We start from the raw sequence: 72,089 nt of genomic DNA, 5'->3' as shown, positions 1-72,089 counted from the left end.
TCTGTGCCATCAATTGCAGCCACCGTGCCCATCAATTGCAGCCACTGTGCCCATTAAATGTAGCCACTGTGCCATCAAATACAGCTACTGTGCCATCAATTGCCACCACTGTGCCCATCAAATGCAGCCACGGTGCCCATCAATTGCAGCCTCTGTGCCCATCAATTGCAGCCACTGTGCCCATTAAATGCAGCCACTGTGCCCATTAAATGCAGCCACTGTGACTTCAAAAGCATCCACTGTGCCATCAAATGCCGCCACTGTGCCCAGCAAATGCAGCCACTGTGCGCATCAATTGCAGCCACTGTGCCATCAATTGCAGCCACGGTGCCATCAATTGCCACCACTGTGCCGTCGAATGCCCCCACTGTGCCAAATGTCCCCACTGTGCCCATCAAATGCAGCCTCTGTGCCCATCAAATGCTGTCATTGTGCCCATCAAATGCCACCACTGTGCCCATCAAATTCTGCTATTGTGCCCATAAAATGCCACCATTGTGACCCATCAAAATGTAGCCACTGTGACCCCCGCCTGCCCACTGTCTGACCGGCACTTACCCCATCTTGGTGTCAGTGAAGGTAGAGGTGAACGGTGTCCTCTATGTGTCTCTTCTTGTTTCCTGCTAGGCGTCCAATAGCAGTGCCTGTCCTTTCAGCCAATCAGTTGACGGGTATCAGACCCACACTACCTGATTGGCGGAGAGGCGGTTCAGTGTTAGAAAAGCAAATATTCATTCGTAACACATCTGGGTGGACTGCGATGCATTGATCTATCCATTCTACATAGAGGGGGTGGCTGGAGAGAGGGGGGCGGTGCCCATGTGCCCTTAATGGATGGGCCGCCCCGATATATACCATGCAAGATCAGATAAAAATGAGATCACATTATCCTAGACAATTGGCACATCTAAGGAACAGCCAACATAAACATACACAGTATGCTAATTAACAACAAGCTTGATTAGTCAGGGAGGGCCCAGACCATCCAACAACAAGCCCACAACCTTGGATACACAAAGTACTCAATATCCTAGGCATAAACACATAAACATCTCACAATGATTCGATAACAAGGTAAAGTGGTCACAATATTAATTACAACTCCAAGAGATGAGCAGACAGACAGAAACAATAGGCGACTCAATTAACAATGGGAATTCCCACTTAGGAGACACAAATGGGAGCAAAGTGAACAAACAAAAGAAAAATATTCATCAAATGATTACGACTCTTTGAATCACCTTTGCTTTAACAAAAACAGCATTATTTTGAAACGGTGCTCTAATAACACACACAGTCTTTGATTTTAGAAATATGTTTACGATTTGAATTCGAATGGAATTCGATGTAAAATTTGATTCAAATTTCAATTTGAATTTCAGAAATTTGGACTGATTTCTTTTTGTTATTCAGAGCATTTGGTAACCTTTGTTTATCCACTTCAGCCCCGGGAAGAATTTACCCCCTTCCTGACCAGAGCACTTTTTGCGTTTCGGCACTGCGTCGCTTTAACTGACAATTGTGCGGCGTGGCTCCCAAACAAAATTGACATCCTGTTTTTCCCACAAATAGAGCTTTCTTTTGGTGGTATTTGATCTCCTCTGCGGTTTTTATTTTTTGTGCTATAAACAAAAAAAGAGCGACAATTTTGAAAAAACGCATTATTATTTTACATTTTGCTATAATAAATATCCCCCAAAAATATAAAAAAAACGTTTTTGTTTCCTCAGTTTAGGCCGATACGTATTCTTCTACATATTTTTGGAAAAAGAAAAAAAACGCTATATTGATTGTTTTGCACAAAAGTTATAAAGTCTGCAAAATAGGGGATAGTTTTATGGCATTTTTATTCATTTTATGATTTTTTAATTTTTTTCTAGTAATGGTGGTGATCAGCGTTTTTTATCGTGACTGCGACATTATGACGGACACATCGGACATTTTTGACACATTTTTGGGACCATTGTCTTTTATACAGCAATCCGTGCTATACAAATGCACTGATTCCTGTGTAAATGACACTGGCAGTGAAGGGGTTAACCACTCGGTGGCAGTGTAGGGGTTGTGTGTCCTGGGGCGTGTTTCTAACTTTGGGGGGGCGTGGCTACATGTGACACATCACTGATCTCTGCTCCCGATCACAAGGAGCAGAGATCAGTGACACTGTCACTAGGCAGAACGGGGAGATGCTTGTTTACATTAGCATTTCCCCGTTCTTCCTCCCCGTGAGGCGATTGCGGCTAACCCCGCAGACATTGAGTCCACAGGACCCGCGACCCGACTCACGGAGCTTGCCAGCGGCATGTGATTCTGCCTGTACGAGCCTTTTTGCCAACGTATATCGGCGTGAGGCGGTCGGCAAGCAGTTAAACTGTAATTCGGGTATGGGTAGGAATAACGAAAAATTTGTCTGAATATTAATTTGGAACGAAACGAACCGCACATGTCTAGTCTAAAGCAGTCATTGCTGGCTTGGGCACAGAGGACCAAAATATGTATGCAGGTCCTAGGTTCCCAGAGTCTGTGTGTTTTTGGGAGACATGGACCCCGAATCTAAACAAGGGTCCCCCCCAGGAACACACCTCCCAAGAATAGAGCCCCCCTCAAAAGCCAAGGCCCATAGTCAGTAGGCAAAAGGTTACCCTGCAGTCCTCTCCAAAAGCCCCTCTCCTGGTTGGGTCTGTCACAGGGTGAAACGTGCCGCAGACGTGGCCTAAGGTAGGACTGTGTTTGGAAGCCAGCTACACTGATGATATGATTTATACAGAGTGCATCTCTGCCTTTACTTTTTGCAACAAGCCTTTACAGTTACAGTGGTGCCCTCTCTCCACCCACAGTCCGTGATGGGACAGTGGAAGAGCAGCAGCAGACTGATGAGATCACCTCTCTGCTCACTGTCTCCTCCTATCAGCATGTGGCTTGTCAACGCATTTAGAAGCAGCGCACCTGAATGGATCTCAGTCTTTTCCTACCTTTCCCTGTCTACCTTACAGGGACTGCAAGAAGCTGATACCAAGTCATATTCAGGTACAGAGGAACCTTTGATTAGGAGCATAATCCGTTCCAGGAGAATGCTTGTAATCCAAATCACTCACATATCAAAGCGAGTTTCCCCATAGGAGTCAATGGAAATGAAGAAAATTTGTTCCGCTTTGACTTCTAATTGCATGCAATACCGCATGTGGCCAGAGGTGGGGGGGCACCGGGAAGCCTCAGAAACGGAAATACTCTGGGACAGTTTGGCTGAACTCAGAAACCCTCGGAAAGGCACGTAAACACTCAGGAACACAGTATTTTCGAGTGTTACCGAGTATTTTCAAGTGATTCCGAGTATTTTGGAACGGCTCCAAATCATTCTGAGTGTCACCGGCACCCCCCGTGCCTCTGGCCAAATGCAGTACTGCACACCCCATTAGCTTGAACGCTGCTCCTTTTGAGAGACAACACTCGCAAACTGAGTCAGGATTTTTTTTTTTTTAAAGTTGCTTATCTTTCAAAACGCTTGTTAACCGCGTTACTCGTTAACCAAGGTTCCACTGTACTTACACTGCTTACAAAATAATAAAAAATACATTTAACACTTGACTAGGTACATTTCAAGTATATTTATCCCATTTTCATAACTTTCTCTGTTCTGAAAAAGTTGTAAAAGTAATTTTGCCTAGCAACTTTTACTCCCAATTCGTTCCCAGAGCACAAGGCCCATGTACAAGAGTAGTCCACACCAGGCTCTTCCACTTGGGGCTGCATCAGATCCAGACGTGATGCTTCACAGGACCTCCTTCCTGGTGTTTCCAACAAGGGTTCCAAATAAACAGGGGACCTCCTGGGGGCCACATTTGGGGCTCGGATCCACATTGGTGGTAGCTTTATTCAACCTACATTTTCAGGGAGGTAGTGGATCTTTAACTTAATTTCCACACCAGCCTGCATACTGTGCGGAGGGGCACACCAGTCTCCCGGCCGTCAGTCACTAGGGACCTTGTTCTGGGGTCCAGCTGCATCTGATATGTTTATATCTCATTGAGGATTGGCTCCATCATGAGCTGTTATTACACTGTATCTCACCTTACTCTCCACCCCTGATGAAAGTTTTCAAGCAAAACTTGAAACGCGTCGGGTTTTGGGGTGTCCTACCCCCATGAGAGCACAAGTGTTGTTGTAATGTTCTAATTGTATTGTATTGTATATTGCTCAGATGCTAGTTGTCTGTTTTAATATTTTTTTGTATCAATAAACACTATATTTTATAGTTACTTTGCATGTGTTGGTGGTCCGTCAAAGTCCCATCTAGGGGGTTCTTCTTGGTCTTCCACAGCAGAGGGTCATATGATCAACGGAAGAAGGTCATATGTACAAATACGTATGAGTAAGTATGCTGCCTCTGCACTCACAGCCGGCACTTGGATATCCATACGTCTGATCCTTGCACCACAGGCATTCCAGATTAGGATCCTTCTCCAATAGCATTCAGCAACAGGCCTGAAGAAGGGGGGAGTCTCTGTTCCACTGAAATGCGTTGGCCTCATTTTATCTGTTGCTACCCTAAATAAAGCGTCTTTTCAAACTCACATTGACTGGATCCTGGGTGCTCCTTTACATCCACTTTTCTAGATCACATGCGGAATCAGCCATAAGGTAGCAGCCCAAGTCCTCATAGGGTCCACCACCGCCTCCTTTAAAGTTGGGCACAAATCTTTAGAAGATAATCCTTTATACCCACCCACACCTTCACCTACTTACAAACAGTGACTAATCGAGTCAGTCCAGCGAAATCTCCACTCCCCACAAAAAGCAACATATGTACAATAGTCATACACGGTAATGGTGGCTCCACACTTGAACGAGTCGCCTAATTCTTTAATTGTACATCGAGAAAGACAAGCATAAACCTACATCCTAGCAGTGGGGTACTAAATGTCTTGGAAATCCTCCAAAGGAGGAATGTAGATAGCCTCACCTCCCATATCAGGAAAAGTCCTCACACATAGGGCCGAAAACGAAGGGAGGGGGGCATGTGCCCCGGGCGACACATTAAGAGGCACACAGCTGTGCCAGAAGATAGACGATTTGAAACCTCACCTTCGCGGTGGATTAGTAGAATTGCTCCTGGAAAGAAGAAGAGCACACAGATGCTTTCTTTCCTAAAGCATTTGACACAGTTCCCCATAAATGTTTACTGTACAAAATAGGGTCCGTTGGCATGGACCATAGGGTGAGTACATGGACTGAAAACTGGCTACAAGGGCGAGTTCAGAGGGTGGTGATAAATGGGGAGTACTCAGAATGGTCAGGGGTGGGTAGTGGTGTCCCCCAGGGTTCTGTGCTGGGACCAATCCTATTTATTTTGTTCATAAATGACCTGGAGAATGGGGGAAACAGTTCAATCTCTGTATTTGCGGACAATACTAAGCTAAGCAGGGCAATAACTTCTCCTCAGGATGTGGAAACCTTGCAAGAAGATCTGAACAAATTAATGGGGTGTGCAACTACATGGCAAATGAGGTTCAATGTAGAAAAATGTAAAATAATGCATTTGGGTGGCAAAAATATTAATACAATCTATACACTGGAGAGAGAACCTCAGGGGGAATCTAGGATGGAAAAGGACCTGGGGGTCCTAGTAGATGATAGGCTCGGCAAAGGCATGCAATGCCAAGCTGCTGCTAACAAAGCAAACAGAATATTGGCATTAAAAAGGGGATCAACTCCAGATATAAAGCTCTACAAGACTCTGGTCCGGCCGCACCTGGAGTATGCTGTCCAGTATACACCGCTCCTGTACCGCCTCAAAGATGTGGCTTGCAGGACTTTTTTTTCCAGTCCTGCAAGCGCACCGCCCCAGTGTGAAAGCACTCGGGCTTTCACACTGGGGTGGCTTGAGAGGCACTAAAAATAGCACCTGTAAAGCACCTCTCATGCCTCCCCATTGTGAAAGCCAAAGTGCTTTCACACTGGGGCAGTGCGCTTGCGGGATGGGACAAAAAGTCCTGCAAGCCGCATCTTTGGGCAGGTGTAGGAGCGGGGTATACAGCGCTCCTACATGCCCCTGCCCACTGGAATGAATGAGCAGTTCTGCGGAAAATCGCCTGAAAAGCGTTTCAGAGGCGCCACAACACAGGCGCTATTAACCCTTTCTTCTGCCGCTAGCAGGGATTAAAAGCAACCCGCTAGCGGGCAAAAAGCGTCACCACAGCTAGCGGCACTTTACCGTTAATGGGCCCCCACCCCAGCATGAAAGTAGCCTAATAGAAGGTCTTCCTATAGGGGCATGTGTGTACAATCCCAGGGATCAATGGTGAGTGGCGACCTCAGCCTGCACTCTGACCAGGCCACGCCCCAAGGTGTTCGCCCTTTAGAGCTTAATCATCTGGATCATCGGACCTCATTCCCTAAGGAAATTTCCCTTGCAAAGTGCAACTTCCCTTGCAAAGCAATTTATTTGCCTTTAGCAAACTAACGCTTTTTACTCCCCAAGAAATATACATTTTTTGGTGGGCTGACCCTTTAAAATTGTATCCGCGAGCGTTTTTCTTTATTTCTCGGTTCCCTTTGTGGGGGAATATCACCTCTGTCCATATCTCGCTCCCTAAGGTGTCATGCAGAATTTATCATCCTGACACTTGGTAGCGGTGGGGTCAGGTGCGTTGGCAGGAAGCTTGCCAGGCTCTCTGCCTGGGATTTTTTTATTCTGAGTGCCTTCAAATCAGCCAAAACATTATCCATCTCCTCTGCAGAGGAAGAAAAATGAACACACAAGCAAAAACCTTTGTGATTCCATTTTTTTTCCCCCGTACGGTTCGGGGCTCTGCAATGAGGCTTTGTATTAGCTGTGAGTGATAGAACACTCGAGGCGTTTCCAGAAATGATCTAATATAGAATCATAAGAAATGAGGAGCCAAAAAAAGATCCATCTAATGTTTGATGTCTGCATATCAGGGTCACCCTCGGCTTGGATTTGTCATTCTGCGTTGCTGCCTCATTGGTATGTTCGATTAGCGGTGAAATGTTTAAGTGTTTAAATGTGCAAATACGTTTAAAGACACTCTAGTGCTAAAATTAAATGTGTAGCGGATGACATTTGGGATCAAATGTCATACGCATGTAAATTTCGTTTTTTTTTGGCCTCAGAACAATAAAGGTTCTGAGGGTTAATTGTGTAGGTTGGCCTTAACACCAGTCTGGCCAGGCTGTGTTTGGAAGTTCTGCCTGGTCATGTGAACGGTGAGGTGCCCATGACAGGCCAGAACCAGGTCTGGTTGGATGTTTAGGTATCGGCCTTCTCGTAGCCAATCAGTGGGAGTGCCAGGGCCCACTGAGGAGTCTGGGAAGGGGTACTTAAAGGGGTGTGGGTCACGTGTTCAGGGTTCCGGAGTTGTTCGTGAGACCCGTGTGATCTGTTCTGGCTCCAGGACCGGGGTAGCCCCGTGAGGGGTCCCGGTCACGGGGTGTTTTACACCCTGCGACATGTTCCTGTCAGTGGCCCCTGGTAGACCTGTCTGGTCTGGGGTAGGGATCCATCTGTTCCCGAGTCTCGGAACCAGCTGGTCCGAGGCGCAGTAACTGAGGGAGGATTCACAGTGTCTGGGTGTGCTCTCGGCTTGGAGGGACACCGCAGCTCATGGAAGTGACCGGGGGAGGACTCTTCGGAGGAGGGCCGGCAGGAGGTATCCTGAGAAGTGCCTGGTTACTGAGTTGAGAAGGACATTGATGAATTCACACTTTTCCAGTACCATTGAGGAAACGGGAAACGTTCCAGGTATTGAGGAAAAGGTTCCTGTTCACCCTTAGTTGATTGTCCAAGTTTTGAGTCAACGTGCTGACTGCCATGATCTCTGGCTATAGATCTGTTCAGCCTTGAAGTACCCAGTTGCGAGTGGCTACTCTCTGGGTGGAAATAGAGACTTTGCTAGACCTGCAGTTCAAGGTGCCTGAGTTCTTCACCTGTGCCCTCTGTTCCCACGAGAGACTGTGTTATTTGAAAGTTCTTACCGCAAAAGAAAACTTTCAAAAAGGACTTCATCTGTGTCAGTATACAAGTCATTGGGTATCAACCCTGGGAACCCCTAGACGTGGAGGCGCAGGCCAAGAGAAGGTAACTGGTAAGCCCAATAAGTCAAGCCCGCCCTGCAATGGGTTATGGCCGCTACAAATGAAAAGAATTGCCGTCCAAAGCCGAAAAAATCTGGCTTTAGATAAACTTTAAAAATAAACATGCACTTTAATGTTTACCTCTTCTGCCATCCTGGCTGGCGATCTTCACTGTACCGCTACTGGAAGAATTTTTAGAGCCCAACACTTCTTGGGGTGTTGTATGTCCGGTCCCCCTCTGCACCCTCTGGCCTCTACGTCACTATAGGACACAGTGGTGATGTAGGCGCTGGTGAATCAAACCATTGAGTGCAGCAGGGGAACAGGCATCATATACAGTACTTTTAAAAGTATTTGTTTATTCCTGAACTTTCTTCAGGCAGGGGTATCTGCCAGTGGCAACTGGTGCTCAAAAATTTGGGGGGGGGGCCGCAAACAAAATGATATATTCTGAAAAAAAAAACATCAATTGCAGCCTCACTGTACCATCAATCGCAGCCACTGTGCCATCAATCGTAGCCGCTATGCCATCAAATGCAGCCACTGTGCCCATCAATTACCGCCACTGTGCCATCAAATGCAGACACTGTGCCATCAATTGCAGCCACTGTGCCCATCAAACGCAGCCACTGTGCCCATCAAACACAGCCACTGTGCCCATCAATTGCCCCCATTGTGCCAACAAACGCAGCCACTGTGCCATCAATTGCTCCCACTGTGCCCCATCAAATGCAGTCACTGTGCCATACCAAATGCTACCAGTGTGTCCCCCCGTCTGCCCGCCGTCTGCACTTACCCTGTCTCTGTGGGACAGCTCCTCGATGTCTTCTCCCGTCGTCTCCACCCATCCTCTGCTATGATTGAACACCTAGCGTCCAATCACAGCATTTGTCGTTTCAGCCAATCAAGTGACGGGTAACAGATCCGAGCACCTGATTGGCGGAGAGGTGGTTTAGTGTTAGGAAAGCGAATATTCATTCGCTTTTCTAACACAGCGAGTGACCTGCAAGCTCCCAGCATGGCGCTCGCATGTCACCTTTTTGATGCCTCAGGTGCTTCAAAACCACCCCCCGCCACTGTAATTCAGGATCCCTGCACCCGAAAAGGGGCCGGGCGCCTGAATAGGGGGTGGCAGGGGCGGCCATAGATAGATTCATGCATTGCATGAATCTATCTATTGGTGCTAGAGGGGGGTGGCTGGAGAGAGGGGGCAGTGCCCATGCGCCCTTAAATGCATGGGCCACCACTGGTATCTGCCCTTTAAGGTGTTTCAGTCAACAGGAGGCAGAGAAGGATTTGCTGATCATGTGGCTAATGTGATTGCGGTCACATGATCAGGAGCAGGAACGGCCGGTCCATTAGGGGTGCAGGGGCACCGCTCCCCTGCAGGGAGACGGATTCATAAGTTTGAGGGTTTTTTTTTGTAAGCCACATGAATAATAATAAATAATAATAATCATCATCATGATAATAATAATACATTTTATTTATAGTGCGCTTTTCATCAAATGATCTCAGTGCTAATCATTAGAGCTGAAGGCTCTAATTGGCTTGAAAATGGTCGGTCTGAGCTCTGCATCCCAAGCCCACCCACTTGTGACAATAGTGAATTGATATTCGCTATTGTCTTCCGACTTCTCCTCCCGGATTATCAGGACAGGAGGTGGATTGGGTTGACCGGGAGGAGAAGCCGAAGAATCCGTAGAATCTGTGGAGGGGTGAGTGCGAGTGTGGGGGGACAGACCTCCAGTCACTGTCACCGTGGAGGGCTGAGTGTGGACCAGGGGAAGGGTCTGTTTGCCACCCCTGCCAAAAAAGTTTAGCACCAGCCGTTACTGATCAGGAGCCCCTCCCATCAGCATAGACCAGGGGTCTCCAAACTTTCTAAACAAAGAGTCAGTTAACTGTCCTTGAGGCTTTAGGAGGAGGCTGGACTGTGGCCAGTGGGAACAGAAAACACCCTGGTGTCAGTGGGAGTAAAAGATGCCTTCTCATTGGCATTGGTGGGAGGAATAGTGTCTCATTGGTATCAGTGGGAGGGATGGTGCTCCATTGCTGGTATCAGTGGGAGGGATGGTGCTCCATTGCTGGTATCAGTGGGAGGAATGGTGCTCCATTGCTGGTATCAGTGGGAGGAATGGTGCTCCATTGCTGTTATCAGTGGGAGGCATGGTGCTCCATTGCTGGTATCAGTGGGAAGGATGGTGCTCCCTTGCTGGTATCAGTGGGAGGAATGGTGCTCCATTGCTGGTATCAGTGGGAGGAATGGTACTCCATTGCTGGTATCAGTGGGAGGGATGGTGCTCCATTGCTGGTATCAGTGGGAGGGATGGTGCTCCATTTCTGGTATCAGTGGGAGGGATGGTGCTCCATTGCTGGTATCAGTGGGAGGGGTGGGGCTCCATTGCTGGTATCAGTGGGAGGGGTGGTGCTCCATTGCTGGTATCATTGGGAGGGTGGTGCTCCATTGCTGGTATCAGTGGGAGGGATGGTGCTCCATTGCTGGTATCAGTGGGAGGGATGGTGCTCCATTGCTGGTATCAGTGGGAGGGATGGTGCTCCATTGCTGGTATCAGTGGAAGGGATGGTGCTCCATTGCTGGTATCAGTGGGAGGAATGGTGCTCCATTGCTGGTATCAGTGGGAGGGATGGTGCTCCATTGCTGGTATCAGTGGAAGGAATGGTGCTCCACTGCTGGTATCAGTGGGAGGGATGGTGCTCCTTTGTTGTTATTATTAGGAGGGATGGTGCTCCATTGTTGGTATCAGTGGGAGGGATGGTCCTCCTTTGTTGTTATTATTAGGAGGGATGGTGCTCCATTGTTGGTATCAGTGGGAGGGATGGTGCTCCATTGCTGGTATTAGTGGGAGGAATGGTACTCCATTGCTGGTATCAGTAGGAGGGATGGTGCTCCGTTGCTGGTATCAGTGGGAGGGATGGTGCTATGTTGCTGGTATCAGTGGGAGGAATGGTGCTCAATTGCTGGTATCAGTGGGAGGGATGGTCCTCCATTACTGGTATCAGTGGGAGGGATGATGCTCCATTGCCGGTGTCAGTGGGAGGGATGATGTTCCATTGCTGGTATCAGTGGGAGGGATTGTGCTTCTTTGTTGGTATCAGTAGGAGGGATGATGCTCCATTGCTGGTATCAGTGGGAGGGATGGTGCTCCATTGCTGGTATCAGTGGGAGGGATGGTGCTCCATTGCTGGTATCAGTGGGAGGGATGGTGCTCCATTGCTGGTATCAGTGGGAGGAATGGTGCTCCATTGCTGGTATCAGTGGGAGGGATGGTGCTCCATTGCTGGTATCAGTGGAAGGAATGGTGCTCCACTGCTGGTATCAGTGGGAGGGATGGTGCTCCTTTGTTGTTATTATTAGGAGGGATGGTTCTCCATTGTTGGTATCAGTGGGAGGGATGGTGCTCCATTGCTGGTATCAGTGGGAGGGATGGTGCTCCATTGCTGGTATCAGTGGGAGGGATGGTGCTCCATTGCTGGTATCAGTGGGAGGGATGGTGCTCCATTGCTGGTATCAGTGGGAGGGATGGTGCTCCATTGCTGGTATCAGTGGAAGGGATGGTGCTCCATTGCTGGTATCAGTGGGAGGAATGGTGCTCCATTGCTGGTATCAGTGGGAGGGATGGTGCTCCATTGCTGGTATCAGTGGAAGGAATGGTGCTCCACTGCTGGTATCAGTGGGAGGGATGGTGCTCCTTTGTTGTTATTATTAGGAGGGATGGTGCTCCATTGTTGGTATCAGTGGGAGGGATGGTCCTCCTTTGTTGTTATTATTAGGAGGGATGGTGCTCCATTGTTGGTATCAGTGGGAGGGATGGTGCTCCATTGCTGGTATTAGTGGGAGGAATGGTACTCCATTGCTGGTATCAGTAGGAGGGATGGTGCTCCGTTGCTGGTATCAGTGGGAGGGATGGTGCTATGTTGCTGGTATCAGTGGGAGGAATGGTGCTCAATTGCTGGTATCAGTGGGAGGGATGGTCCTCCATTACTGGTATCAGTGGGAGGGATGATGCTCCATTGCCGGTGTCAGTGGGAGGGATGATGTTCCATTGCTGGTATCAGTGGGAGGGATTGTGCTTCTTTGTTGGTATCAGTAGGAGGGATGATGCTCCATTGCTGGTATCAGTGGGAGGGATGGTGCTCCATTGCTGGTATCAGTGGGAGGGATGGTGCTCCATTGCTGGTATCAGTGGGAGGGATGGTGCTCCATTGCTGGTATCAGTGGGAGGAATGGTGCTCCATTGCTGGTATCAGTGGGAGGGATGGTGCTCCATTGCTGGTATCAGTGGAAGGAATGGTGCTCCACTGCTGGTATCAGTGGGAGGGATGGTGCTCCTTTGTTGTTATTATTAGGAGGGATGGTTCTCCATTGTTGGTATCAGTGGGAGGGATGGTGCTCCATTGCTGGTATCAGTGGGAGGGATGGTGCTCCATTGCTGGTATCAGTGGGAGGGATGGTGCTCCATTGCTGGTATCAGTGGGAGGGATGGTGCTCCATTGCTGGTATCAGTGGGAGGGATGGTGCTCCATTGCTGGTATCAGTGGAAGGGATGGTGCTCCATTGCTGGTATCAGTGGGAGGAATGGTGCTCCATTGCTGGTATCAGTGGGAGGGATGGTGCTCCATTGCTGGTATCAGTGGAAGGAATGGTGCTCCACTGCTGGTATCAGTGGGAGGGATGGTGCTCCTTTGTTGTTATTATTAGGAGGGATGGTGCTCCATTGTTGGTATCAGTGGGAGGGATGGTCCTCCTTTGTTGTTATTATTAGGAGGGATGGTGCTCCATTGTTGGTATCAGTGGGAGGGATGGTGCTCCATTGCTGGTATTAGTGGGAGGAATGGTACTCCATTGCTGGTATCAGTAGGAGGGATGGTGCTCCGTTGCTGGTATCAGTGGGAGGGATGGTGCTATGTTGCTGGTATCAGTGGGAGGAATGGTGCTCAATTGCTGGTATCAGTGGGAGGGATGGTCCTCCATTACTGGTATCAGTGGGAGGGAAGATGCTCCATTGCCGGTGTCAGTGGGAGGGATGATGTTCCATTGCTGGTATCAGTGGGAGGGATTGTGCTTCTTTGTTGGTATCAGTAGGAGGGATGATGCTCCATTGCTGGTATCAGTGGGAGGGATGGTGCTCCATTGCTGGTATCAGTGGGAGGGATGGTGCTCCATTGCTGGTATCAGTGGGAGGGATGGTGCTCCATTGCTGGTATCAGTGGGAGGAATGGTGCTCCATTGCTGGTATCAGTGGGAGGGATGGTGCTCCATTGCTGGTATCAGTGGAAGGAATGGTGCTCCACTGCTGGTATCAGTGGGAGGGATGGTGCTCCTTTGTTGTTATTATTAGGAGGGATGGTGCTCCATTGTTGGTATCAGTGGGAGGGATGGTGCTCCGTTGCTGGTATCAGTGGGAGGAATGGTGCACCATTGCTGGTATCTTTGGGAGGGGTGGTGCTCCGTTGCTGGTATCAGTGGGAGGGATGGTGCTCCATTGCTGGTATCAGTGGGAGGGATGGTGCTCCGTTGCTGGTATCAGTGGGAGGAATGGTGCTCAATTGCTGGTATCAGTGGGAGGGATGGTGCTCCATTGCTGGTATTAGTGGAAGGGATGGTGCTCCATTGCCGGTGTCAGTGGGAGGGATGATGCTCCATTGCTGGTATCAGTGGGAGGGATTGTGCTTCTTTGTTGGTATCAGTAGGAGGGATGGTGCTCCTTTGTTGGTATAAGTGGGAGGGATGGTGCTCCTTTGTTGGTATAAGTGGGAGGGATGGTGCTCCTTTGTTGGTATAAGTGGGAGGGATGGTGCTCCATTGCTGGTATAAGTGGGAGGGATGGTGCTCCTTTGTTGGTATAAGTGGGAGGGATGGTGCTCCATTGCTGGTATCAGTGGGAGGGATGGTGCTCCATTGCTGGTATCAGTGGGAGGGATGGTGCTCCATTGCTGGTATCAGTGGGAGGGGTGGTGCTCCATTGCTGGTATCAGTGGGAGGGGTGGTGCTCCATTGCTGGTATCAGTGGGAGGGGTGGTGCTCCATTGCTGGTATCAGTGGGAGGGGTGGTGCTCCATTGCTGGTATCAGTGGGAGGGGTGGTGCTCCATTGCTGGTATCATTGGGAGGGTGGTGCTCCATTTTTAATATTTAAGAGAGGAATAGTTAGGGCTGCCCGGACAGTCTGGGTTTTGAATCGTGTGTCTGGGTTTCAGTCCGCCTGAAGCCCGGACACATTATTCAGACCAGTGGCATAGCTTCCATGTGAGCGGTGCACTAACACACACTGCACACATGGAGGAGCTGCTGCCGCTCTCTCTGCCTTCTACAGTGTCCTACCCCTCTGCTCTTATGAGTGCCCCTCCAGCAGCATTGTTCCCTAGTTTCTCCCATGTTCCTGCCAACTCCTCCTCCTCTCCAAAGGTTTCCCAGGTCTTTTACAATCCTATAGTGTGTACTACAAAAAATAAATAAAATTGCTGTGTACCACTAAAGTGTTCAGGTTTGGCTTGACGTAAAGGTCTTTAGAGGAAAGGAGCCCCCATCATTGGTGTCAGTGGATGAAATGGGGCCTCAAAGGCCATACTGGCCCTTGGGCAGAAGTTTGGAGTCCACTGGCATAGACAGTGACCGGGAGCTTTCAGTACAGCTCGGTCAGTGTGCTGGGAGCACGCGATGGGTGTTTTTGTGCGGAATGTGGACATAACATCTGAACTGAAGTCCAGTTTTTTTTTTTTTTAAGTAGAAATATGCACTGTCTCTTCTGCAATGAAATGTCCCTTCATGCCTGCTTGCCATCACCTCTAGCACTGTAAATTGAGCTGTGCATGCGCAGCTCAGCTTACAATGCCGGGCCAGTCTCCAAGTGCCAGGATGATGCCGACCTGTGCTTACACATGAGTGACGTCGCCCCCCCCCCCCCCCCCCCCCAGCCGGCCAATGAAGATGCGTAAATACGAAGAAGAAGATACAGGTGCCGGCACAGGACTGTTAGACAGGTAAGTATGCAGAATTTAGTTCCACTTTAAGGCACACTTATCCACATTTTTTTTTTTTTGTCTTTCCACCTGATGCTGCAGCTAAGATGGAGGGGCACCCACTGAGGTATGGATTATCCTCAGCTGTGAGTGTTCCCTCATCTTCTCACAGCTGCAATAGACATCATGCATGACGCTGGCAGGGATCCGCCCAGGGCCTGGGGTATATGAGCTGGGACAGACAGACAGTTCACTCCTCCACTGTGCTCCAATAGGAAGAGATCACTCCTTAACTCTACATATGGGTAATAGAGTTTTATTCAGGTATTTTTTTTATTTTTTTTTGCTTTTGATTCGTTTTTCTTCCTTCCTTTTTGCACACACATTGTTTCATTCAGAGCACTGCACATACTTTTTTACACATTTGAATTGGATGATTTTGTATTTCCCCATCATCCATTCCCACTTATTTAACACACATTTAGCCTTCTCCTATTTCCCAATCATTTATGTATATTTCATTCACATACACTTTTCAGTAATTAGTTATATTCATTCAACACGTTCAATCCACACTCAGTGTCCTGCTTTTGGGTTTTTTTTTTTTTAATTTTTTTTTTTTTTTTTATTTAATTTTTTTTTTTTTTTTTTTTTTTTTTGTGACCCATTACACTTTTCCCCTTTTTTTTTCTCTTTCGCAGATTTGGGTAACACACATATACATTTAGCACCTAGTGGACCTGTGTTGAGGATGTCTGTTTCGGTTCCCCCTGGCCTGCCCCCTGACATTGTTGGGGGATGGTCTGAACCCTGCCTCAACCCCGGATGAGACGGTTTTATCTCAGCTCTAGCAGTTCCCATTGTTGGAAGTTCTGCCCAATTTTTGGGCTATTTTGTAAGTCACTTTATCAATTAAGTGGCAACCTCCCCATGCTCCATCATTGCAAATACTAATTTACTATTACTTTGTATTTTCAGACCAATCACGAGCCTGCTCCTGACGAGTGGTAGTAAGCCGCGAAACGCGTAGAGCTAACAATTGCCGTGTATTTTGGTACCCCAATTTCAATTAGCATCAATTTTTGAAACATTGCATCAATTATGTTTTTCTTATTAATTTATTGCAACAACCAAGAAGTCATAGGTTCAAAGTTGTTGCCTACATTGCATTATTTGTTTAACTTATTATTATATTTGATTGTTATATGTTTATAATGGAGGTGCGCTTTTATAGCCTATTCTGTATTGGTCAATAAGATTGTATAAAGCAAAATGCTAATGTTAATAATGTGTTTGTCTGCGCACCTCTCCAATATACATGTAAATCATGTCTTACTATAAAAACAAATAATAAAATGTTTCCTTTTTTTTTTTCAATAAAAGACCCCGTACTTCATTTAAAGTCCCGCTTAGCTCTTGTTTTTAATTTTGTGGCTCTTATCCACATATGCGTTAGAACGGTAAACAAGAAAGTATGTATAGGCAAATATTAAAGTAAAATTAAAAAAAAAAAAATTATAAATAGCTGCGCTGTGGTGATCTTAGTGAATACAATAAACTATTATTGAAATATATAAAATTGGGACAAAGGGGTTGAAAAGGAAAAACCTCTTTTAAGATAATAATATACAAATTCAAAGCAATGTCCTTCCTAGAATATATCATATATTGTGCAGTTCTTCTATATAACAAGTCTAATCCAAGTGTGATCCTTGAAATAAAGTGCAAACTCTCTCCACAGTGTGGGAATCAGGGTACTTTGCTCCCGTCCTGTGTGCCCCCCACTCACCAACAGTTGTTGACTCTAAATTGTAGAGTCCCTATGCGCTTATGTAAAAGTGTTCTGGTCCTGGGCCTATGTTCTATTCTCCTCCACTCCTTGGGTATAATTGCAGTGTAAGGGAATTCCAGTGCATACGGAAGTGTGCCCACAGTTTCTGGTGCCAAACAGGCTATTTAAAGGATGCTCTTGCTCATTGTCAGTGCAGACTGGTCTTCGTTTTTATTTGTGTCCTGAGTTAATCCTGTATCTGATTCCCATTGATGACCCGGCTTGTTACTGACCTGATCCTGTATTCTGCTCTGAGCCTCTGCTCACCTGTTCCTGACCCCAGCTTTGTTCCTGACCACGCTTCCACCTACGCTTCTGTACCTCAATGCCCACCTGCTGCTGACTTCAGCTACCTCTGTGACCTCGCTCCTGCTTCTAACTTTGCTTCATACTACTTTTGAGTGTCTGCTTCGGCAGTCCTTCATAACCACTTCAGTCATTGCAGTGTGTTCCTGCCTAAAGCTTGCTTAAAGCTTCTATAAGCTACGATTCCTGAACCACCAGTACATGTGGAGTACCCCTTTAGCCTCTTCTGGTCTAGCGTGCCTGCATCTCCTGCTGCAAGTTCTGCTACCTGCCGGCACTCATGTTCCTCCTGTCCCTCTAAATCAGGGATATGCAATTAGCAGACCTCCAGCTTTTGCAAAACTACAAGTCCCATCATGCCTCTGCCTCTGGGTGTCATGCTTGTGGCTGTCAGAGTCTTGCTATGCCTCATGGGACTTTTAGTTCTGCAACAGCTGGAGGTCCGCTAATTGTATATCCCTGCTCTAAATCATCTGTTCCACCTTCAGTGGGGCCTGGGCTTGAGATACAGGAGAGGCCAACCTCATCAATTCTGTCTCCTACCAGGTACGTGACAGGCAGGAAATAATGCTGGGTATCCGTTCATATAGAGAGGATCATAAAAAGATCTACATAGCGTAATTCCATCTTTTAATTTTAAAACAATGAATAGGTTACACTTCTGCAATTGTGTGACAATAGCGAATACATTTTCACTATTCTTCACACTAACCGTCCTCCCTGCTAATCAGGAGGCAGGGCGTCAGACCTGTTTCCTGATTGGCCAAAGCGCCAGACCACCCTATTGGATGTTTGGTGCTTAGGAAGAGGAGCGGTGGAGACACGCGCTGGAGCTGAGGTATGCCGCTGCTCTGGTGCACTTGGAGAGGAGCTGCTGCCTTGTGGTGAGTGCCAGGGGATCTGGCAGAGCCGTGTGTGTGTGTGTGTGGAGGGGGGGCGGGGTTGGGGGTGCTGCCAGGGCCGTGAGCCCCGTGAGTGGGGGGGGGGGATGGTGGGCACAGTGGCTGCATATGATGGGCACAGTGACTGTATTTGGTGGGCACAGTGACTGCATATGATGGGTACAGTGTCTGTATTTGGTGGGCACAGTGGCTACACATGGTGGGTACAGTGGCTGCACATAGGGTTGCCACCTCATCCCTTTAAACCCGAACGCATATGAATTACACAGGTTCTGAGACTAATTTAATGCAGATGAGGCACCAAGTGAGTTTAATTACCACCTTAATCAGCCACAGAACCTGTGTAATCAATATGTGTTTGGGTTTAAAGGGATGAGGTGGCAACTCTAGCTGCACATGATGGGCACAGTGGCTGCACATGATGGGCACAGTGGCTGCACATGATGGGCACAGTGGCTGCACATGATGGGCACAGTGGCTGCATATGATGGGCACAGTGGCTGCATTTGATGGCACAGGGGCTGCACATGATGGGCACAGGGGCTGCACATGATGGGCACAGGGGCTGCACATGATGGGCACAGTGGCTGCATATGATAGGCACAGTGGCTGCAATTGATGGCACAGTGGTTGCAATTGATGGCACAGTGGCTGCATTTGATGGCACAGTGGCTGCACATGATGGGCACAGGGGCTGCACATGATGGGCACAGTGCCTGGCTGCAATTGATGGCACAGTGGTTGCAATTGATGGCACAGTGGTTGCATTTGATGGGCACAGTGGCTGCACATAGGGTTGCCACCTCATCCCTTTAAACCCGAACGCATATGAATTACACAGGTTCTGAGACTAATTTAATGCAGATGAGGCACCAAGTGAGTTTAATTACCACCTTAATCAGCCACAGAACCTGTGTAATCAATATGTGTTTGGGTTTAAAGGGATGAGGTGGCAACTCTAGCTGCACATGATGGGCACAGTGGCTGCACATGATGGGCACAGTGGCTGCACATGATGGGCACAGTGGCTGCACATGATGGGCACAGTGGCTGCATATGATGGGCACAGTGGCTGCACATGATGGCACAGGGGCTGCACATGATGGGCACAGGGGCTGCACATGATGGGCACAGTGGCTGCATATGATGGGCACAGTGGCTGCATTTGATGGCACAGTGGCTGCATTTGATGGCACAGTGGCTGCACATGATGGGCACAGGGGCTGCACATGATGGGCACAGTGGCTGCATTTGATGGCACAGTGGCTGCATTTGATGGCACAGTGGCTGCACATGATGGGCACAGGGGCTGCACATGATGGGCACAGTGGCTGCATATGATGGGCACAGTGGCTGGCTGCAATTGATGGCAGAGTGGTTGCATTTGATGGGCACAGTGGCTGCATATGATGGGCAGAGTGGCTGCATTTGATGGGCACAGTGGCTGAATTTCATAGGCATAGTGAGGCTGCAATTAAAGTATTTTTCTGTTTGCCCCCCCCCCAAATTTTGAGCACCAGCTGCCACTGGCAAGGAGGAACCGAGCTAAGCTGCTTAAATAGCAAAAAAAGAGGCTGGTTGTAGGCTGGAATAATGCGGCAGGTTATTGGTAACCAGGTGAGTCACTGTGATAACAACGAGTGTCTGGTAATTAACCGACAGCTGAACAGCTTCTGAGCATTGAAAGAAGAGAAATGCTCGTTAAGTACAGGAGGAGCCCAGCCCTGGCACATGAGCACACAGTCGCAGCATAGAAGTATTCACATCGCCGGTACAAATCGCAAAAAAAAAAAAGCTTTAATGTCCTTTAAAGCATTTTGTCTCTTTAAATGATTTTGTTTCTCTGACCTCGAATTAGCTGGAAGATTATACTGGATGAGCAGCTGTTAGAGAAAATAAAAAAGGATCTCATCCCGTGATTCCCATCATATCATATTTTCTTTTTTGTTCATCCCAAAACAATGCTGCAGCCTAAATAAAATGATGGAATAAGAGGCTTAAAGACACTGCGGCGCTCTGTAGAGTCAAGTCATCTTCTGCTCTTCCTGGCACGCTGCCAACTATTACAGCGACCAGCCAGAGAAAGGCGCATTAAAATACCTCAATGCATTATCATTACAAAACACGCTCTATTCTTATACAAAATGCTGCAATTCATTTATTTCCAAAGAATGTTAAAGGCAGTTAGCTTTCTAAATAATGAAAATGTGACAAAATGCTAAATATACAGTATATATATATATATATATATATATATATATATATATATATATATAGTGAGTACACCCCTCACAATTTTATAAATATTTTATTCTATCTTTTCATGTGACAACACTGAATAAATGACACTTTGCTCCAATGTAAAGTAGTGAGTGTACAGCTTGTATAACAGTGTCAATTTGCTGTCCCCTCAAAAGTACTCAACACACAGCCATTAATGTCTAAACCTCTGGCAACAAAAGTGAGTACACCCCTAAGTGAAAATGTCCAAATTGGGCCCAATTAGCCATTTTCCCTCCCCGGTGTCATGTGACTGGTTAGTGTTACAAGGTCTCAGGTGTGAATGGGGAGCAGGTGTGTTAAACGTGGTGTTATCACTCTCACTCTCTCATACTGGTCACTGGAAGTTCAACATGGCACCTCATGGCAAAGAACTCTCTGAGGATCTGAAAAAAAAAAAAAAAAGATGTTGCTCTACATAAAAGATGGTCTAGGCCAGGGATATGCAATTAGCGGACCTCAAGCTGTTGCAAAACTACAAGTCCCATCATGCCTCTGCCTCTGGGTGTCATGCTTGTGGCTGTCAGAGTCTTGCTATGCCTCATGGGAATTGTAGTTCTGCAAAAGCTGGAGGTCCGCTAATTGCATAACCCTGGTCTAGGCTATAAGAAGATTGCCAAGACCCTGAAACTGAGCTGCAGCACGGTGGCCAAGACCATACAGAGATTTAACAGGACAGGTTCCACTCAGAACAGGCCTCACCATGGTCCACCAAAGAAGTTGAGTGCACGTGCTCAGTGTCATATCCAGAGGTTGTCTTTGGGAACTAGATGTATGAGTGCTGCCAGCATTGCTTCAGAGGTTGAAGGGGTGGGGAGGTCAGCCTGTCAGTGCTCAAACCATATGCCGCACACTGCATCAAATTGGTCTGCATGGCTGTCGTCCCAGAAGGAAGCCTCTTCTAAAGATGAGGCACAAGAAAACCCACAAACAGTTTGCTGAAGACAAGCAGACTAAGGACATGGATTACTGGAACCATGTCCTGTGGTCTCATGAGACCAAGATAAATGTATGTGGCTCAGATGGTGTCAATCGTGTGTGGCGGCAACCAGGTGAGGAGTACAAAGACAAGTGTGTCTTGCCTACAGTCAAGCATGGTGGTGGGTAGACATGTGCGATTCGTTTCATACGAATCTCAAATTCGTATGAATTTCCCTAAATTCGTACATTCAGGAGCATTCGAAATACAAATTGCCATGCGTCCGAATTTTGTACGCAATACGAACTTTTGTTTACGAATTTCGGATCAGTTGTCGTCGCATCGACGACTCAGTCATTATGCTTATTATGAGGGGCTCCCACCATCCCTGTGCTATGCTGACTTCCTCCTGGGGCTGTACCTCTGCTGTGCTCATTATGAGGGGCTCCCACCATCCCTGTGCTATGCTGACTTCCTCCTGGGGCTGTACCTCTGCTGTGCTCATTATGAGGGGTTTCCACCATTCCTGTGCTGTGCTGACATACTGAGAACAGCAGGGGTACAGCCCCAGGAGGAAGTCAGCACAGCACAGGGATGGTGGGAGCCCCTCATCTAACGAAAATTCGTATTTTGGATCGGAAATTCTTCAACAGAATTTTCTATTTCAGATAAAAACCAAACTTCCATCAGCATCGACTATCATATTGAGGTATATTTTTGCCTTTAAAGTCATCGTAATAAATGTTCATACACGTTAACGAACCTAACGACAATTCGTATTTCGTACGAATTTCGGACACGAAATACGAAGTACGAATTAATTTTAATACGAACCGTAACGGAACAGAACTAAATGAATTTATTGACGGCGCCCATGTCTAGTGATGGGAGTGTCATGATCTGGGGCTGCATGAGTGCTACCAGCACTGGGAACCATGAATGCCAACATGTACTGTGACATACTGAAGCAGAGCATGATCCCCTCCCTTCAGAGACTGGGCCGCAGGGCAGTATTCCAACATGATAACGACCCCAAACACACCTCCAAGATGACCACTGCCTTGATAAAGAAGCTGAGGGTAAAGGGGATGGACTGGCCAAGCATATCTCCAGACCTAAACCCTATTGAGCATCTGTGGGACATCCTCAAATGGAAGGCAGAGTAGCAAAAGGTCTCCAACATCCACCAGCTCCTAAATGTCATCATGGAGGAGGGGAAGAGGACTCCAGTGCCAACCTCTGATGCTCTGGTGAACTCCATGCCCAAGAGGGTTAAGGCAGTGCTGGAAAATAATGGTGGTCACACAAAATATTGACACTTTGGTCACCATTTGGACATTTTCACTTAGGGGTGTACTCACTTTTGTTGCCAGCGGTTTAGACATTAAAGTGGTTGTAAACCCTTACAACCAACTTTGACCTACAGGTAAGCCTAGATTAAGGCTTACCTGTAGGTCCAAGAAATATCTCCTAAACCTACACGGTTTAGGAGATATTTACCAGTAGACAGCGGCGCGCAGGCGCACTGGGCAAGCCGCAGATCGCGGCGATATGACGCGAGTGTCGGCTCCCGTGCGCATGCGCGGGAGTGACGCCATCGCTGCTTCGGCGAATCACAGCGCCGGAGCAGCGAGACCCACCAAGAAGATGGACGCTTGGAACTACAGGGGACAGCGGTGACTTCGCTGGCTCCTGTGTCAGGTATGCGATGCACAGTAGTCCATTATGCTTTACCTTTGCAGGGAATCAAAGAGGAAGTAAACCCATCAGGGTTTACTTCCTCTTTAAACCCACAACAAGTGCTCTTTTTGTTACCACTCCTATTCCTTTATATTGGCTTTTGAAATTTGCAAATGCAACAATTTTGAAATCAGATGAAAGGTTTAGCACTGGGAAACACTTTTTGAAAGCTAAAAAGTGCATTTTATGTACATCTATATGGATCAGACCAAAATGAGGGACAAATGAGGAGGAAAGAGGGACAAAGGGACATTGCTCCAAATCAGGGACAGTTGGGAGCTATGCCTTAATTCCTGTATGTATATATATATCCTATATTGGCAAAAGTATTGGGGCACCTGCCTTTACACGCACATGAATTTTAATGGCATCCCAGTCTTAGTCCGTAGGGTTCAGTATTGAGTTGGCCCACCCTTTGCAGCTATAACAGCTTCAACTCTTCTGGGAAGGCCGTCCACAAGGTTTAGGAGTGTGCCTATGGGAATGTTTGACCGTTCTTCCAGAAGCACATTTGTGAGGTCAGGCACTGATGTAGGACGAGAAGGCCTGGCTCGCAGTCTCCGCCCCATGTTGAGGGCATGGTACGGTTCAGGAGGGGGGGGGGTGCACTCTCATCTCCCCTCTTTTCCTGCGGCCTGCCAAGTTGCGTGCTAGGATAAGGGTCTGGTATGGATTTTTGAGGGGGGGAGAGGGGGCCCTACGCCATTTTTTTTTTTACATTTGGCGCAGGGTTTCCCTTAATTTCCATATCAGACCTGAAGGGCCTGGTATGGATTTTAGGGGTACCCCCACGCAATTTTTTTTTATTTGGTTCAGGGTTCCCCTTAATATTCATACCAGACCCAAAGGGCCTGGTAATGGACTGGGGGGGGGGGAGAATTCCATGCTCTTTTTTTAAATTATTTTTATCTATATTGCCGAGACCCGACAATTCATTATAGCCGCGATCAGTTTTAAATGACAATTTTTCCTTTAGAAATGTCATTTTGTGCAGGGATTGTTCTAAACACGGGAAAAATGCGCCACTTTACAGGCATACTATAGACACCCCCCAGGCACGATATTTAAAGGAATATTTCATTTATATTGTTTAACTTTAAGCATTAAAAAAAAAATCACTGCTCCCCAAAAAAAAACAGTTTTTAATTTTTTATTTTTTTGCATTGATACATGTCCCCTGGGGCAGGACCCGGGTCTCCAAACACTTTTTATGACAATAAATTGCATATAAGCCTTTAAAATTAGCACTTTTGATTATTCATGTTCATGTCCCATAGGCTTTATCGGTGTTCGTGTTTTCTGCCGAATTTTTTGCCTGTTCATTATGTTCTAATGCGAACAGAACCAGGAGGCTGGGGGGTGTGCAGCCCAACTGTGTTGCAACTGTACTGACTACCTTTATATTGTAAAGTGCTGTGCCAACTGTTGGCGCTTTTTCAATCCTGAATAATAGTAATAAAATATTGTCTCTTGGACTTTCGCACTCTCGTATAGCGCAGCCTAGACCCCGGTGTCTGTGATGTCCTAAATCCTGTGCACAAAGCACTCGACCAAGTGACAGGGATGCAAAAGAGATCCGCGGACGAGGAACAGATGAAGCGGCTGAAAGAGAAAAGTCATTGATTTTATGGATTTTTCTGTTTGCAGTTTTGTGCGCCGTAAATAAAATGGCTGACTGACTGCAGAAGAAAAATCAAATGACTGCGCGTGTTTATCGTGAAACGGAATACAGATCAGAATACAAACGAGGATTTGGCTGGCCCCGCGCTGCACCTATAGTCATTATCTTACAACCGGTGAAGAGTTCGGCGTCTGGCACACAGGCAATTAAAGGGAAACTCGTTTTTTTTTAACCAAGTAGATTTTTTCCAGGGTGACAAATGTGTAACAAAAACGATTCCGCATTAAAGTGGTCTTGTTTTAAAAATAATAAACATGTTATACTTACCTCAGCTCTGTGCAGTGGATTTCCACAGAGCAGCCCAGATCCTCCTCTTCTCGGGTCCCTCTTTGGCTCTCTTGGCCCGTCCCTCCTGTTGAGGGCCCCCCACAGCAAGCTTTGGGGGGGGGCACCCGAGCTGAGCTGCAGCTCCATGTGTCCATTCAGACACAGAGCTGCCATTCGTCCATGCTGCCTCTCTCTTCCGATTGGCTAACTCACATTGATTGACAGCTGTGGGAGCCAATGGTGTCCTGCTGTGTCTCAGACGAGGGACTTGAGGTCATCGCTGGACGGAGATGGGGCTCAGGTAAGTATTGGGGGGGGGGGGGGTTGCTACACAAAGAAGTCTTTTTATCTGCATTAGGATAAAAAAAGACTTTCTGCCTTTACAACTCCTTTAGCCTCTTAAGGATCGGAAGGCTTTACCCCCTTAATGACCTGGCCATTTTTTGCGATACGGCATTGCGTCATTTTAACTGACAATTGTGCGGTCGTACGACGCTGTACCCACACAAAATGTATGCCTTTTTTTTCCCACAAATAGAGCTTTCTTTTGGTGGTATTTGACCAACTCGGTTTTTATTTTTTGCACTATAAACAAAAAAAGACCGACAATTTACTATGCTATAATTAGTCCGACCCCTTTTCGGGTGCCGGGCACCTGAATTAAAGCAGTGGGGGGTATTTTTGAAGCACCTGATTAGAGCCATAGGCTCTAATAGGCGTCAAAAAAGGTGACCTGCAAGCAGTGCACCGAGGTGTGTTAGAAAAGCAAATGAATATTTGCTTTGCTAACACAGAACCCCCTCTCAGCCAATCAGGAGGCTTGGATGTAATACCAGGCGCCCGAGTGGCTGAAGGCAGAGGCGATCCCATTGGCCGCCTAGCAGAACTACAGGAAGAAGACATGCACAGAGGCTGTAGGAGCCATTGCCATGCTACCCGTTTTACAGCTCACTGCCTGACCCACCACTATGATAGGGTAAGTGCCGGGTAGACAGCTGGCAAGCGAAGAGGCGGGTGAGGGGGGGCAGTTGGCTGCATATTATGGGGCACAGTTGGCTGCATTTGCTGGGCACAGTTGGCTGCATTTATTGGGCACATGGGCTGCATATGATGGTCACAGTGGCTGCATAAGATGGGCACAGAGGCTGCATATGATGGGCACAGTGGCTGCATATGATGGGCACAGTGGCTGCATATGATGGGCACAGTGGCTGCATATGATGGGCACAGTGGCTGCATATGATGGGAACAGTGGCTGCATTTGATAGCACAGTGGCTGCATATGATAAGCACAGTGGTTGCAATCGATGGCACAGTGAGGCTGCAATTGATGTGCAGGATTGCTGTCTCCTATGGTAATAGTCCTTTAACAGTTCCTAACTCAAATGTAACAGTTCTTTCAGCTCCACTAGAACTGATCCTTGTAGTTCTTCAATACTGAGCTCCTGGTCTCTCACTGGACCCTCTGGTTCACTGACTCTGAATCCCTTGAGCTCCTCAAGACTTCTGTGGCAGTATCTCCCCCAAGCTTCCCCCACGCTACCCTGCTGGGTCCCTAGCTTGGCACTTTGGATACCTTCAACCTTCACCCCTGCTGACCGGTTCGGTCTCTAGCTTGGCACACAAGGCTGCTCTGCAAGCGTCACCTTCGCTGGTTGGGTCCCTCACTTGATCAACGCCTGAAGTTTCCAGATTCTCCACTGTAGTCCCTGGTAAAGGCGATTGGTCCCTTTATGACGACAGCTTCCCTTCTACCTCCAACCACTGACAGGTTCTCCGGTCAGCAGAACCATCACTTTTGGATGGACTGCAAGCCACAGTCCCAACCCTGCGCTGCCCTCCTGGATAGGCCCTCACACAGCCTGGCAGCCAGATGCCCCTGGGATAGGCCCAGGGCATATGACACATGTCCACCCAGACAGCCGTATATATACAGTATATATATATATATATGTGTATGTATGTATGTATGTATGTATGTATGTATGTGTGTGTGTGTGTATATATATATATATATATACATATATATATAATTTGATAAATTAGTCTTGGGAATCTAGACATCAATGATCTCTAGAATGATAAAGTATACAAGCTGCTGAAATAAGAAATCATTGCCCTGATTGGGGAAAGGAGCTGTAATACACAATCACTGTAAAGCATTTCTAACTAAGCTGGGAACACTTTTTAATAAAAATCTATATGTATCTATATGTATATGTATCTATATGTATATGCGGGAATAAAAGTAAAAAAGGCTCAGTGTAGAGCAGGGGTAGGGAACCTATGGCTCTCGAGCCAGATGTGGCTCTTTTGATGGCTGCATCTGGCTCTCACCTCTCAATCCGCGGATTGCGTGGTGTGCCGATCCGTGGATTAAACCCATAGGAAAGGCCGCAGCTTTGGCCTAGCTCCGGAGCTGCGGCCATCTTGGTACACCCGGCGGCGGCCTAGGGGAGCGGCGCGCTGACATCATCATCACCCGTCTCACCTGCTCGTAGATCTGCCTGCCTGTGTAGTGGTAAGCAAGCAGACAATTGTAGGGGAGATGTGGATATTACAGTGGGGGAGATGACGTGGATATTACAGTTAACGGCGGGTGCATGTGCCTGCAATGCCGCATCTTAAATGGGACATACCTGTACGCCCATTTACGCAGCCGTGCCATTGTGCCGACATACATCGCCGTGCGCTGGCTGGCAAGCAGTTAAAAAAATAAAATAACAAACATTTTATACTTACCTGCTCTGTGCAGTTGGATTTGCACAGAGCAGCCCCGGATCCTCCATTTCTCGGGTCCCTCTTTGCTGCTCCTGGCCCCTTCTTCCTTTTGAGTGTCCCCACAGGAAGCAGCTTGCTATGGCGGCAGCTGAGCTGCATCTCCGTGTGTCCATTCCGAAACTGAGCTGCCCAGCCCCTTCTCTCTCCTGATTGGCTAACTGACTTTGAACGACAGCCGCGGGAGCCAATTGCACCGCTGCTGTGTCTCAGCCAATCAGGAGGAGAGTCATGGACGGCCCGAGGGACTTGTGGACATCGCTGGACAGAGATGTGGCTCAGGAAAGTATTAGCCCTTGTACACACGGTTGGACATTCTGAAACCGGTGTGGCATACACACGGTCGGACAAAGTTGTCGGACAATCCGATCGAACGTAACGTGATGAAGTAATTTTGTTACGATGGGACTACGTTTAGGCTAGTAGCCAATAGCTTTGGTGTAGGAATTTGATCTGAGCATGCGTGGCACTTTGTCCGATTGGAATTCTCTACACATTATCGGACAAAGTCCGATCGGATCATGTTGTCGGAATGTTATATAGCCCAGCTCTAAAACTTTGTCCATCAGATATTCCGACGGAAACAGTCCGATGGAGCCCACACACAGTCGTATTATCCGACAACACGGTCCGATCGGATATTTTCCGTCGGAATGTCCGACCGTGTGTACAAGGGCTTAGAGGGGCTTTTTATCTTAATGCATAGAATGCATTAAGATAAAAAAAACAAAAAACGTTTTCCTTAATGGACCTTTCACACTGATGGACCGCTCAGGTCCGCCTGTTAGTTTTGACGGCGGACCTGAACAGGCGCTCCATGCCGGTCTATGCAGCGACAGATGTCAGCGAAGACATGTCCGCTGACATCCGACCCGGTCCGATCCACCAAAAGCAGACGGATGGCAGACATGCTGTTCATTTTCATCCGATCTCTCCATAGAGACCAGCAGCGCTACACAAGCCCCTCCCCGCTCAGTGAGCAGAGAGGGACCTGCATCCGCCCGGCTCAGCGGAGATCAGCGGAGAGATCTCCCACTGAGCTGGCGGACAGAGGCGGACTCCGTGGAAGCGGAGTCCGCCTCCTGTGAAAGGGGCCTTACAACTTCTTTAACCACTTACAGACCGGACCATTTTTGCTGGTCAAAGACCAGACCACTTTTTGCGATTCGGCACTGCGCAGTTTTAACTGACAATTGCGCGGTCGTGCGACGTGGCTCCCAAACAAAATTGACGTCCTTTTTTTCCCACAAATAGAGCTTTCTTTTGGTGGTATTTGATCACCCCTGCGGTTTTTATTTTTTGCGCAAAAATAGAGCGACAATTTTGAAAAAAGCGCATTATTTTTTACCTTTTGTTATAATACATATCCCCCCAAAATATATAAAAAAAACATTTTTTTCCCTCAGTTTAGGCCGATACGTATTCTTCTACATATTTTTGGTAAAAAAATCGCAATAAGCGATTTATTGATTGGTTTGCGCAAAAATGTATTATAATTTTTTTTTACTAGTAATGGCAGCAATCAGCGTTTTTTATTGTGACTGCGACATTGCGGCGGACACATCGGACATTTTTGACACATTTTTGGGACCATTGTCATTTATACAGTAATCACTGCTATATAAATGCAGTGATTCCTGTGTAAATGACACTGGCAGTGAAGGGGTTAACCAGTGGGTGGCAGTATAAGGGTTAAGTGTTTCTAGGGGTGTGTTACTAACTGTGGGGGGGTGGGCTTTCATTTAGTGAACACTGATCTCTGCTCCAATCACATGGAGCAGAGATCAGCGTCACTAGTTGCTAGGCAGAACGCGGAGATGCTGTTTACCACGGCATTTCCTCCATTCAGCCACCCCGTGAGACGATCGCGGGTATGCCCGCGGCGATCGAGTCCGCAGGACCCGCGACCGGACTCACAGGGGTCCCTGACCGGCAGGGCGGCATTGAAGATTGGACGCACCTGTACGCCAATATGCCTGCCCGTGACATTCTGCCGACGTTCATCAGGACCGGTTAAGCAATAAAATCTGGAAGCTGATTGGTTTCTCTGCAGAGCTGCACCAGATTTTGCACCCTCCAGCTTTGGAGAATGCACCAGCAGGCCTAATAATCATTGTAGTAACGCAATGTTGTTATAGTGATGTGCCTGTAAAAATTGCTGTTGATCATTTTTGTGAAATTGTAAAAAAAAATGTGGAATTATGAGTTAGCGGCCCATCGTGTTGCAAATTTACAGTAGCTTCCGCATCTTCTAGTTTCTAAACCCCCTTTACCTGTCTACCACCCGTCCCCTTATTATCATAGTAACAATATTTCCTAGATCAAAGGCTGGTGGAAGGATGAAAGAGCATTGCATTATGCAAAACATGATATAAATAGTAAGAGCGTCCTATCTCTTCACTTTCATTTGAACCTCTATTTGCGGCATTTTGCCCCCCCAAAAAAAATTTCAGTTGTAATTTATATTTGGCCGTAAGCAAACTGAGAAAATAACCAGTCCTGGTGATAAGGCAGGTCCACCTATAGCTCCAATATTGCCACCTGTAAAAGTGCATATCTACGTCCAGTTCAGGAATTCTTTATTGCGCATAAATCTGACATCAAAGGAAATCCATTCTGTTTAATGAGTTCACTTTCTTTCATCAGCTTGCTGTCCGCTGAATTGATCGTAGTAACTAATGAGCAGCGCTTTACAACGTGCGTGCGGCGCGGCTACACGTGGACCTTTTAAAGGAGAACTGTTGAGCTAGCACGCAATATAACCTCCACCACTCCAAATAGAAGAGCTGTGAGAGGCAAGATCAGCCTTGAAAAAGTATTCATACCCCTTGACGTTTTCCACATTTTGTCATGTTACGACCAAAAACGTAAATGGATTTCATTGGGATTTTATGTGATTGACCAACACAAATGGGCACATAATTGTGAAGTGGAAGGAAAATGGTTTTTACAATGTTTTACAAATAAATATGTGAAAAGTGTGGGGTAGATTTTTATAGCGCCCCCCTGAGCCAATACTTTGTAGAAGCACCTTTCCCTGCAATTACAGCTGTAGGTCTTTTTGGGGATATCTCTACCAGCTTTGCACATCTAGAGAGGGCAATTTTTGCTCATTCTTCTTTGCAAAATATCTCAAGCTCTGTCAGATTGGATGGAGAGCGTCTGTGATCAGAAATTTTCAAGTCTTCCCACAGATTCTCAATTAGATTTACATTTGGACTTTGGGCCATTCTAACACATGAATATGCTTTGATCTAAACCATTCCATTGTAGCTCTGGCTGTATGTTTAGGGGTCGTTGCCCTGCTGGAAGGTGAACCTCCTCCGCCCCAGCCCCAGTCTCCAGTTTTTTGCAGAACAGGTTTTCTTCTAATGCCACGTACACACAAGCGAATTGTCCAGCGTACTTAGTCCGCCGAAACGCATTTCAGCGGACAATTCGATCGTGTGTGGGCTTCAGCGGACTTATCCAGCGTGAAGTCCGGCAGACTAAGAAAGTATTTTTGCAGTCCAATCTTCCCGTCGGACTTGGATTTCAGCGGACAATACGTTCGTCAGTATGCTAGTACGGCGGACTAAGAATGACGCATGCTCAGAAGCAAGTACGAAAAAGGAAGCTATTGGCTACTGGCTATTGAACTTCCTTTTTCTAGTCCCGTCGTACGTGCTGTACGTCATCGCGCTAGCAAACACCGGACTTTCTGTGTGTCCGTGTGTGTCCAAGTCCGTTCGGTAGAAAGTCCGTCGGATTGTATGTCGGATTGTATATCTGACTAGGTACGCCGGACAATTCGATCGTGTGTACGCGGCATTAGATTGCCCTGTATTTGGCTCCATCCATCTTCCCATCAACTCTGACCAGCTTCCCTGTCCCTGCTGAAGAAAAGCATTCCCACAACATATTGTTGCCACTAAGGATGAGCCGAACACCCCCCTGTTCGGTTCGCACCAGAACCTGCGAACAGACCTAAACTTCGTGTGAACTTTAGAACCCTATTAAAGTCTATGGGACTCGAACGTTCACAATCTAAAGTGCTCATTTTAAAGGGTAATATGCAGGTTACTCTCCTAAAAAGTGTTTGGGGACCCAGGTCCTGCCCCAGGGGACATGGATCAATGCAAAAAAAAGTTTTAAAAACTGCCGTTTTTTCAGGAGCAGTGATTTTAATAATGATTAAAGTGAAACAATAAAAGTGTAATATTCCTTTAAATTTCGTAGCTGGGGGGTATCTATAGTATGCCTGTGAAGGGGCGCATGTTTCTGGTGCTTAGAACTGTCCCTGCACAAAGTGTCATTTGTGCAGGAAAAAAAGTCTTTTAAAATCACTTGCGGCTAAATTGTCGGGTCTCCGTAATACAGAGAACACTCAATGAGTGTTCTCTGTATTAGCCGACAATTCATTCATTCATTGATTAAAAAAAAAAAAAAAAAGCGTGGGGGTTCCCCTAAATTCAATTACCAGGCCCTTCAGGTCTGACATGGATATTAAGGGGAACCCCGTGTCAAATAAAAAAAAAAAATTGACGTGGGGGTCCCCCCAAATATCCATACCAGACCCTTCAGGTCTGATATGGATATTAAGGGGAACCCCGCATCAAATTTTTAAAAAAAATTGACGTGGGGGTCCCCCTAAAAATCCATATCAGACCCTTTATCCGAGCACGCAACCTGGCAGGCCGCAGGAAAAGAGGGGGGGACGAGAGAGCGGCCCCCCCTCCCTCCTGAACCGTACCAGGCCACAGGTTTCCGTTACATCAGAGGGGGCGGGGTCACCCACACGTCACTGGGGAACCCCTGGCTCCCTTCACCAGCGTCAGAGGGGGCGGGGTCAGGTGACGGGTGGCCCCGCCCTCCTAATATAAGAAACGTCAGCGCTGGGCTCTCTGCATTGTCTCCGGAGTGGAGACAGAAGAAGGATGTATGGACAGCGCTGGACTGAGAGATCCCCCGTCGCTGGATATGATCATCCATCGCTGGACCCCGGAGATCCGTCGCTGGATAGCAAGAGTGGATTAGCACCGCTGGAATCTTTTTTTTTTATTTTTTTCATTTTTAATAAAGGAATTTTTCAAAAGTGTGTTTGTCTTATTTAACCATTTTGACACTTTCTTTGTGAAATGGTAGGGGTACTTTTGTACCCCCTTACCATTTCAAACAGGGGGGGGGGGCGGGATCTGGGGGTCCCCTTGTTAAAGGGGGCTTCCAGATTCTGATAAGCCCCCTGCCCGCAGACCCTCACAACCAACGGCCAGGGTTGTGAGGATGAGGCCCTTGTCCTTATCAACATGGGGACAAGGTGCTTTGAGGGGTCACAGACCCCCAAAGCATCCTCCCAATGTTGAGGGTATGTGGCCTGGTACGGTTCAGGAGGGAGGGGGGGCCGCTCTCTCGTCCCCCCCTCTTTTCCTGCGGCCTGCCAGGTTGCGTGCTCGGATAAAGGGTCTGATATGGATTTTTAGGGGGACCCCCACGTCAATTTTTTTTTTTAATTTGATGCGGGGTTCCCCTTAATATCCATATCAGACCTGAAGGGTCTGGTATGGATATTTGGGGGGACCCCCACGTCAATTTTTTTTTAATTTGACACGGGGTTCCCCTTAATATCCATGTCAGACCTGAAGGGCCTGGTAATTGAATTTAGGGGAACCCTCACGCTTTTTTTTTTTTTTTTTTTTTTTTAATCAATGAATGAATGAATTGTCGGCTAATACAGAGAACACTCATTGAGTGTTCTCTGTATTACGGCGGAGACCCGACAATTTAGCCGCAAGTGATTTTAAAAGACTTTTTTTCCTGCACAAATGACACTTTGTGCAGGGACAGTTCTAAGCACCAGAAACATGCGCCCCTTCACAGGCATACTATAGATACCCCCCAGCTACGAAATTTAAAGGAATATTACACTTTTATTGTTTCACTTTAATCATTATTAAAATCACTGCTCCTGAAAAAACTGCAGTTTTTAAAACTTTTTTTTGCATTGATCCATGTCCCCTGGGGCAGGACCCAGGTCCCCTAACACTTTTTAGGACAGTAACCTGCATATTACCCTTTAAAATTAGCACTTTAGATTTCTCCCATAGACTTGTACAGGGTGTTCCGGCTTTTCGAGTTTGCTGCGAACAGCCCAAATTGTTCACTGTTCGCTGAACAGGCGAACAGGCAATGTTCGAGTAGAACATGAGTTCGACTCGAACTCGAAGCTCATCCCTAGTTGCCACCATCATGTTTCATGGTGGGGATGGTGTGTTCAGTGTGATGTGCAGTGTTAGTTTTCTGCCACACATAGCGTTTTCTTTTAGGCCATAAAGTTAAATTTTGGTCTCATCTGACCAGAGCACCTTCTTCCACATATTTGCTGTGTCCCCCACATGGCTTCTCACAAACTACAAACCAGACTTCTTATGACTTTCTTTCAACAGTGTCTTTTTTCTTGCCACTCTTCCATAAAGGTCAGATTTGTGTAGTTCACAACTTAGCCCTTGTACACACAGTCGGACATTCCAACGGAGAATGTCCGATCGGACCGTGTTGTCGGATAATCCGACCGCGTGTGGGCTCCATCGGACTGTTTCTGTCGGAATATCCGACGGACCAAGTTTTCCAGCTTGGCTATAAAATTTTCCAACAACATGAGCCCATCAGACATACTCCAATCATGTGTAGAGAATTCCGATCGGACAAAGTGCCACACATGCTCAGATCAAATTCCTACACCAAAGCTATTGGCTACTAGCCTGAACGTAGTCCCGTCGTAACGAAATAACGTCATCACGTTCTGAACGATCGGATTTTCCGACAACTTTGTCCGACTGCGTGTATGCAACAGTTTCGGACAAAATCCGTCGGACAAAATGCGATGGATTTGGTTGTCGGAATGTCCAACCGTGTGTACAAGGGCTAATAGTTGTCCTGTGGACAGATTCTCCCACTTGAGCTGTGGATCTCTGCAGCTCCTCCAGAGTTACCATGGACCTCTTGGTTGCTTCTCTGATTAATGCTCTCCTGTCAGTTTAGGTGGACGGCCATGTCTTGTTAGGTTTGCAGTTGTGCCATATTCTTTCCATTTTCAGATTATGGATTGAACAGAGCTCTGTGAGATGTTCAAACCCTGCATTAAACTTCTCCACATCTTTATCCCTGACCTGTCTGGCGTGTTCCTTGGCCTTCATGGTGCTGTTTTTTTTTCACTAAGGCTAACAAACCTCTGAGGGCTTCACAGAACAGCTGTATTTATACTGAGATTAAATTACACACAGGTGGATTCTATTTACTAATTAGGTGACATCTGAAGACAATTGGTTCCATTAGATTTTAGTTAGGGGTATCAGATTAAAGGGGGCTGAATAAAAATGAACACCACACTTTTCACATATTTATTTGTAAAAAAATCTTGAAAACCATTTTTCATTTTCCTTCCCCTTCACAATTATGTGTCACTTGGTGTTGGTCTGTCACATAAAATCCCAATAAAATACATTTACGTTTTTGGTTGTAACATGACAAAATGTGGAAAATTTCAAGGGGTGCGAATACTTCAATGTACTGTAATTTACTAGGAGAACTAGGCAGGTGTTTTGGACCTATGAATATAAAGCGGGCTTAGCTACAGGCCTGTATATGCAACTTCTTTGTCTTCTTGGGATGATGCAAGGTCCTCCACCCCAAACTCGCTCATCCATGTCTTTATGGACCTTGCTTTGTGCACTGGTCCAAATCATTTGGTGGAGGGGAGATTATGGTGTGGGGGGTTGCTTTTCAGGGGTTGGGCTTGGCCCCCTAGTTCCAGTGAAGGGAACTCTTAAGGTGTCGGCATACCAAGACATTTTGGACAATTTCATGCTCCCAACCTCGTGGGAACAGTTTGGGGATGGCCCCTTCCTGTTCCAACATGACTGCGCACCATTGCACAAAGCAAGGTCCATAAAGACATGGATGAGCGAGTTTTGAGTGGAGGAAAACACCTTTGGGCTGAATTAGAACGGAGACTGCAAGCCAGATCTTCTCGTCCACCTCGGTGCCGGACCTCACAAATGTACTTCTGGAAGAATGGTCAAACATTGCCATAGACAAGAAAAAGTCCCAGTTGAAATCCAACTTGAACAAAACGCGTAGGGATGCTTCTTATGCTTCCCATATTGCTTTTTAAACACATGTGATCACAATTTTTTTATTTTTTTATTTTATTGCAATTTGCATATTTGGCATTTTTTTTTGCAAATAAAAACGTAAATTTGTACTCTCAGACCTACACCATTGGGAGCTTGTTTTTTATGTCTTTACATGCTACTTCCCCCTTGTGTTCTTCGGGTGATCTGAGAAACACACATTTTGATTTCCTTGGTGCCTGCGCTTTGGATTGCCGAACCTCCCAGATGATTGTGGACGGCGAGAGATCCTACACAGCCAGTTTTCTCCAAGTGATTACCGTTTTATGCCTATAAGATCTGGTGTCGCTGACATACAGGTCCACCAACTCTGGTAAGAGTATTTCATCATATTCGATTGTTTTGGATGTTATTACTCCTTCAAGCACAGCTGACCACTGATTCCCCTTGCACAGGATTGATTTATGAGCCCTGGTGGCCCAACACCGTTTAGGAGGGACTTCTAGTGGACTCTTGCTTTGTTTTTGTTTTTCAGTATTGGATTTCATTTTTTTTTTTTTAGCGCTCCATTTTTCCTTTTATTCCCATAGACACACAACTAAACTTTGTGGACGGCCTTCCCTGGAGAGTTGAAGCTGTTATAGCTGCAAAGGGTGGGCCAACTCAATATTGAACCCTACAGACCAAGAATGGGATGACCTTAAACTTTATGTGTGTGTAAAGGCAGTCGCCTCAATACTTTTGACAATATAGTGTATACATTTATATATTCTCCCCCCACCCACACTTTTTTTTTTTCTATTAATTTTACTAATTTCAATGTACTAATGACCTGGTCTCTACATAGACATTGCACTTCCAAAGTCTTATGTCTCCTGAGTAAGTGATAGTTGCTTCACGAAACGCTTTGAGATTTGTCAAAGATCTTTATTATTTTAATGTGTTGTACATGTTGATTGTATTCTTAATTGTTCACATTTCTAGCTACATCTAACGTGTTATGTCTAGTATGATTTGTATACTAACTTTAAATGATTTTAATATATTCATGTTTGAATAAAGTAGAATATTTTTAAATATCTTATGCGTGATTCATTGTATTGTAACACAGAACATTTCTTGCCTGCATGCTGTAAGCCCTTGTACACACGATCGGAGATTCCGACGGAATGTGTCCTATCGGACCGGTTTGTCGGAAAATCCGACTGTGTGTGGTATGCATCGGACTGTTTCCGTCGGAATATCTGTCGGACCAAATTTTCCAACTTGTTGGAAATATTTTCCGACAAACTGGTCCGATAGGACATACTCCGATCATGTGTAGAGAATTTTGATCGGACCAAGTGCCACGCATGCTCAGATCAAATTCCTACATCAAAGCTATTGGCTACTAGCCTGAACGTAGTCCCATCGTAACAAAATTACATCATCACATTCTGAATGATCGGATTTTTCGACAACTTTGTCCGACCGTGTGTATGCAACAGTTTCGGACAAAATCCGTCGGACAAAATCCGACGGATTTGGTTGTCGAAATCTCCGACCGTGTGTACAGGGGCTAACAGTTGCCCGTTTGTTGTCCATATATTGCAATAACAGCCCATTTATTTGGCCATGTATTCTCAAGTACTGTTTACTTAGAAGACCTTATCACTTTATTCTAATCCCCTGCAGACCTACAGTATCACTATCAAACTACTCTGTTACTATCCTCTAATTTTATGTTAACCTCGCCCCCGGGACCCTGCCACAACAATATTTTTTTATATATGGGCACATATATTGATCAACATAACATTATGATCACCCACCATAACTTCACGATCACCCACCTAATATTGAGTAGGTCCCCCTTTTGCCACCAAAACAGCCCTGACGTGTAAAATAATACCGTTGAAGGATAATTTTGGACTTGTGGTCATGTCCCTTGATCTCACCTTCATATTGAAAATACTGCCCTCCTGAACTTTATTCACATTTGTAATGTATTTCAAAATTTTAGTCATGTCCCCCCTTTCCCTTTTCTCCTGTAGACTGTACCTATGAAGTTCTTGAAGTCTCTCCTGATATGTTTTATCCCTCAGACCTTTTACTATTTTGTTGCCCATCTCTGTATTCTATCTTATTCTTTCAATATGTTTTTGTAAGGGTTTCAGAACAGAATACAGTATTCCAAACAAGGTCTAACTAAATGTCTATATAGAGAAATCAGGACCTCCTTGGTCCTGCTGGTGACCCCTCTATTACTAACTAAAGATGAGAGATGGACTGAACACCCCCCTGTTCGGTTCGCACCAGAACTCAGGAACAGATAAAAAGTTTTGACCTAAACAGCGAACCCTATTAAAGTCTATGGGAGCTGAACTTGGAAAATCAAAAGTCCCCATTTTGAAGGCTTATATGCAAGTTATTGGGCATAAATATGGTATGGGGGGGGGGGTCTGGGTCCTGCATTGGGGTACATGTTTCAATGTAAAACATTTTTCTTTAAAGATTGTTTTTTCAGGAGCAGTGATTTTAACCCCTTCCCGCCGAGCGTACGCAGATCTGCGTACTCGGCTTCCGGGGGGTATACCGGGATGATGACCGCACCTGCAGGCATCATCCCGGTACCGTTTTTTACAGCAGGCGATTGGCTTTCCAGCCATAACAACCGATGCGGCTAAAAGCCGCTCGGCTGTTATGCCGGAGGAGCGGGAGGGGACGTCCCCCCCTCCCGCCGCCTCTCGCCGCTGTTACCGGTGCTCCCGCTCGATCGGGAGCACCGATTCCCTGTCCGACGCCTCCGGCTGCTGCGGAGGAACTGGAACGAAGCCGCGATCGGCTTCGTTCCAGTCTCCTCATCGTAAACACGGAAGCGACGTCATGACGTCACTTCCCGTTTACTCGGCTGCCAATGGCGCCGGTTTTAAAAAAATATCCGGTATTCAGAATCGCCGTTTTTCGGCGATCTGAATACATTGAAGTGTAAAGGAGGGGTGGGGGGTCTTTTAGACCCCCGATCCCTCCATAAAGAGTACCTGTCACCACCTATTACTGTCACAAGGGATGTTTACATTCCTTGTGACAGCAATAAAAGTGATCAAATTTTTTTTTTTTTTTTTTTAACAATTTAGTCGTTTTAAAATAAATAAAATAAATAAAAAAATAAAAAAAAAATTTTCAAAGCGCCCGCCGTCCCCGCGAGCTCGCGAAGCAAAGAAAACGCATATGGAAGTCGCGCCCGCGTATGTAAACGGTGTTCAAATCACACATGTGAGGTATCGCCGCGATCGTCAGAGCGAGAGCAATAATTCTAGCTGTAGACCTCCTCTGTAACGCTAACCTGGTAACCGTAAAATTTTTTTAAAGCGTCGCCTATTGAGATTTTTAGGTACCGTACTTTGTCGTCAATCTACAAGTGCGCGCAATTATAAAGTGTGACATGTTTGGTATCTATTTACTCGGCGTAACATTATCTTTCACATTACGCAAAAAAATTGGGCTAATTTTACTGTTTTGTTTTTTTTTTATTCATGAAAGTGTCCCTTTTCCCAAAAAGTTGTGTTTAAAACACCACTGCGCAAATACCGTGTGACATAAAATATTGCAACAATCGCCGTTTTATTCTCTAGAGCCTCTGCTAAAAAAATATATATAATGTTTGGGGGTTCCAAGTAATTTTCTAGCAAAAAATATGGATTTTAACTTGTAAACACCAAATTCCAAAAATAGGCTTAGTCATGAAAGGGTTAATGATGCTTAAAGTGAAACAATAAAAAAAAGAAAAATTCCTTTAAATATAGTGCCTGGGGGGGGGGTCCCCTTAGTCTCTGCCTGTAAAGTGGCACATCTGTACCATGTATAGAACCTGCTGCAGCAAAATTGACATTTCTAAAGAAAAAAAATGAATAAAAAGACATTGAATTTGCAGGCAATACAATACCTTTGCCGGCATTGAAAAATGTTAAAAATAACGGCGTTATTTTGGCACACCAAATAAAATAAAAAAATCGAAAATCAAAATCCTTATCCGAGCGCACCACCTGTACTGTACCATACCAGGCCTCAACATGGGAGGTACTTTGCAGGCAGTGAGCTTATAGGAATCTGGAAGCCCCTTTTAAAAATGGGGGGCCCCAGATCCTGGCTGATGATGGTGGCTGCTGCCACCGTCTAAATTGAAAAAAAAAAATGCTCCGCCATTAACTAAGCCAAACCTACAAATGCCTGGCTTGCCATTTGACAGTTCTTATATATGTAAGGGAGGGGCCACCTGACAATGTCACCTGGTGGCACCACCCCCTTGTGACATCACTGACCCAAAATACACCGTCAGTGATGTCACAAGAGGGTGGAGCCACCAGGTGACGTCGCCAAGTCACTCCAACCCTTACCTATATAAGAACTATCAAACGGCAAGCCAGGCATTCGGCGGTTTGCCTTAATTGATGGCGGAGCATTTTTTTTCTCTTTTTGTTGGGTCAGCAGGCGTCGAGACTGATGATGGATCTACATCGGGGAACATTGTTTTTTTATTTTTTTAATAAATAAATTATCAAAAACTGCCTGTGTTTTTATTACTTCATGACACTTTTTTTGGGCAATGGGTAGGGGTACTATGTACCCCATACTCATTCACATGGGGGGGACGGGGACCTGGGGGCCACTTTGTTTTTTTTTAATACAAACTTTTATTGAAAAGGGTAACACAAAAAAGAAATAAAACAGCTCTGTTACAAAGTATATGAAGAAAACAATCTCTTAACACATTATTAATGACAATATGTTCAGAATCAATTACTTGGGATAGAAAATATGGTTCAGCTGACGTAAGGTGATATCAAAGACGGGCAGCAACTCAGAACTGTCTTTAGTATGGAATTGGTGTGAAAGATCTCGGGCGGAAAGAGACTGGATACACTAGATGCTATTCGTTCATTATCGTGCTGCTCCATGGTCCTGCTCCGTGCTGCTCCATGGTATATGAAAATTAACAGAGAGCTTACGAACTAGTAAAGAATTAACAACTAAGAAAAAGAACCCAGTAGGTTACAGGATACCTGACTAAGATAAGCAGTAGCTCAGACTGGCCCCTGTGGGGATTGATAACTGAAGGCTACATGAATAAAGGGGAAAATCAGGGGGACCATGACTTCCATTTCAGATCGTAGATGTGCATGGTGTCCATGATAGTATGGAATATTTTTTCCATGAGTTGGATAGCAGATATTCGCCTAAGTACATGATCCCAGGGGACTTCTGGGGTACGCCAGAATAAGGCTATGCACCAATGGATCGCACTGCACAATGTGTGGGAAATTTTGTGTTCTGGGGGATATCTGCGAAGAGAAGGCCCATCTGATGTGTAATAGTGATCCGTACACCAGTGATCTCTGCCACTTTAGCAGTGGCACGTTGGCACAGGCCCCTCAGGGCAGTACAGCTCCAAAAGATATGGAGGTGAGTCCCTCTCTCCAGGCACCCCCTAAAGCAGTTCTCAGAAATGGTGGGGAAGAATTTATGCAACTTTGCCGGTGTATAGTACCATCTGGTATGCAGCTTCACCACCGTTTCCTTCACCGCCACCGACCTAGTACATTTATGCATGTTAGATACCCTAGTGGGCCATTCCTCTGGAGTTGTCACCAGTCCTGTTTCTTTCTCCCATCCAATCATGGCGGTAGACTTGTCAGGGAGGCCCAGTCCACCTAAGTAGTCATACATTAAAGAAATGGTGCCTGTGCCTCTAGATGAAGGACCGCATAATGCTTCAAATGCGTTAGTGGGAATGGCCTCTGGCCTGGGGAAGTGGGAGTTGAAAAAATGTCTGATTTGGAGGTATGTAAAGAATTCTGCTCTAGGTATGGAGTGAGAGGGTTGTAGGGACAGAAAAGAATGAAACACTCCATCTGTCTGAAGGGAGCCCAGGGCAATTAGGTCTTTTGATATCCATGTTGTGAAGGCATGGGGATTAGGGAATGCAGCGGAAAATGAGGGCCCCCGATAAATGTAGCCCAATTAGGGAACGTAGGAACAAGGGAGTATTTCTTCCTATATAAGGACCAAAGGCTTAGCGATTGGCCCACTATGCCATTGAGAGGGGAGATGTCCTTAGGGCGAATTGTCTTGGACCAAAGCACACCGGGCAAGGAGTATGGGGCTATTGATGCCCTCTCGAAAGAGAGTCAGGGGATCCCGGATGGGGGGATGTGCCATTGCGCCATCTGGGCTAGCCTAGCTCAGAGGTAGTAAAGCCTTAGGTTAGGTAGGCCCAACCCAACTCGAACCCAGGGTCTATATATCATCTGTTTGCCTAGTCTGGGTTTTTTATTGTGCCACACAAAATTATTCACATCTCTCTGGATTAGTTCAATTGTTTAGTGAGAAACATAGGTAGGGCTCTAAAAAGGAATAAAAGTTTGGGAAATATCGACAATTTTATTGCCTGGATCCTACCTAGAAATGTAATATGGAAGGGGTTCCAGGTGTTGATGAGTTGCCTGATGCGGCTAAATGCTGGGGGGTAGTTAGCCAAGTACAATTTGTGGAGGGACGGTGCCAATTTGACTCCCAGGTATGGGAACCCCTGTTCTACTATAGAGAAACCAAAGTTAGACTGCAATGTGGAGATAAGGTGCTGGGGGACATTAATAGGGAGGGCAGAGCATTTGGAGATGTTTACCCCCAATACCGAAAGGCTATGAAAAATATGGAGGGTGGAAATCAGGTTGGGAATGGAAGTCAGAGGATTGGACAAAAACAGGAGGACGTCGTCGGCATATAAACGTATTTAGAATTCCTGGTCTCCTTTTATATATCCCCTAATATCAGGGTTTAGGCTAATGGATCTGGATAGAGGTTCGATGGCCAGGGCAAATAAGAGTGGAGACAAGGGGCAGCCTTGCCTCATGCCCCTGCTTAGCATGAAGTATTCTGAGTTACACCCAGGTAGCCTAAGCCTAGTGCGGGGGTGCTGATAGAGTGCCCGAAAGCCATTGACAAAGGCCCCTGTGAATCCAAACCTTTCCAGTGTTAGTTCGAGGTATGGCCAAAGCACACTATAAAAGGCCTTGTGGATATCCAGGCCCATGAGAAGTACGCTGTGCGAGTGTAGGTCTGCGTCTTGGATGATGTTGGAGGCTAATCTGATATTGTCTGTGATTTGTCTAGTCGGGATAAATCCTCTTTGGTCGGGGGATATTAAGGTTGTTATAATAGTGGAGAGTCTGTCAGCTAGGATGTGTCCAAATATCTTTAGGTTGGTATTGATAACTGAAATCGGTCTGTAATTTTGGGGGAGGGAGTGGTCCTTGTTGGGTTTCGGGATCAGGGACATGTTTGTGGGAAGCATGTCATCAGGGAAGACATTGCTTTTGAGGACTTGGTTGAATGTAGCTTGGAGGTATGGGGCCAATTTGTCAAGGAATTTTTTGTAGTAAGGGGCCGAATATCCATCGGGGCCGGGTGTTTTGGAAGGTTTCAGTGCTATGATAACTTTAGTGACTTCTAGGACTTAGCACAGGGCATTTAATTCTTGGAGGTATTCCTGAGACAGAGAAGGGAGAGGGATATTGTCCAACCACGTCTTTAGGGTAGGGTCAGGGGAAGTGGAAGGAGGGGAGAGTAATTTTTTATAGAAATTTGAGAAAATCTGCATGACCTCAGGTGGATGAGAGACTAAGTTACCTTTTGGAGTTTCTTAATTTATAGGTATGAGGGGGTTGGATAGATTGGTTAAGCTTTTTCGCAAACATGGCCGAGGCCGCATTGCTATGTAGCAGAAACTTCACCTTAGACCATCTAATGGCCTTTTCGGTCTGTTCAGAGAGGATTTTGTCCAGTTCAGCTCTGGTGTCGTTAATATATTGTAGAAGGTCTGGAGAATGGTTCTGTGTGTGAACATGATATAATTTGTCCCTGGTGAGTCTAGAGGTCTCTCTTAAGTTCTGTTTTTTTCTTTTCAACCGCCGCTTGGATCAAATGACCACTAATCACTACCTTATGAGCTGCCCACAGGGTGGTAGGGGAAATGTCATCAACATTATTGAGAGTGTAGTAGTCTTCTAAGCCCACGTACACACGGTCGGAGATTTTGCCAACCAAATCCGTCGGATTTTGCCCGTCGGATTTAGTCCGACGGATTGTGTCCGAAACTGTTGCATACACACGGTCGGGCCAAGTTGGCGAAAAATCCGATCTTTCAGAACGCGATGACGTAATTTCGTTACGATGGGACTACATTCAGGCTAGTAGCCAATAGCTTTGATGTAGGAATTTGATCTGAGCATGCGTGGCACTTGGTCCGATGAAAATGCCCTACATGATCGGATTAGGTCTGTCCGGCCCAGTTGGTCGGGAAATATTTCCAACATGTTGGAAAATTGGGTCGGACGGAGATTCGGACGGAATCAGTCCGATGCATACCACACACAGTCGGATTATCTGACGACACGGTCCGATAAGACTCATTCCGACAGATTCTCCAACCGTGTGTACAAGGGCTTAGTGTTTAGAGATCTGCGAGACCAGAACAGGGTCAGTCAGGAGGGATTCATTCAGTCTCCAACCAGCTACACATGGTTTAAGGCCTATATGGGACATGTCAAGGGTCAGCATTTGGTGGTCTGACCAAGCACAGGGATAAATGGCAGCTGCTGTGGAGTTAGCTAGTAGGACTGGGGAAAAGAACATGTAATCCAGTCTGGAGTAACTGTCGTGGGGATGGGAATAAAAGGTGTATTCTTGGGCCCCAACACTATGCACCCTCCAAGAGTCGACTAAGTTGTGAGAGTGTAGCAGCAATTTCAGTGTTTTAGGGAAGGCATGGTTGGAGCTACCCACCTTGCTTCTGTCTAGGTCAGAGTGGGCCACCTCATTGAAGTCCCCTCCTAGTAGGAGGTGGGGTGAGATGTATTTATCTAATACCTGGAAAAATGTTTTAAAAAAAGCGTAGACATTGGCCATTGTTACCTTTTTACCCTGTAAAAGGCCCTGTAGGATGATATACCTGCTGGCAGGGTCTTTATAAACGTTCAGGACTTCAAAGACCAACCCGCTTCTAATGAATATTGCCACCCCTCGGGACCTGGAGTGAAATGTGGTATAGTACCCTTGACAGAATGCTCTGCCAAAGTACGTTGGGTGCTTATTTACTGCAAAATGGGTCTCCTGGAGGAGAACAATATCAGCATGGAGGCGCTTATAGGAATCAAAAGTCTTTTTTTCCGTTTATGTGGGGAATTGAACCCCCTGACATTATGAGATATCAATTTGAGAGCCATGGTAGGATTAAGGGTATCAAGATAAGGATGGGTGGGCGTAGGTTCTGAGAAGCTGGATTCCATCGTCCACCACCCAGAAGGGGCGGGGATTTCAGGCAATACCACTGGCAGTGCATCTACCCAAACAATACAATAGTTAGAGAAAACCTCAGGGGCTGTGAGGAATAAAAGATCCAGTTTAGTAGCTCTAAGGCATAGGTACCTGTAACCAGAAAACATTAACCAAAAACTCAAAAACAAATGAAAGCATAACACAGGGGTCGGGAGGGAAGAGGCCATCCCCACAAAAAGGTGAGATACTAATCTGTAAAAAGTAAAACCTCCTGAAAAGAAGGACCTTAATGTCCAGTACTCTTGGTAATCGGAGTGAGATCAAAAAATGCAAATGACAAATAAAGAAACTAAAGGTAATCGGATTGAAAAGTGGGTCCAGTGGGGAGAGTAAATAAAAGGGGAAAACTCCTCCACGCTCCCAACCTCACTCCTACCACCTCCGTCTGGGTGCTCTACAAGAGTGGGGGAACAACCAAGCGGGCGCAGCTGTAGAACTGCACAGCGGGGAGTAGTCCGGTGATTGAAGGTGCATGGAGGCACACCTCACCCCACCCCAAAAGGAGGACAAAAATGCACCTCGGCCGACCATCTATCATGCGATGAAAGTACCGAAGGGGGTAGAGGGTGAGGAGACAAACAGGAGGTGTCAGGGAAGAAAAGTTAAATCAATCGGCCCCGAAGATCTTGTCTTTGCCATCTGCGGTCCCTCTGTGGCGAAGGGGTAGCCCAAATGGCAGAGGGACGAGGGGTGGATGGCATCCTAGGGAGGTCTTCTTTGGCCATAAGACCCAGCTTGACTAGTAGTTCCTTCCCTTCATGAATGGTGGACACAGTAAAAGTGGAACCGTTGTGGATGACCTGGGGTTTGAACGGGAACCCCTATCTATATCTGATTCAGGGACCCCCCTAATTCTCAGGTTGTTCCTTCTGTTTCTATTGTCCAGGTCTTCTAAGTGAATTTGGAGCTGGGAAACAATGTCAGTCACGGTCTCATGGTCCTTCCTGAGGTTTGTGTAAGCAAGCTGTAGTTCGTCATGCTCAGTCTCTAGAAGATCTGTTCTGCCCCCCAGAACTGCAATCTCCTGTTGTAAAGTGCTAGTGGATTTATGAAGTTCCGTTTGGAATTTATCCGCTATTTTGTTATACATCGCAGTGAGGCTGTCATCCAGGTCTGCTTTGGTGAGATGTAGTGAGTACTCACCGTCCCCCATTAAGTATGCAGGAGAGGCAGCCGGACTGTGAGCAGGGGCTGTAGTGTGCTGTGGCGCGGTGCCATCTTGGGAATTCCCCGCCATCTCCCGGGCCCTGAGAAGATAGTTGGTTTGGGACCTTTGTGTCGGCTTCCCGCGACGGGACCTGGAGGACGGCATGCACCGCTCGTTCCCCCAGGGGTGCAAGTGCGTTTGGGCTCGGTGTGAGGTATTTCTGCCCCCAGGGAAGGCGTTATGGTCCCCGCTGTGATGGAGCTCCTCTCACTCGCGACCTTCTAGCTCTGCGCCGCGCATGCAGCCCCCCTGGGGGCCCCTTTGTTCAAAGGGGCATCCAGATTCCGATAAACCCTCCACCCGCAGACCCCTACAACCACCGCTCTGGCTTGTCAGGAAGAGGCCCTTGTCCCCATCAACATGTTGAGGGCATGTGGCCTGGTAGTGTTCAGGAGGGGGAGCGTTCACTCGCACCCCCCTTTTATGGCCTGGATATTGAGGGGGACCCCCACACCATTTTGTTTTTCATTTTGGAGTGGGGTTCCCCTTAAAATCCATATTAGACCCAAAGGGCCTGGTATGAATGGACCCCCACACCATTTTTTTCACTTGTTTAATGCTGCAAATGTTTGTTTGTTTTTTATTATTCAGCTGTCATTGTCTGTTAAGGACCCTGCGGCCGTCTTCTCCTTAACAACCAGCTATTCACTGCCCCATGATTGGGCAAAACTTTGCCCAACCAGGGATTAGAAGGCACTGTGCAATGTGCAGTGCATTGCAGGGCATTTGACAGGGCGAACACCTGCCCATTGCCCTGCAAATATGGGTGTTCGCCTAACGGGAAAACAGATGATGTTCAGACCGAACTTTTACTCAACCGAACCATTCGCCCAATTCTATTAAAGATCTATTTAGGGGAATCAGGACTTCCTTCCTCCTGACAGTGGCTTCTTTCGTGAAAAACAAAAGATCTATATAGAACAATCAGGACCTTCTTGATCCTCCTAGTGATCCCTTTAGTGCTGTAAAGATCTCTATAGAGGAATCAGGACCACTTTCCTCCTGCTGGTGATCCCTCTAGTGATAACTAAAGATCTATATAGGGGAATCCAGACCTTCTTTGTTCTGCTGGTGATCCCTCTAGTGATAACTAAAGATCTATATAGGGGAATCCAGACCTTCTTTGTTCTGCAGGTGATCCCTCTAGTGATATAAAGATCTATATATATATAATTATCTTTATAGAAGAATCAGGACCTCCTTTGTCCTGCCGATGATACCTCTAGTGATACACCTCAGAATGCTATCTGCTTTTCCCATTGCTTGATCACACTGCTTACTCATTTTTCAATAATTTGTAGTAAGCGCCTATTTTTTTTTCTGTAGCTCTGGCAAACACTGCACCCCCAACATTGTACTCTGTCATAGAATTGTTTTTTCCATTAGTATATTCATTTGCATTTAGAAACACTGAACTGCAGGTAACAATCCAATTTTACAGGTTGGCCCATTTTCAGAAAACAAGCCATCTTTTACAGATAATAGGGTTGCCACCTGTCCAGGATTCACCCGGACAGTTCGGGATTGGAATCTTGTGTCCGGGTTTCAGTCTGCCTGAAACCCGGACACATTATTTAGACTGAGCTAAGTAACTGAGATAGTCACACAAAAATCTGTTGCCTTTCGTGAGCTGTGGGGCGCTGTCTGAGGCAGGTTTGGCATCACTGGGGGGGGGGGGGGCATGATGTCAGCAAAAGCAGTTTGGCCACACCCACTGTTTGCCGCAGCATGCTGCATTACCACTCTCCTTAGGGCATAGGTATAGTGTATACTACGAATAAAAATGTGCCCCGTGTCGCTAAAGTGTTCGGGTTTGGCTTGGAGAAAAGGTGGCAACCCTAACAGATAACCTTCTAATATTTATCATTGTGCATTATGCAGACCTGGGCGGAGTCTGGCCAGGTAGGAGGTGAAGTTCGAACTTCTGATTTTGCCTAAAAATACTGGGTGTGATCAGTTTATGTCTGAATAGCATCCGTGTATGGCGACTGCTTTGCCTTGGCTGGATAAATGTGTTTGTTTTGTGCTTTTGTGTATTTGGTAAGGTAATACTCCATGCTGCATTGCCCTCTAAATCCTCATTCTTACTGCCGATGATAAAATTCGGCACGTCGCTATAAATGTTTATGAGCTATGTATAAACTAGGCTGCCTGAATCGATTGAGACCTATGCATATTAAAGCAGAAATATTAGCATAAGTCAGTGAGGCCTATTTATCAAGCCCAGGAAAATGTGTACAGCTGGGAGAACGCATTTTCATTTATTTAGTGCTTCTTTCTTGGGAAAACGATAAAAAGTATTTTTTTATTTTTAATGCTTAAGGGTCGAAAAATGTGTATAAAGGGAAAGTATAGTGGATTTCCAGTGGCTGCATCAAAGTTCCCTGAAAAACAAGAGGGATTATACTCTCCTTTTTGGCAGCCTGTGTGTCTTGCCTTTCTTCTATTTCAGTGCGGTAGTCTCCATCAATGCCCTCAGTATTAGACACTTCCGGGGAAGTTGGATTGCAGTGTCACCTGCTGTGCACCATGGTTCCTCCCTGTGACCTTTTAGACAGATGTAGTACTGCTGTATGTCCACTGATATAAAGAGGGCGCTGTTATGTTTCTTCAAGCTGGAAGAAACTCATCATAGGCCATCTTTGGGAGGACAATGCAGCAAGATTTGGGCAGCCAGTTTGGTATATACAGTGGGGGGAACAAGTATTTGATATTTTTTTTCCTACTTACAAAGCATGCAGAGGTCTGTAATTTTTTATCATAGGTACTCTTCAACTGTAAGAGACAGAATCTAAAACAAAAATCCAGAAAATCCAGACAACATTGAAAAACTATTGAGTAGTTCTAAAGCTCCTTTCAATGAAGGACCTGCATCTCTCAAAAATAGCAACATATCATCGGCATTCGGGGCTACCCTCTTCTCCAGCCCCCCAATCCGAAGTCCCTGAATATTTGGCGACGTCCTAAGAGCCTCTGCCACTGGCTCTATTGCAATCGCAAAGAGTGCCGGAGAGAGAGGGCAGCCCTGCCTCGTGCCTCTATGCAGCTGAAATGGGGACGAGAGCCTTCCTCCCAATTTTACCGAAGACATGGGTTTTTTATATATTGTTTGTATCCATTTAATAAATATTAATGGAAATCCCATCCTTCTAAGTATTTCCCAAAGAAAAGGCCATTCGACCATATCAAAGGCCTTCTCTATATCCAGAGAGGCCACCGTTCTAGATCCCTCATATACGTGGTGAGTATGTATGTTTGTATGTAAACTACGTAGATTAACATCTGTCGTTCTCTCTGGCATGAATCCTGTCTGATCCGAATCTATGATATTCTTTAACCACTTCAATACCGGCACTTAAACACCTTCCTGCCCAGACCAATTTTGAGCTTTCAGCGCTGTCGCACTTTGAATGACAATTGCGCAGTCATTCTACACGGTACCCAAATGAAATTTTTATAATTTTTTTCCCACAAATAGAGCTTTCTTTTGGTGGTATTTGATCACCTCTACGGTTTTTATTTTTAGCGTTACAAATAAAAAAATACAGATTTTTTTAAAAAAAAATATGTTTTTTTTTGTTTCCTTTTTTAAAACTTTGTAAATAAGTAAGTTTTCTCCTTCACTGATGGGCACTGATGGGGCTACACTGATGGGCACTGATAAGGCGGCACTGATGTGGCACCAATGAAGTGGCACTGATGAGGTGGCATTGATGGACACTGATATGTGGCACTGATAGGTGGCACTGATGGGCACTTATAGGCGGCACTGATTGGTGGCACTGATGGGCGACACGGATGGGCACTGATAGGTGGCACAAATTGGCACTGATAGCTGGCACGGATTGGCATGGATGGGCGGCACAGATGGGCATGGATAGGCGGCACAGATGGGCATGTGTGGGCACTGATAGGTGGCACGGATGGGCACTGATAGGTGGCACAGGTGGGCACTGATAGGCGGCACAGATGGGCACTGATAGGCGGCACAGGTGGGCACTCATAGGCGGCATTGTATTGTTATACTGTACTAATGGATGCCACTCAGTGCCAAACAATAATGCATGCCAATCAGTGATGCCCATTGGGGCCACTGATTGGCATCCATTATGGGCACTGATTGGCATCCATTGTGGCACTGACTGGCATCCCTGGTGGTCTAGGGAGGATTACCTTTTGCTGGGCATCCCTGGTGGTCCAGTGTGGCGTCCCTGGTGGTCCAGTGTGGGCATCCTCGGGGGGGGGGGTCTGTGCTGATAATCGATCAGCACAGACCCCCCCTGTCAGAGGAGCAGCCGATCGGCTCTCCTCTACTCGCGTCTGACAGACGCGAGTGAGGAAAAGCCGATCACCGGCTCTTCCTATTTACACTGTGATCAGCCGTGATTGGACACGGCTGATCACGTGGTAAAGAGTCTCCGTCGGAGACTCTTTACCGAGATCGTAGTTGCCGGGTGTCAGACTGACACCCCGCAACAACGATCGCCCGGGGGCGCGCAGCGGCTCATAATCCTGATCACGTTATATGACGTCCGATCAGGATTATGCAACCACTTTGCCACCGTCAATTGCCTATAGGGCGGGCGGCAAGTGGTTAATAAAGGTTGTTAATATTTTCGTTAGTATTTTTAGATCTATATTTAATAAAGCTATCGGCCTGTATGAAGAACATAGTTTTGGGTCTTTCATTTCCTTGTATAGTAAGGTTATAAGTGCATGCCTCGTTGAGTCTGGAAGGACTCCTTTCAATAGACCGCTTGTAAATACTTCTGCTAATTTTGGAGCTAGTAAAGCTCCATATTTCTTATAAAATTCCATAGGAATTCCATGTGGGCCTGGTGCTTTCTCCCCTGGGAATGTATGTATGACCTTTATGATCTCCTCACCTGTAATGGGACATATCAATGCCTCTCTCTCCCTATCCGACAACCATCCGAGGGCTACCCAGTCCAAAGGGTCCGCCATAGCCGTCGGGCGGAAGTCGGAGGGGAGAGAAGAGGCATACAACCGACTATAGTACTCTCTGAAGGTCTCTAAAATCTCCTCAGGTTCTTTTACTCTTTTTTTCTCTAGGGTTTCGATTTTCTGATATAGTTGTATTTTGATATTCTTGTTGCGCTAATCTTTCTAGAAATCTCCCACCCAGGGGCGGACTGACCATTGGGCCACTCGGGCACTGCCCGAGGGCCCCATGCCACTAGGGAGCCCCATCAGGGTTGCCAGCCTCAGTAAAACCAGGGACAGTATGTAAAAAATTGTGTCTCTTGATGTCCCGATCACGGCCGCCGGTGATCGGCTTTTTTCTTTTTCTCCTCACGCTGTCAGCGCGAGGAGGAAAAATAGCCGATTACCGGCTCTGTTGTGTCACATGATCCGCTGTCATTGGCTGACAGCTGATCACGTGGTAAGGGGTCGGGATTGACCCCTTGCTCTGATCGGTGATCAGGCGAGTCTCACAGACTCGCTGATCACAGAGCGCGCTGCGCGTGCCCCTCAGGGGCCGCGCAGGCCGCTCGTGCACGGAACGACGTCAATAGACATAGTCCCGGGAAAGCAGGTCCGTGCTGTAGCCGTCATTCGGCTATAGCGCGGATCTCTAGTGGTTAACATTGTTAGATCTGCAAATGCTAACGCCGTTTTATAGGAGGCAGAAAAACAGGAATAGACTCTTTTTTTTTTTTCTGGATTTCTCCATCTCCAAATTTCCGTTACTCCTGTCACCTGAGCCCAATTATACAAGTCCGCTGAGTATTGCTTAGGAGGTTTTGGTCTATCCAGCTCTGGCAATAGAATTGAATTAAAACCTCCAATAAATAATACATTTGCTGGGAGATATTTGATTATTTTCTCCATTATCTCATTCAAAATTCCCACCGCAATTGGGGGTGGTATATAAATTGCTACTGTAATGTATCTTTGCTGCCCAATTGTATAGAACAAAATAACATATTTCCCTTGTGTGTCTATAAAGGCCTTCTCTATTTCTCCCGGAAAAGTTTTATTTACTAAAACGGATACTCCTCTAGCATAGGAGAAATGCGTAGCATGGTATGCTTTTTTTCATCCAGCCTTTTTTTTAAAGTTGTTGATCTTTTACCCATTAAATGTGTTTCCTGAAGTATGATCCGTTCAGGACTTTATTTTCTTATATATTGAAACATTAATGCTCGCTTAACCACTTGCCGACCAGCGCACGACGATGTACGTCGACAGAATGGCACGGGCAGGCAAATGGGTGTACATTTACGTCCCTTTACATTTGCCGCCCTGCCATCGGGAGCGCGCCGCCGGCGCTGCCGGCGCCGCCGGCCCCTGTGAGTCCAGTCGCGGGGACCCGCGGACTCGAGCGCCGCGGGCATCCCCGCGATCGTCTCACGGAGCGGCCGAATGGAGAAGTGCCGTTGTAAACAACATTTCTCTATTCTGCCTAGCAACTAGTGACGCTGATCTCTGCTCCATGTGATTGGAGCAGAGATCAGTGTTCACTAAATGAAAGCCCAACCCCCCCACAGTTAGTAACACACCCCTAGGAACACTTAACCCCTACACTGCCACCCACTGGTTAACCCCTTCACTGCCAGTGTCATTTACACAGGAATCACTGCATTTATATAGCAGTAATTACTGTATAAATGACAATGGTCCCAAAAATGTGTCAAAAATGTCCGATGGGTCCCCCACAATGTCGCAGTCACAATAAAAATCGCTGATCACCGCCATTACTAGTAAAAAAAAAAATAATAAGAAATGATTAATAAAAATGCTATAAAACTATCCCTATTTTGTAAACGCTATAACTTTTGCGCAAACCAATCAATAATCGCTTATCGATTTTTTTACCAAAAATATGTAGAAGAATACGTATCGGCCTAAACTGAGGGAAATTTTTTTTTTTTTATATATTTTTGGGGGATATTTATTATAACAAAAAGTAAAAAATAATGCGTTTTTTTCAAAATTGTCGCTCTATTTTTGTTTATAGCGCAAAAAATAAAAACCGCAGGGGTGATCAAATACCACCAAAAGAAAGCTCTATTTGTGGGAAAAAAAGGACGTCAATTTTGTTTTGGAGCCACGTCGCACGACCGCGCAATTGTCAGTTAAAGCGACGCAGTGCCGAATCGCAAAAAATGGTCTGGTCTTTGACCAGCAAATTGGTCCGGTCTGAAAGTGGTTAAACTTCGAGTTCAATCCTCGGACATTCCATGAGAGTATTGAATAGCTATTATTTTTACCTGTCATTATATTGGAAGTGTGGGAAGGTTAAACACCTCCACCACATCACAGAGGATGTCCATAGGGTTCTTAAGCCACACCCTTGTTGCACCCATCCATACTCCCCCCTTACACTTCCTACACCTCTCTCCCCCCATCCCACCCCATCCCCTTCCACTCCCCTCTCCACATTCACTTCACCCCCCTCCTCCCATCCCACCAGTGGCGTAACTAGAACCTTCAGGGCCCCGATGCAAGAAACCATGAAGGGCCCCCCTGAACCCCAGCCAGGGCCCTTCCCTCCGAGTCCGGCGGTGGAACTCCATGGCGTGGTCACAGGTATGATCTTTGTGAGCCCTGTAGTTCCACCACTGGCATCAGTAGTTTTTTTTATTATTTTTTTTATTTTTATTTTTAGGTGCCCCATCTGGCTGGGGAGAACAGACATCGGACTGAGCGGCAATGCATGGAGCAGGAGAGGGGTACTCTGAGGAGCTGGCCGAGGACACAGGTCATGCGGAGAATGCACAACTAAAGAGCAGCCAGTGCAATAGTCGAGCATGGAGCTCTGCTAGTCACTCTCCACCTCCAGCCACCCGTATGCATGGTGCACTGGTACCCCTAGCTGCCTATGCTGCTGCCGGCCATATGTAGAGGGGGCTGCATGGGCCCCCTGCAGCACAGGGCCCAGTTGCGGTCGCAACTGCTGCACCCCCTATAGTTACGCCCCTGCATCCCACCCCGTCCCTTTCCACTGCCTTCCCTGTTCTGCGACCCCGTCCATTCATGGATGGGAATGGAGAGGAACTTCTCCTTACCCCTTCTTTATTGAACATAGTATATATTCCATGTTCAGTAGCCAACATATCCAAACAAAACTACAAAAAAAAACTGTCACCCTTCCATTCCATTGTGGGGCGGGCTCTCTATTAATGGGTCTCAAACCGCACCTTTGTACAAAAAAAATATATACGGTATATTATTTTCCTTCCCTTTTATCATTACAAAAATGATATTATCAATCTATATAACAATTATCATAATTTATCATATCACAATTGTACATAAAAAAGAAACCCCCAAAAAATATATTATTTTTCTTTCTTTTGTTTTGTTGATATATATAATATTTATCACAATTTATCACTTTATACGTTTTGGGAGGGAGAAAAAAAAAAAAAAAGGGGGAAGAAAAAAAAAAAAACCCTCTATACTTGTGTAAAGCTCCTCTTCCAACCACCCCCTTTGTTTCCCAGGTGCCATTCTCCTATGTATATTTCCCTGTATCCTACTATATACAAAAATATATTTAACGTATGTTTTTTATGTTTTTGATAATATTCACTGAAGAGAAAAAATAAATAAATAAATACACATTCTACATTCCGTGTAGCAATATTTTTCCTTTTTTTATTTTTTATTTTTTATTTTTTTGTACATATATGAATATGGATTTTTTATTTTTTTGGAGAGTAGGGGAGATCACATATATGGAATTATGGGGGGTGGGGAGGGGAGGGGGGAAGGGGAGAAAAATAAAGGAAAAAAACACAACAAGCACTAAAGATGCAAAGAAATTCTAATATTGAATAATAATAACAATATATATATTCTGTTTTTTGCTTTTTTGTTGTTTTTTGATATGACACAGGAAAACATATATAAACAGGACAATGGCACTTGGGAATAAAGGAGGGGTGGTTGGGAAATATGTTTATCTTGGTCTCATCAGACCACAGGACATGGTTCCAGTAATCCATGTCCTTAGTCTGCTTGTCTTCAGCAAATTCAAATTCAGCGGGCTTTCTTGTACATCATCTTTAGAAGAGGCTTCCTTCTGGGATGACAGCCATGCAGACCAATTTGATGCAGTGTGCGGCGTATGGTCTGAGCACTGACAGGCTGACCCCCCCCCCCCCCCCCCCCCCACCCCTTCAACGTCTGCAGCAATGCTGCCAGCACTCATACGTCTATTTCCCAAAGACAACCTCTGGATATGACGCTGAACACGTGACCTCAACTTCTTTGGTCGACCATGGCGAGGCCTGTTCTGAGTGGAACCTGTCCTGTCAAATTTCTGTATGGTCTTGGCCACCGTGCTGCAGCTCAGTTTTAGGGTCTTGGCAATCTTCTTGGGCCTAGACTATCTTTACGAAGAGCAGACATTTTTTTTTTCAGATCCTCAGAGAGTTCTTTGCCATGAGGTGCCATGTTGAGAGTGTGGGAGTGATAACACCAAATTTAACACAGCTGCTCCCCATTCACACCTGAGACCTTGTAACACTAATGCCGCGTACACACGGGCGGACTGTATGGCGTACTTAGTTTGTCATACAATCCGACGGACAGTCCGTCGTACTTTCGACTGAACGGACTTGACCACACACAGATGCACAAACAGTCCGTCGAAAGCTTGCGCGATGACGTGTACAGCACGTACGACGGGACTAGAAATAGGAAGTCCAATACACAGCAAAGCACCCTTCCGCCGTGTAAATCCTTTCTGGGCATGCGCCATTCTTAGTCCGTCAAACTAGCATACTGACGAGCGGATTGTCCGCTGAAACCAAAGTACGAAGGACAGAATTTCGAAAAATCCGAAATACTTAGTACGCCAGACTGCACGCTGAAAAAGTCCGCTGAAGCCCACACACGAGCGGACTGTCCGCTGAAATGTGTTTCGACGGACTAAGTACGCCATACAGTCCGCCCGTGTATACGCGGCATAACGAGTCACATGACAGCAGGGAGGGGAAATGGCTAATTGGGCCCATTTTGGACATTTTCACTTAGGGGTGTACTCACTTTTGTTGCCAGTGGTTTAGACATTAATGGCTGTGTGTTGAGTTATTTTGAGGGGACAGAAAATTTACACTGTTATACAAGCTGTACACTCACTACTTTACATTGTAGACAAGTGTCATTTCTTCAGTGTTGTCACATGAAAAGATAGAATAAAATGTTTACTAAATTTGTGAGGAGTGTACTCACTTCTGTGAGATACTGTATATCTTTATTACATCCAATTTAATCTCAGATTAAAAGAATATAATCTTTACAAGGACTTCAATTCTACCACTTGTCTTCCACTTTGGGGGGAGTAAAGGATGTATAATATGTTAGTCCTCTGAGATTATGATGTGTAGGTTGACGCGTTTCGTAGAGAAGTCTGCTTCATCAGGACCTCAAATTTCATGTAAATGTAATTTTAGCATTACTGAGGTAACTCTAAAAACACAAATACATATAAATCACATATAATATAATGTATCTAGTGTATAGCAGTAATCACATACATATAAATAATAGAGAACCATCCCCTAAGGGGGGGGGGGGGGGAGGATCAAAAATAGTAAAAAGAAAAATTAAAAAGAAAAGGTAAGAGGAAAGAAAAACCAGGGAGAGACAAAGGGAAGGGGAAAAAAGAAAGGGAGAGTAAGCCCTTGTACACACGGTCGGAGATTCCGACAACCAAATCTGTCGGATTTTGTCTGAAACTGTTGTATACACACGGTCGGACAAAGTGGTTGGAAAATCCGACGTGATGACGTTATTTCGTTACGACGGGACTACGTTCAGGCTAGTAGCCAATAGCTTTGATGTAGGAATTTGATCTGAGCATGCGTGGCACTTGGTCCGATTGGAATTCTCTACACATGATCGGAGTATGTCCGATCGGAGCATTTTGTCTGCAAATACTTCCGGCAAGTTGGAAAAGTTGTTCCGACGGATATTCCGACGGAAACAGTCCGATGCAGACCACACACAGTCGGTATATCCGACAAAACACTCCGATCGGACACATTCCGACGGAATCTCCGACCGTGTGTACAAGGGCAAAGACTGGGAGGGGAGGGGGAAAGAACATAATCCTTTGATCTCTACACAGATGATGTACAGAAGACCCCCCCCCCCCCAAAGAGACCTCCCCAGAGAAATGTTACTTTCTGCTTTCGTGATTGGCTCACTGATTTTCCCAGAAATCTGGCATAAGATACAAATCAGATTTGGGGCATCCCCTGCAAAAAAAAAATATTTTTGGTGAGATATTCCCAAAGGGAAAATCATGTCTCAAGGTATGCAGACTCGGACACTTTCCTCATTAGAACCCTGCAGGTGCAGCAGCTGATTAATAATTTTAAAATCACTCCTGTAAGGTGTTCGTCTTCTAGATTCCCCTGGATAGCCTAGGCTGGAGTGGCTCAATGGAGGTCCCAATCGCCGGCGGTTAATCAATACACATACACTCCATAGTACGTGGTGAAAGATTACAAGGTTTAATGGGAGAGTGGACCGTCTTTTATGTGGTACTCCACAAAGCCCTGCCCTGTGAGGGGCCAATCGGGTGATTTACACATACATCAACAATTTTCTTAACTCATGATATTAGTTCATTCCTGAAATGTAAGTCAAAGGTTAGTACAACCTCCTGACAGTTATTTTGCCCTTTCAGCATCTACTGACTGACCATATTCTTGCGTAACCAGTCCTTATCTAGCTTTGTGCCTCTCAGCACAGGCAGATGTTTTCCTGAGATATCAATATCTTGCATAGACCCTCTGGAGAAACATACAGATATCTGTCATCTAGTCACACTATCTTGTATGTCTTAATTCTGAAGCTATTGAAATGCAAGCCTAAGCATATTTAGTCTTAGATTTTGACTAGTATATCTTTTTGGTAATTTCAATAGGTATCCCCTTATAATCCTCCCTTTGATCATTCTGTGATTTACATAATGATCATTCCTTTTCTAATTTAATAGCACAGGCTTCATACTCCGAACCCTCGTGCTCTTGGTTTTTATACCATACCGTTGGATCTTTAACAATGGAAGTGAGTTTCAGATCCTCCGGAGCGGCCGTGTTTCCCTTTTTACATAAACATTTAATTATCTTATAACAGGCATATAAAAATAGAATGAAGAGAATCACAGTGGCAATTGTCATGGCAGTATTTCGGAGCCAAGATATTAATCCCCCAAAACTAAAGCTGCTCGAGAATGGATCCCAGTTTTTTCCTATGTTTCTTGCCTCTTTCTGTAGTTTATTTACCTCTTCCCTGTGTTGGGCAATAACGTAGTCTGGGACTTCGATGCTGGTCAGTCAGTCCCTTAGGTGACTCATTAACGGGTATAATACTTCTACTATGTCTTTGGCTGGGGGTATTATTCATCTTAGGTGGTCCACATATCCCTTTTAATAGACCTAAGTCTTCTGGATGATATATACAGTTGGCTATAAACCATGTGGGCAGGAATACAAGTAGTACCAGACTACCCCAGAGGCATACAGCCTTCCCTGACACTGAAGGTAAAAACATTTCTACAAGTTCTTATGCTTGTCCTTCTTCTTCGCTATCGTGTAGGGTTTCAAGGGTTAATTGTCCAATGCCTTCCTGAATCTCTTGCAGTTCCGGTAGCTGTTCGGGTGGGTCGGGTTCTCCTTCAATAGGTGGGGGGTCGGGGGTTGTGGGAAGCGGTGGGCACTTTTTCAGCCTGCTGGCGTGGATCCAGGTGCTCCCCATATCCGTCAGTCCTGCCGTTCTCGATACCTTTTCCACCTTCCATGGTCCTGAGAAAGCCGGTCCGATACTCTTTCTTTGTGCTAATTGTTTGATCAGCACTTTATCCCCAGGGATGAAGGGATGCGTTGGTTCTGTGGAAAGAGGAGAAAAGGTGACAGAAACTTGTTCGTTTATTTTGTGGAGCATACTTACCAGATTTTTCACGTACATTTCCTGTTGGGAATAAATGTTAATGTCAGAGTTAGGATTTGTTATACAGGTTGGTTAAAGGGGCAGCTCCTATGTGTCCTGGGCCATGGAGGTATGAGAGTATGAGAATGCAACTTGCTTCAGGTATTCCCAATATCTTCCCCTCTTTTGACCACAGACCCTCTGGGTCTTTGGTCAAGCCAGCCTTCACCCAATACAAGACATCTTCCTCAGTGGCTAATGATTGCATTTGTGCCACTACAGATTTAAAGTTAGGACAGGTGAAATGATCCTTAAAGTACATGGACGTGGGGGTGGGCTCCTGGGTGGAGGACTGGGCTGCCTTTTTCGCTTCTCGGTCAGCTAAGGCATTTCCCTTGGAAAGTCTGCTATTATCTGAAGAATGTGCTTTTACTTTAATTATTGCCACCTCTTTTGGGAGCAAAATAGCCCGAAGAAGTGCCTGAATCTGGGTAGCATTGGAAATAGGTTTATTATCTGCTGTTTTAAAACCTCTTTTAGCCCATATTACTCCGAAGTCATGCACCACCCCAAATGCATATCTACTGTCTGTGTAAATGTTCACCTTCTTATCAGTGAATAGAATGCAGGCCCTGGTGAGGGCTTCTAGTTCAGCCACCTGAGCCGAAGAGGTGGGCAGTGGTTTGGCTTCTAATACCTTGTTTGGCAACTGGACTATTGCATATCCTGTTTGGAAGGTGGAATCGGAGGGACGGGAGCAACTACCGTCCACAAAAACATCGTCTGCATTGGTAATCGGTACGTCAGTGAGGTCTGGTCTTGGTGATGTGATAGACTCCACTCGTGTTATACAGTCATGAAACTGGTCTGGGTCTCGTGGTAGGCGTAACATGGAGTGCAAGAGACGGACGGCAGGGTTGTTGGCGGGAACATATTTGAGAGACAGATTGTCAGTGTTCATAAGGGTAATCTCATAACCGCTGAGCCTTTGTGAGGTCATGTGTTGGGTGTTCATGTTCTGTATGAGGTGGGTGACAGAATGGGTGGTGAAAAGTGTCATTGGGTGGCCCAAGACCATTTTGTTAGCGTCCTGTACTGCCATAGCACAGGCTGCTAAATTCTGGAGGCATGATGGCATGCTTTGAACCTGAAGGGGGAGTTTTTTAGATAGGTAGGAGACAGGGCGGTAGCCTGTTCCATGTTGTTGTGTGAGAACCGCGGCAAAAGAGTTCCCTGAAACTACACAGTACAGCTGAAAAGCTTTACCATAGTCTACCAATCCCAGGGCGGGTGCACATGACAGACTGTTTAATAGAGCTTGAAAAGCTTGTAGTCTGTCTTCAGTCCAATCTATTAATTTAGGGGCTGTCGAGCCAGTAGCCTCTCTTAGGATACTATCATAATGAGAACAGTCAGGAATCCATTGGCGGCAATATACCATTGCACCCAAAAACTAGAGCAGGGCAGCTTTGTCTTTTGGGGGACTGAGAGCTCGAAGGGCTGCGGCACGTTTGGGGGACACTAGCCTTGTCCCTTCCTTTAGAATGCACCCTAGGTATTCTACCTGTGGCTGGCACCATTGTATTTTCTTCCTTGATGCTAGATGCCCGGCGTGAGCTAGGTGTTGTAACAGTGATGTTGAATCGACCGCACAATCTTCAGCAGTTCGACTGCACAGGAGCAGGTCGTCCACATACTGTATTAGTACCGACCCACGCTCAGAAGTCCAAGACTTGACAGTCTCGTTGAGTACCATAGAGAAGGCGGCTGGACTGTCTACATACCCTTGCCAGGTTAGTTGGCCCCCGGCCCAGGAGAAAGCAAACATAGGTTGGGCTTCCTCTGCAATGGGAATGCTAAAGAAAGCATTCGCTAAATCAATTACTGTGTAGCATAGAGAGTCTGCCGGTATGCATGAGAAAATAAAAGTGATGTCTGAGACTAGGGGTGGGAGGGGAATCACTTGTTTGTTTACTGCTCTGAGGTCTTGGACGAGTCTCCACTCGCCACTGGCCTTCTTTACAGGGTAAATGGGTGTGTTCCAGGGGCTAATGATTGGTTTTAGGATACCTTTAGATATGTAGTCATCGATCTGGGGGGCAATGCCTTGGGTCTTTTCGGGGGGCAGGGGGTATTGTTTGTGATATTGTTTTCTGCGTCAGGGCGCATCTGAGGCGAGTAAGGCGTACAGTTAATGAAACCTACGCTACCTTTGTTTTCCGCCCAGATAGCATGTGTTTCGAGAGAGGCGGGGAGTAGCATAAAGAAGCCTCTGTGTGCATGTCGCTTAGGGCCATGTAAGTCACATAATGGTGAACTAGCTGTAAGGGAACCTTCTCTATTAAACTTAATGGTAATACACAGTTGTGCCAAGAGGTCCCGTCCCATAAGGGGCACAGGGCATGAGGACAAGACGGCAAAAATTTCTGTCCTTCTGGAGTGGCTACAGTCAGTGGTGGAGTGATGGGATGGGTGAGCCCATTAATACCAATAGAGTTTCCCTCGGTGCATTGTGGTGTGTTAAAAATCTCATCGTTCACTGAACTAGAGGTGGCGCCAGTGTCTATCAAAAAGCAGACACGTTGTCCATCTACATGTAATACAACTTGAGGAAAACTTCTCCATGAGGGATTGTAACACACTAGGCTGAGGGAAGGGACATACTCTAGGCATCCCTATTGGGGTGGTGGCTGCCGATTGGATGGCCACTGCATAGGAATTCTGGGTGGTGGACTATTGGGGGCCTGAGGGTGCATTATTTGTGGCTGTGTAGGATATTGGGGTAGTGGTTGACGAGGGTTCTGGTATGGCGGATAACGGGGATACTGTGGGCGGGTCTGGGGGTTAAATCCCCTGCCTCTGCCTCTTGCTCTAATCTGTCCAGTCCTATAAGGGCACTGGGATTTCCAGTGTCCTTGCTGTCCACAATTGAAACAACCTTGGTCCGGGGGATAAACAACAGCTGGACCAGGATATGTTTGCATGGCCATTAGGGTCATGGATTCCCAATTGGTGACACCTTTCTCGGGCTTGTGTCCAAAATGGTTCTACCTGGGGGCCAGGGATCATATTACTGACAAATTCATAGGGTGATGGGGTGGCCATGGCTTGGGTTGCTGCAGAATTCCCCATCTAGTAGTCTGGGCAGTGTGTGTCTAGTGGCAGGACACAGGTGATAACACCCGGTTTGTTCAACAATCCGGTCTCTGGTCTGGGAGTAGGATCCCTGATCTTTTGGGGCAGATGGACTTATATAAAACTGTGAAGATTTACCCTTAATATACGATGAAGGGTACCTTTCCTGGTGGCGGGATATACCCCTCTTACACCAAGTCTGCAAGAGAAGCCTGTAGGTCTAGTGGTCAAAAGAATCTACCTTTCATCAATGCTAAGAAAAAGTAAACCTAGAGTGCAGCGTGAACAGGCGGGTGCTACCTCACTACAATCTGGTTCTTAATACTCTGTATTCATTTAACAACATTTGGGTTTATTCAAACAGATATCCACTCTATATAATTATATCTTATACAACGTTAATACTCTATATACTTACGCTTGCACCTAAAGAGAAACAGACATATTTTTATGGTTTAAGATTTCAGCTTTAAAACTTTATATGTACATTATCAAATAATCACATCATGATGCATTTCATTATTTATAGTGCACTTTAAAAGTTCTCAAGTGGGCGTCCATTTAGCCAATCCTTATGTCACGGGCGTATATGATACCTCCCGTGTTAGAATATAATCATGAATATCTCTCTTAGTTTATAGTCGGACCAACCTAGTCAGACTCCTCAGTACCTGCGAACCCTTTTCACCCCCAAGGGACCAGCCTAGTCCGTTGCGAAGGCACAGTTTATATATATATATACAATTCAATTTCTTATAATGGTTGTTTGGACAGGTCAAGCATAAACGCCAATTACCATAAAAAGAGGTAAAGGTGTAAATGACTTACCTGTGCAAACCCCACTCCTGGTACCAAAACTGTAAGGCCGCGTACACACGGGCGGACTGTTCGCCCAACCTTGTCCGCTGAACAGTGTTTGGGCGGACAGTCCGCTCGTGTGTGGGCTTTCAGCGGACAGTTTCAGCGGACAGTTGGACGGACAAAGTCTTTCGGAAATTCCGAAAAAAACTGTCCGCTGAAACTGTGTTTGAGCGAACAGTCCGCCCGTGTGTGGGCTTGTCCGCTGTACTTTCGAAATGAGCGGACTGTTCCCGCTCGGAAAGTCCGCCCATTTCGAGCGCGTGTACAGGTAGGCGGGGCCCGCGAAGGAGACGTCGCGGGCTCCGCCGCCTGGAATGGGCTTAAAGGGGAACCCCAACGCCGAAAAAAATCGGCGTGGGGGTTCCCCCCAAGTCCACACCAGACCCTTGTCCGAGCACGCTACCCGGCCGGCCAGGAAAGGGGGGCGAGCGAGCGCGCCCCCCCTCCTGAGCCGTACCAGGCCGCGTGCCCTCAACATGGGGGGTGCCTTGGGGAAGGGGGGGCCGCGCGGCCCCCCCACCCCAAAGCACCTTGTCCCCATGTTGATGAGGACAAGGGCCTCTTCCCGACAACCCTGGCCGTTGGTTGTCGGGGTCTGCGGGCGGGGGGCTTATCGGAATCCGGGAGCCCCCTTTAAGAAGGGGGCCCCCGGATACCGGCCCCCCACCCTATGTGAATGAGTATGGGGTACAATGTACCCCTACCCATTCACCTGTGAACTAAAGTACAATAAAAAACACAACACAGAGAAAAAATATTTTATTGCACAGCTCCGGGGGTCTTCGGGGGTCTTCTCGCCGGACTCCTCCGCTATGTGTGTGTAGCTCTTTTGCTAGCGGAGGAGTCCGGCTTTCTTCCTCCCCGCCGCCGGCCTCTTCTCCCGACTTCGGGGGTCTTGTCCCCCTCTTCGGTTCTTCTGCCGGGCCACCGCGCCTGGTCCGGTGGCCCGGTCTTCTGTCGCCGTCTTCCGTTCTTCTGTCGCCGCCTTCGGTTCTTCTGCCGGGCCACCGCGCCTTCTTGTAGCTCTTTTACAGGCGGTGGCCCGGTCTTCTGTCGCCGCTGTCGTCGCCGCCGCCGCCGCCGCCTTCCGTTCTTGTTCTTCTTCTTGTTCTTCTTCTTCTTCTCCTGGAGATGTTGACTCGACGATCTCTCCGGCCAGAATGCCAGAGCCGCGCTGTGCGGTCACTTATATAGTGACAATGGGGCGGGGTCACATGGTATATGTCACATGGGTTGGTCACATGGGTTGATGTCACATGGGGACTATGACATCGTAAGGGGGCGGGGTCACCATGTGACCAACCCATGTGACATATACCATGTGACCCCGCCCCATTGTCACTATATAAGTGACCGCACAGCGCGGCTCTGGCATTCCGGCCGGAGAGATCGTCGAGTCAACATCTCCAGGAGAAGAAGAAGAAGAAGAACAAGAAGAAGAACAAGAACGGAAGGCGGCGGCGGCGGCGACGACAGCGGCGACAGAAGACCGGGCCACCGCCTGTAAAAGAGCTACAAGAAGGCGCGGTGGCCCGGCAGAAGAACCGAAGGCGGCGACAGAAGAACGGAAGACGGCGACAGAAGACCGGGCCACCGGACCAGGCGCGGTGGCCCGGCAGAAGAACCGAAGAGGGGGACAAGACCCCCGAAGTCGGGAGAAGAGGCCGGCGGCGGGGAGGAAGAAAGCCGGACTCCTCCGCTAGCAAAAGAGCTACACACACATAGCGGAGGAGTCCGGCGAGAAGACCCCCGAAGACCCCCGGAGCTGTGCAATAAAATATTTTTTCTCTGTGTTGTGTTTTTTATTGTACTTTAGTTCACAGGTGAATGGGTAGGGGTACATTGTACCCCATACTCATTCACATAGGGTGGGGGGCCGGTATCCGGGGGCCCCCTTCTTAAAGGGGGCTCCCGGATTCCGATAAGCCCCCCGCCCGCAGACCCCGACAACCAACGGCCAGGGTTGTCGGGAAGAGGCCCTTGTCCTCATCAACATGGGGACAAGGTGCTTTGGGGTGGGGGGGCCGCGCGGCCCCCCCTTCCCCAAGGCACCCCCCATGTTGAGGGCACGCGGCCTGGTACGGCTCAGGAGGGGGGGCGCGCTCGCTCGCCCCCCTTTCCTGGCCGGCCGGGTAGCGTGCTCGGACAAGGGTCTGGTGTGGACTTGGGGGGAACCCCCACGCCGATTTTTTTCGGCGTTGGGGTTCCCCTTTAAGCCCATTCCAGGCGGCGGAGCCCGCGACGTCTCCTTCGCGGGCCCCGCCTACCTGTACACGCGCTCGAAATGGGCGGATTTGCCTCCGCCTTACGTGGGCGAGTCCGTTCATTTCAAAAGTTGAGCGAACTGTTTGCCCAACCTTGTTCGTCAAACAGTCCGCTCGTGTGTGGGCAAGTCCGCTCATGCAAATTTTGAGCGGACTGTTTGATGAAACTGTTTGCCGAACAAGGTTGGGCGAACAGTCCGCCCGTGTGTACGCGGCCTCAGGTGTTCGTCTTCTAGATTCCCCTGGATAGCCTAGGCTGGAGTGGCTCAATGGAGGTCCCAATCGCCGGCGGTTAATCAATACACATACACTCCATAGTACGTGGTGAAAGATTACAAGGTTTAATGGGAGAGTGGACCGTCTTTTATGTGGTACTCCACAAAGCCCTGCCCTGTGAGGGGCCAATCGGGTGATTTACACATACATCAACAATTTTCTTAACTCATGATATTAGTTCATTCCTGAAATGTAAGTCAAAGGTTAGTACAACCTCCTGACAGTTATTTTGCCCTTTCAGCATCTACTGACTGACCATATTCTTGCGTAACCAGTCCTTATCTAGCTTTGTGCCTCTCAGCACAGGCAGATGTTTTCCTGAGATATCAATATCTTGCATAGACCCTCTGGAGAAACATACAGATATCTGTCATCTAGTCACACTATCTTGTATGTCTTAATTCTGAAGCTATTGAAATGCAAGCCTAAGCATATTTAGTCTTAGATTTTGACTAGTATATCTTTTTGGTAATTTCAATAGGTATCCCCTTATAATCCTCCCTTTGATCATTCTGTGATTTACATAATGATCATTCCTTTTCTAATTTAATAGCACAGGCTTCATACTCCGAACCCTCGTGCTCTTGGTTTTTATACCATACCGTTGGATCTTTAACAATGGAAGTGAGTTTCAGATCCTCCGGAGCGGCCGTGTTTCCCTTTTTACATAAACATTTAATTATCTTATAACAGGCATATAAAAATAGAATGAAGAGAATCACAGTGGCAATTGTCATGGCAGTATTTCGGAGCCAAGATATTAATCCCCCAAAACTAAAGCTGCTCGAGAATGGATCCCAGTTTTTTCCTATGTTTCTTGCCTCTTTCTGTAGTTTATTTACCTCTTCCCTGTGTTGGGCAATAACGTAGTCTGGGACTTCGATGCTGGTCAGTCAGTCCCTTAGGTGACTCATTAACGGGTATAATACTTCTACTATGTCTTTGGCTGGGGGTATTATTCATCTTAGGTGGTCCACATATCCCTTTTAATAGACCTAAGTCTTCTGGATGATATATACAGTTGGCTATAAACCATGTGGGCAGGAATACAAGTAGTACCAGACTACCCCAGAGGCATACAGCCTTCCCTGACACTGAAGGTAAAAACATTTCTACAAGTTCTTATGCTTGTCCTTCTTCTTCGCTATCGTGTAGGGTTTCAAGGGTTAATTGTCCAATGCCTTCCTGAATCTCTTGCAGTTCCGGTAGCTGTTCGGGTGGGTCGGGTTCTCCTTCAATAGGTGGGGGGTCGGGGGTTGTGGGAAGCGGTGGGCACTTTTTCAGCCTGCTGGCGTGGATCCAGGTGCTCCCCATATCCGTCAGTCCTGCCGTTCTCGATACCTTTTCCACCTTCCATGGTCCTGAGAAAGCCGGTCCGATACTCTTTCTTTGTGCTAATTGTTTGATCAGCACTTTATCCCCAGGGATGAAGGGATGCGTTGGTTCTGTGGAAAGAGGAGAAAAGGTGACAGAAACTTGTTCGTTTATTTTGTGGAGCATACTTACCAGATTTTTCACGTACATTTCCTGTTGGGAATAAATGTTAATGTCAGAGTTAGGATTTGTTATACAGGTTGGTTAAAGGGGCAGCTCCTATGTGTCCTGGGCCATGGAGGTATGAGAGTATGAGAATGCAACTTGCTTCAGGTATTCCCAATATCTTCCCCTCTTTTGACCACAGACCCTCTGGGTCTTTGGTCAAGCCAGCCTTCACCCAATACAAGACATCTTCCTCAGTGGCTAATGATTGCATTTGTGCCACTACAGATTTAAAGTTAGGACAGGTGAAATGATCCTTAAAGTACATGGACGTGGGGGTGGGCTCCTGGGTGGAGGACTGGGCTGCCTTTTTCGCTTCTCGGTCAGCTAAGGCATTTCCCTTGGAAAGTCTGCTATTATCTGAAGAATGTGCTTTTACTTTAATTATTGCCACCTCTTTTGGGAGCAAAATAGCCCGAAGAAGTGCCTGAATCTGGGTAGCATTGGAAATAGGTTTATTATCTGCTGTTTTAAAACCTCTTTTAGCCCATATTACTCCGAAGTCATGCACCACCCCAAATGCATATCTACTGTCTGTGTAAATGTTCACCTTCTTATCAGTGAATAGAATGCAGGCCCTGGTGAGGGCTTCTAGTTCAGCCACCTGAGCCGAAGAGGGGGGCAGTGGTTTGGCTTCTAATACCTTGTTTGGCAACAGGACTATTGCATATCCTGTTTGGAAGGTGGAATCGGAGGGACGGGAGCAACTACCGTCCACAAAAACATCGTCTGCATTGGTAATCGGTACGTCAGTGAGGTCTGGTCTTGGTGATGTGATAGACTCCACTCGTGTTATACAGTCATGAAACTGGTCTGGGTCTCGTGGTAGGCGTAACATGGAGTGCAAGAGACGGACGGCAGGGTTGTTGGCGGGAACATATTTGAGAGACAGATTGTCAGTGTTCATAAGGGTAATCTCATAACCGCTGAGCCTTTGTGAGGTCATGTGTTGGGTGTTCATGTTCTGTATGAGGTGGGTGACAGAATGGGTGGTGAAAAGTGTCATTGGGTGGCCCAAGACCATTTTGTTAGCGTCCTGTACTGCCATAGCACAGGCTGCTAAATTCTGGAGGCATGATGGCATGCTTTGAACCTGAAGGGGGAGTTTTTTAGATAGGTAGGAGACAGGGCGGTAGCCTGTTCCATGTTGTTGTGTGAGAACCGCGGCAAAAGAGTTCCCTGAAACTACACAGTACAGCTGAAAAGCTTTACCATAGTCTACCAATCCCAGGGCGGGTGCACATGACAGACTGTTTAATAGAGCTTGAAAAGCTTGTAGTCTGTCTTCAGTCCAATCTATTAATTTAGGGGCTGTCGAGCCAGTAGCCTCTCTTAGGATACTATCATAATGAGAACAGTCAGGAATCCATTGGCGGCAATATACCATTGCACCCAAAAACTAGAGCAGGGCAGCTTTGTCTTTTGGGGGACTGAGAGCTCGAAGGGCTGCGGCACGTTTGGGGGACACTAGCCTTGTCCCTTCCTTTAGAATGCACCCTAGGTATTCTACCTGTGGCTGGCACCATTGTATTTTCTTCCTTGATGCTAGATGCCCGGCGTGAGCTAGGTGTTGTAACAGTGATGTTGAATCGACCGCACAATCTTCAGCAGTTCGACTGCACAGGAGCAGGTCGTCCACATACTGTATTAGTACCGACCCACGCTCAGAAGTCCAAGACTTGACAGTCTCGTTGAGTACCATAGAGAAGGCGGCTGGACTGTCTACATACCCTTGCCAGGTTAGTTGGCCCCCGGCCCAGGAGAAAGCAAACATAGGTTGGGCTTCCTCTGCAATGGGAATGCTAAAGAAAGCATTCGCTAAATCAATTACTGTGTAGCATAGAGAGTCTGCCGGTATGCATGAGAAAATAAAAGTGATGTCTGAGACTAGGGGTGGGAGGGGAATCACTTGTTTGTTTACTGCTCTGAGGTCTTGGACGAGTCTCCACTCGCCACTGGCCTTCTTTACAGGGTAAATGGGTGTGTTCCAGGGGCTAATGATTGGTTTTAGGATACCTTTAGATATGTAGTCATCGATCTGGGGGGCAATGCCTTGGGTCTTTTCGGGGGGCAGGGGGTATTGTTTGTGATATTGTTTTCTGCGTCAGGGCGCATCTGAGGCGAGTAAGGCGTACAGTTAATGAAACCTACGCTACCTTTGTTTTCCGCCCAGATAGCATGTGTTTCGAGAGAGGCGGGGAGTAGCATAAAGAAGCCTCTGTGTGCATGTCGCTTAGGGCCATGTAAGTCACATAATGGTGAACTAGCTGTAAGGGAACCTTCTCTATTAAACTTAATGGTAATACACAGTTGTGCCAAGAGGTCCCGTCCCATAAGGGGCACAGGGCATGAGGACAAGACGGCAAAAATTTCTGTCCTTCTGGAGTGGCTACAGTCAGTGGTGGAGTGATGGGATGGGTGAGCCCATTAATACCAATAGAGTTTCCCTCGGTGCATTGTGGTGTGTTAAAAATCTCATCGTTCACTGAACTAGAGGTGGCGCCAGTGTCTATCAAAAAGCAGACACGTTGTCCATCTACATGTAATACAACTTGAGGAAAACTTCTCCATGAGGGATTGTAACACACTAGGCTGAGGGAAGGGACATACTCTAGGCATCCCTATTGGGGTGGTGGCTGCCGATTGGATGGCCACTGCATAGGAATTCTGGGTGGTGGACTATTGGGGGCCTGAGGGTGCATTATTTGTGGCTGTGTAGGATATTGGGGTAGTGGTTGACGAGGGTTCTGGTATGGCGGATAACGGGGATACTGTGGGCGGGTCTGGGGGTTAAATCCCCTGCCTCTGCCTCTTGCTCTAATCTGTCCAGTCCTATAAGGGCACTGGGATTTCCAGTGTCCTTGCTGTCCACAATTGAAACAACCTTGGTCCGGGGGATAAACAACAGCTGGACCAGGATATGTTTGCATGGCCATTAGGGTCATGGATTCCCAATTGGTGACACCTTTCTCGGGCTTGTGTCCAAAATGGTTCTACCTGGGGGCCAGGGATCATATTACTGACAAATTCATAGGGTGATGGGGTGGCCATGGCTTGGGTTGCTGCAGAATTCCCCATCTAGTAGTCTGGGCAGTGTGTGTCTAGTGGCAGGACACAGGTGATAACACCCGGTTTGTTCAACAATCCGGTCTCTGGTCTGGGAGTAGGATCCCTGATCTTTTGGGGCAGATGGACTTATATAAAACTGTGAAGATTTACCCTTAATATACGATGAAGGGTACCTTTCCTGGTGGCGGGATATACCCCTCTTACACCAAGTCTGCAAGAGAAGCCTGTAGGTCTAGTGGTCAAAAGAATCTACCTTTCATCAATGCTAAGAAAAAGTAAACCTAGAGTGCAGCGTGAACAGGCGGGTGCTACCTCACTACAATCTGGTTCTTAATACTCTGTATTCATTTAACAACATTTGGGTTTATTCAAACAGATATCCACTCTATATAATTATATCTTATACAACGTTAATACTCTATATACTTACGCTTGCACCTAAAGAGAAACAGACATATTTTTATGGTTTAAGATTTCAGCTTTAAAACTTTATATGTACATTATCAAATAATCACATCATGATGCATTTCATTATTTATAGTGCACTTTAAAAGTTCTCAAGTGGGCGTCCATTTAGCCAATCCTTATGTCACGGGCGTATATGATACCTCCCGTGTTAGAATATAATCATGAATATCTCTCTTAGTTTATAGTCGGACCAACCTAGTCAGACTCCTCAGTACCTGCGAACCCTTTTCACCCCCCAAGGGACCAGCCTAGTCCGTTGCGAAGGCACAGTTTATATATATATATACAATTCAATTTCTTATAATGGTTGTTTGGACAGGTCAAGCATAAACGCCAATTACCATAAAAAGAGGTAAAGGTGTAAATGACTTACCTGTGCAAACCCCACTCCTGGTACCAAAACTGTAAGGCCGCGTACACACGGGCGGACTGTTCGCCCAACCTTGTCCGCTGAACAGTGTTTGGGCGGACAGTCCGCTCGTGTGTGGGCTTTCAGCGGACAGTTTCAGCGGACAGTTGGACGGACAAAGTCTTTCGGAAATTCCGAAAAAAAACGTCCGCTGAAACTGTGTTTGAGCGAACAGTCCGCCCGTGTGTGGGCTTGTCCGCTGTACTTTCGAAATGAGCGGACTGTTCCCGCTCGGAAAGTCCGCCCATTTCGAGCGCGTGTACAGGTAGGCGGGGCCCGCGAAGGAGACGTCGCGGGCTCCGCCGCCTGGAATGGGCTTAAAGGGGAACCCCAACGCCGAAAAAAATCGGCGTGGGGGTTCCCCCCAAGTCCACACCAGACCCTTGTCCGAGCACGCTACCCGGCCGGCCAGGAAAGGGGGGCGAGCGAGCGCGCCCCCCCTCCTGAGCCGTACCAGGCCGCGTGCCCTCAACATGGGGGGTGCCTTGGGGAAGGGGGGGCCGCGCGGCCCCCCCACCCCAAAGCACCTTGTCCCCATGTTGATGAGGACAAGGGCCTCTTCCCGACAACCCTGGCCGTTGGTTGTCGGGGTCTGCGGGCGGGGGGCTTATCGGAATCCGGGAGCCCCCTTTAAGAAGGGGGCCCCCGGATACCGGCCCCCCACCCTATGTGAATGAGTATGGGGTAC

This window comes from Lithobates pipiens, unplaced genomic scaffold (assembly GCF_037356315.1).
Source record: "Lithobates pipiens isolate NorthernLeopardFrog02 unplaced genomic scaffold, aLitPip1_a1.2 Scaffold_19, whole genome shotgun sequence".
Lineage (NCBI taxonomy): Eukaryota > Metazoa > Chordata > Amphibia > Anura > Ranidae > Lithobates > Lithobates pipiens.
Note: the sequence above shows the minus strand (reverse complement) of the source record.